Genomic DNA, 72,089 nt, shown 5'->3' on the forward strand with positions numbered 1-72,089 from the left:
TCAAGAATACCAGTATTGTCAGCCTAAGTAAGACAATATATACTGACACAACCAAATCTGGGAGCATGGTTGTTCACTGGTCTTAAACACTGCTCAAAGTCGGATACATAAAGATAACACAGCATTAGGGCGAGCACACATCCCTGCTTCAACCCTCTATTAGTAGGTACAGATTTTCCCAGATTGCCTGCTTGTGTTAGGCGAATCTGATCCTTTGTATGTAACTGCTTAATATTTGTTTATATTGATTTTAAACAAAATTAATCAATAAATTACAAAAAGAACTTCTTAACATGTGCAGTGTCAATACACAGACCTTTTCAAACTTCTGTGATGGTGAATGGATTCACACAAGCAGCACAGAATCATATTTCAATGAAGAAGCTTATAAACAAGAACAAAAACAATTGCCATAGACAATAATGGTCTGGGGTATGGAATGGTTGAAAACACCATTATGGCAAAAGAAAACCTTATTGAAACAAAGTCCCCATCAAACTTTGAACCAAATGCTCCTTTACCCAAACAAACTGTCCAGTGTACAATGGACATAAGCTCAATGTGTAATGTACACCAACAATCCTTTAAATCTTTACGACTATTCCTTAATCACTATGTGAAACTAACAGACAAAATAAAAGGAAAACTTTACAAACCAAGGACTCTTGTCCTGTGCGCAGCCAAACTGACTTTAAGGACATTCATTAGCCTGCATTTTAGGAACTGCTTGCAAAAACACCACCACCACATGAAAATGTTAGCAACACACCATTCTGCTATCCAGAATCTTGTACATCGACTATACTATACAATAAGTCCTGCTCTAGAACTGCAGACATTTAAATAAGATTCTCCTGCATAGAACAGCCAAAGAACTGCTTCAAGAAATAGAGCATAACAAATGTAAATACTTTTGAACTGAGGTTGACTTAGAAAATTCTGTACCTTCAGAAAACGTTACCGAAAACCTCATAAACACCAACGTCCTAATAAAGACATACAAAAATGAAATAGATAAGTTTCAAAACACATCTGCTGAAATACCAGACCAAATATGTGTCTGTTTCTGCAGAAAATTTAATAAAAGAGCACAAACATAGTAGATATAGTCTACAAAATAGAAGACAATGAAGAATCCCAATGATTACAATTAGCTTTATGTCTAACAGCAGAAATTAAATAGAAAATATCTGACCCCTCAACAGTTTGCACATACTGCAACACAAAGCTTGACCATAACCAAATGCCATCACGTGCTCTCACTAATGACTTAGAAATATTCCCACTTCTGAAAGCTCCTCTCCAACAACATAACTCGTATGAGAACATTATAATACAAACAGTGCACCCATTTCAAGCTATAATACGCCTTCAACTGAAAATCAGCCAAATTACCTCCAATGAGTTACTAAAGGGCATCCGTGGCAAATTAGTATATTTGCCATTAGATCTGAAAGAAAATGTAGAAACTCTAGGAGTACAATGAACAAAAGATCAATCTTTAATTGTACTAGTTAATGGTGTGCCAACAAAAGACAAAACTGTTTGGTAACAGCTAGTTGACTTAAACAAAGTTAGAACAGCCCTACAATATCTAAAATAAAACAATGAATACTACAAAGATATAAATATAGAGGAAAACTTAAGAGAAACCACCCAAATAATCCAAGACTCACCAGCAACTGGCCAATTTGAACGTGTAGATCCTATTAGTGAAGCCAACATTTTAGAGCAGTATATAATTCACCCAATACACTCCAAAGACACCATTGATGATGCATTATGAACATATGGAATGCATCAAACCAAAGCATCCTCAATGAGCATATGGGAAAAAAGTGTAGAAGCATGTTCTTTTCCTCTACTCTTTCCTAAAGGAAAAGAAGGAAGATATGATGAAAGGTCCACACAAGTTAGTGCATCAGAATATAGCTCTTTAAGAATGTATTCCGAAGACCCCAGATTCAGACAAAATATCGAATACATTTTCCACCTCCTCTTCGAAAGTGAACTAGCAACTCTATTTTATGGATTTGCACACACATCAAAAACAGGCTCTAACTTTTTAAACATTTACGCTACCGAACTATTTCAAAAGATAAACGACAAAGATGAAATTTTGCAGTCAAGTATTACAAATCTCTTGGCAAACATGCATGGTACAAAAGAATACTGGTTCCAACATCATGCAGATATACGTTGTATGCTAAGGAACCTAGGCCTACACACATAGTTTGTTACTTTTAGTTGTGCAGAGTATTAATGGGATCACTTGCACAACTTCTTACACACTGCAAACCAAAATAAAGATGGAATTGATATGAAAACACCACAAGAACTCTGTTCTCTTGACCTTGTCAATGTATCAAGGTACTTTCCCCATCGCTTCATTTCTATGCTGCACTTTATCTGCAATAAAACTACCCGTCCACTCAGAGAAGTGCAACACTTCTTTTGGAGAAAAGAATATCAATCCAGAGGAGCACCACACATCCACATGCTTTTGGCCATGATAGTAACTCCAATGTTTTACAGTTTGTTGAAAAATACATTACCTGCAACATCCCTTCAGAAACCACAGATAGTGACCTGCATACACAAATCTTATGCTTCCAAAAACATAAGTGTGGCAAATTCTGCCGACGGAGATATAAAAATAAAGGCAAGTACTATAGCAAATGTTGCTTTGTCTTTCTTAGACCAGTTTGCAAAAAGTAAAAACTTGATGTCTTCTGTTAGACACAGCATAACAGGCATATCCCATAAAAATGCCTACAACATTAAAACATTAAAAGGGATAAAGCATCCAAGTACATCAATGATCACAATGCAATCATTGCCCTCTTGTGGAATGCAAACATAGACATACAGCAGATTGCAGACAATTCCAATGCAGTTGCATGTTATGTCATATCCTATCTCGCCAAAGCTGAGAAAAAAACTAAAAGACCTCTCGGATGACATATCATCTGACAAAACACTATCACAAAATGTGTACAGCTTTGGTATAAAAATGCTGTCTCATAGAGAATGCGGGTGCGACAAAGCTGCAGATCGTTTATCAGGTACAGCCTTATATCACAAATCTGAACACATTGTCTGGCTGAACCTTGGTCCAGCTTCATCCCAAAATAATAGTGTTAAAATTCTACCAAGAGATAGAAACCATAGCCGCAAATGATCCCAACAGCTAGGACATTTAACAAAAAAACAATTTAATTGACACATACTACCCAAACAGAAGTACTGCTTTGGAAAACAGGTGTCTGTACGACATTGCCCAAAACTGCACCTACAAAATCAATGTAACACCAAATGAGACAACTGGAAAATATTCAGTCTCAACTTGTGAACAAAGCCTAGTTAAACTCACCAAACCCAGTCTAATTAATCGTATTAAATTATCATTTAAATCTCCACAGCATAGAGAACTATATTAGATGGCCCTATTGCAATGTTTTAAACCTTGGAGAAAAGAATAAGAATTGCTAGGTAATTATGACTCATTTGAAGCTGCATTAAAAGCAAATGAAAGCAGTATAACAAATGACAATTTCAAACAATACAAAGAAATGTTGGGCAATGAACGCCAACAAGAGGAAGACATTGAAGCTCAACTATATGAAGACACTCCTGAGGGCAGTCAACCTTCCCTTACAGGAATCAAAGAACCACTTGGAAAGCAATAATTCCAAATAAAGCAGAAATAGCCATGACTGAGGTAGAAAATACCATGTATCAATATAAAACAATCCGAGAAAGACTTGTCAGTGCTCGAATCACAGCTAAATGATGAACAATTCACCATTTATCTAGAAGTCACTCAAGAAATTGAACATGATTTTAAACATGGCATTAAAACCTGAAGCTGTAAAAATGATAAACCTCTATGTATGTAAGTTGAGGAGCTGGTTCAGGTAAAACATTCTTAATTAAAATAATCAGCACATTTCTATGAAACTTAACAGCAACACCATTTCCGCTGTAGTAGCAGCCCCCTCAGGTTTAACTGCCTGCAACATAGGAGGTGTAACGTTACACCGACTACTGCTCCTCCCCATAGAACACCAAAACAAATTGGAATCTTCAAATTGTCAGCAGAAGCTGCTACTGAAGTACACAGAATTCAGAAACAAATGAAAGTGCACCTGATAGATGTAGTAGGCATGGTTTCCAACCTTATGTTATCTTTAATTCATCTCAGAATGCAAGAAGTCTTTAAAACCAAATACAAAGAACAGTTTGTTTTCGGAGACCTCCTACAGTTAACACTAGTGAAAGATCAACCTATTTTCAAAACATTAGGACACAAACAATGCTGCAATACCCTCGGCAGTATAGTGTAAATCTATGGCAACATGTTCACTACAAAGAACTAACTCAAAACATGCGTCAGTCTACAGACCTCACCTATGCTAACATTTTGAAAAGCATTAGAATTGGTCTGCTTACTAAAGATGCTAAATCCATCTTAAATAGGCTAATCCATGAGCTATATGGATGAAACACATCTGCTCCTGATGTCATAGAACAATTAACTCAACAAAATCTAAAATACATGTCCTTAATGCCAAACCTTGCAAGCTGTAGTCAATTCAAAGAGACAATGTGGAAAAATGAAATGCAACCATACTGCATATCAGCTCCACAGACAAACTAGAAGTACACAACATGACACTTCTTATGTCTCAACCAGCAACACAACAAAATAGATTAGAAAAATGTATCTACAACACAGCTGGATTGGAGAAAATATTGACTTTGTGTCTAAACTGCAGAATAATTGTAAAACGTAACCTTGATGTAGAACAAGGTTTAGTAAATGGAGCAATTGGTACAGTTGTGTGCTTCCAAACATATCCACATGACAACATTCAGTTTATCAACATCCACTTTGACAAACTTGCAGAAGTTAAAAAAAATTGCCCGGACAATCTTTTCAAAGACATGTATGTACACAGAGAGCAGTTTTCCCTATCTCTTGCATATGCTGTCAGTATTCACAAATCTTAAGCTCTAACCTTAGATTAAACATTGATTGATATTGGCAGCACAGTCTTTAAAGACGTTCTGATTTACATAGAATGTTCACGTCTGCGTACACTCCTGAATGTGACGCTGGTACACTCAATGGTCTCTTCCTAGTTAACTTTGATGCAAAAAAAGTCAACACTGACATTCCTTGCATTCTGGAATAGAACAGGCTATAGGCACTATACTCCTCCCATCTAGATATGTACACTGTACTTTGAAAAATAAACCTTTTCAAAGACAAGTAATACAAACAGAATCTATAACAGATCTCCCAACAATACTGCTAAAGAAACAACAACAACAACTTGGACTCGGCTGCACATTTCTCACAAGAAGCCATTGGCTGGATAGAGTCATTCCTGAGCAACAGATTCATGCGTGTTTTTTCCACTTCAGCCTCCGCTGACCCCATCCCCATCACATGTGGGGTCCCTCAAGGCTCATGCATCTCCCCCACTCTGTACAACATGTTCACGAAGCTCCTGTTTGATGATCTTGACAGTCTGGGTATCACCTACACTAATTACGCCGATGATACTCAGATCCTCATCCCGTTGATGGGAGATTACAATAAGGATTTGGCCTTGGTGAACAGGGTGTACCTCATCATCCAGGCATGGATGGCCTCCCACAGTCTATGCCTGAATGATGACAAGACTGAACTCATTATCCTCGGTTCCACTTCCAAGCTAAACAAACTGGACCATAGCTACACTAGCTTCACTATAGACGGCAATCCTATCACTGAATTTCATAGGTTTTTATAAGTGTAACTTAACCATAACATCCCTTTAACAAAGTTGTTTCACTGAATTTAACAGGTGTTCATTACTCCAACTTAACCACAAAGTCCGGTTCACAAAGTATTTTTACTGAATTGCATAGGTTTTATTCATGCAACTTAACCATTTTGTCCCTTTATCCAAGTTTTTTCACAGATTTTTTTAGGTTTTTATCACTGCAACTTAACCATAATGTTTTTTCACTGAATTCCCTAGGTTTATATTAGTGCAAATTAACCATAATGACCAATGCTTTTTCACTGAACTTCATAAGTTTTTACTAGACTCCTGCTTAATTTGCTACAAGTTCTTTATATCATACTCACCCCAATATAAAAGCTATAGAGTCCGCCGACAGTTCGAATGTCCGGGGACATCGAGTAGCGTCAACAAAGCCCAGAAGCGCAGGAGACAATAGAAAATGTTGTACCCCTCAACCAAAAAAACATATACATAAAATAGCATTACTTATATTTACTACACCCAAGTATATCTTATTGTACAATTTATCATTTCAAAATGTAAACATGTTTTCATTCAGCACACAACATAACAGAATGCTCCAAGAACAAACCATAACTGCAAACCTCATGTTATCACTTCAGTACAACTCTTCATACAGACTCAGATACAGCAGGAGCTCATTCCAAAAAACCTCTTACCAAATAGTAAGTACACTGTATTTATTTATCTATTATTACCATTTATTATATAAACATTACTTATGAGCAAACATCACTATATTATTTATTCTAACAGAAATGGCAAACACACTTGAGTGGTTGGAAGAAAACTTTCCAAAAGAAGAAATTAGTGATGATAACATGTCTAATGGTCAACAATACATCTTTCAATATAGACACATAATATAATGTATACAGAGCTCATTGAAATTATATCTTCTCTTCTATAGAACATAATTTTCATGAAGAAACAACACCCCAATTTATGGAGAATCTCATGAATCACAAAGACAATCCCTATCCCCAACTGTACATAATGAAATCATGAGCTTGTCTGCAAAATGTGACAAACTTAGTATTGAGTTTAATGAACTTTTAATGAAGTTAAAAATCATGCTATTATAAATGTTGATTATCACTGTCCTGCTTGTACCTGTTCCTCTTACCCCCAGCAATCAACCCCTTCAAATTCCCAAAATATAAATGAAAGATGCTTTGATGAAATTTCTCTCTCCTTCTCCTGGCGATAATTGTATACATTCTCCCATTTACGTTTCCCATTTCAATCCCATCCCTTTCATAAATACATTTATTTTTTATACTATAAATATATTGTATATTATTCTTTGATACATTTAAAAAAAAACAATTTATAGTGTAGGCATGCCCCTGAATGCTCATGCCATACAAAATACAACCCACTAGGGAAAAAAGGCAAAGAGATTCCTTGAAAGGTTAACAAGTTTTAATAGCACAAAAAATAAGTATGCCAACTAAGAACTCTGCTGTCCCAAAACGTTCTGCAGAAAACTGGTACAAGCAGAAGGTTATAAGGCAGCACATCATCATGACTATGTCATAGATACAGTAACATCCTGAGTGGCGGGTTGGTGAGACCCTATACATGGGCTTGCTGCATGGGGATGCCAGGCTGCAATTGGCCCCAGACCCATCCATCTGTCTTCCATCATGTGGGGACAGCTGGGCTCATCTCTTCGGGGAATGAAGTTCATCTCCCTCATGAGTTACTATTGCAAGACAATGCTACTATATCATATGGCGTGCACCTGGGTACCTCGGAGACTGCCAGAAGGGGAGGATCGCAATCATGTTGACCCACACATTCTGCACTCAGTTCATATCGCTAGCTCTGCACCCAAGGTTTCAACCCTCGCTTTGGACTATAATTTATTCCACCCTGCACCTCAAATTACAAAGAGTGGCATTATGAAATAAGGTGAAATGGACATGTTCTTTCAGATCTTTTATGGCCACTGCTTTTATGGTTGGTGGTCTCAGGTCATCTACTATCACAGAATTGAGGGGTCTTGGGCTGGGTCTTTTGTGGTTGTCAAACTCCTGGTGGGTTGGAGGTCTGTGCTTGGCCTAGCTGTGATGAATGTGCACAGTGAAGCTCCTGATGCTGTCTCGCGGCCTTGCAGGGAACATTCGTTTTCAGGATTACAAGTATTTGCAACAGTTTAAAGAACAAGAGGAAGTTTCTATGGGAATTAGCAGCATGGGTCCTTCTGCCATCAGCGCTTGGGCCTGCTCACTTTTCTTCATTGAGGCTTTGTTTGCCAGGCAGCGATGCAGGACTGAATGTATCTAGCATAACAAAAAAATTGCGTCTCTCTATATGAACACAATACGTGAATACATTTGTATTTCATGTAATTTTGTGTTCGTGCAGGGTTTTTTAGCATGGCCCTCTCCACCCCCTGGTACATCATTTATCTATCTATAGGACTCTCCTCACTTTAAAGCACCTAAGGGGTGGGAAAGGTTAATTTCCTTCCCAATATTACCCCCTTTTGTTACTTCTACAGCAACAAATTCCTCTGCATACTTTAGTTCATTTTCCCTCCTCACCGCAGCTTCATATGGTGGTGTTCCCTTTATTGGCATCCATGCCCTACCTACATCAGTTTGGGTCTACTTGGTTGAACAAATTTGACCTTTCCACATTTGACCAAATTTATTTTGCTAGTTTTTTGTTCGAAAATGCATGGAGAGACCCCCCGCACCTCTTCCTATTACCTTACTCCACCCCATATATTTATTTAATTAGATTTTACCGAATTTCGAACAAGAAAACTATAACAAAATATGGTCAAAAGTAAAAGGTCAAATGTTTTTCAAACAAGTAGGCTAATACCCATACATATTGCATTCTTTCTCCTGTTTTCACTTATTCTTTGATAGTGCATGTCATATAGATACATCCCCCATCCACTGTGCATATAATATAGATACATTCCCCCATCCACTGCTAAATATACCAATACTTCTTTATAATTTTCAGGGTCAGGAGAGGAATAATAATTGTGTGGTACAGTCTATCTACATCATCTCGTAGGTTATAGGAACCATGCGGGAATAGGGTGGTCTGTTTGTATTTCTATTTCTTTTGTATTATGAGGTACTTTCGAAATGCCATCATCATTGCGCTAATAGGCACTGCTTTGGCACAACAGTGGAGTCCCATTTGGCACATGCAGAAAAGAACCAGGATGAACATGATGACAGGAACCATAATATTCACAAGGATGATGCCCAGTCAAAAGCGATATCGAACCAATCGCCTCCTTGGATACCAGCTTCTTTTTTCATGCGCACCCCCAGGTTGGGGGGTACAAATGTGCAACATGAATACCCGATCTTTTTGCACATACCTCCTTCCATTGCTGTTGAAAGTGAGCGTCCCCCCAAAAATGCATTTAAAACTCCCCAGTGAGAGTCAGTAAAGGACAAACCCCAAAAGGGAATGAGACCAAGAGCGGGTCAAGGTAAAATGTCAAGTTTATCCAAAACCAAAATAGGGCAAGTAGAGAACTCTGCAAAATCCGAGAGCACTCTGCCCAACAGTAGAATAACATTCATATTTATTACAAAGTTGCATCACCTATGACGTAATCTATATGGGACACATAAATCGTGGAGATTGGGTGGTGAAGACTGGCTACAATAAATTCTTTACGTCCGGCGATCCAGGATTGGCGGAGATCCATGTGGTGCCAGTGCGGGGTAGATGGGTCAGCTGGGCTCTTCGAGGTGGAGTGCAGGGTCAGATGATATTGAGCTGCTACAAATTATCCTATCTCTGCCCTTTTGACCACACATACTTTGACATTAATTTATTCCCATTGGCATATATGAAATATATTGCTAAACATTTGACCTGCACAATAAAAAGGAGGATATGTGAGTCCAGGTGCCTAATCTAGTCACAAGATTACATTGTCACTCTCATCAGCTGTTTCTTTAGATCTTATAAGACACTTATTTAGTGTTTGTTATTATGCAGTGAATATATTGCTACAAATGGGTTCAGGGGCCTTGAGTGAGCTAGGGTGGTACATTGATGGTGGGCATGCAATCTTACTTCAAAAGGCATTGGGGTGAGAGGCTTACCACCATATCTTCTTTGACCAGAGTCTGGGGGTGCACAGTAAGTTCATGGTGATATCATGAGCCAGAGAGCTGAGGAGAGGGTGGATGATTGGTGTGAGCTCAACGGAAGGTTGAGAGGTTACATGTGTAACATTAGGGCATCAGCGAAAAAAGATCTTCAGCCATCGACCAAGTGAGAGGGGGAGGTTGGTGGGGGCTGAGTGTGCAGCACTGCAGGAGAGGGGAGAGATGGCCCTGTAGCCTGCTGAGCTAGGTCTCGTACATTTTGTGGGGGTATATGTGAATCATACGAATGAGGTAGAACTAAGTCAGTGTGTGTACAGGTACATCAAATGGTATGTGATAGGTTACGTGGTTTAGGGCCTTGAGATCATACCAATGACACATAAGGCTCTATTAAATGCCAAGTAACATAACATAACATGAGCATTGAGCTACAAAATATAAAACTATCTATAATATCCTTGTGATTTTACCGTTTTGCATTACACACATGAGAGACGTATACCAATTAAACATGTTTGTGAGCATACATGATATTAGAAAATCTCCGGGCATCTGGATGTTAAACATTGCATTGTGTCGAATAAGTAAATTAACATATCATACTACAGTGTGAGTCTGTGAAAAAGAATAATACTTAACCAGCAGTGGGAGACCTAAACATGCAATCCATAGCCCTGTATGCAGTAGAAAATAGGTGGGGGTTGTCTTGTCTCATTACACACAATCAATCTCTCAATATACGGCCACAGGAGGGGATTTATAACCTTTCCAGAGGGATCAACAGTGTGGGTGAGACAGAGTGGCAGACAGGCATGGGGCACGTGTATGTTACTTCAAAGAGGGAGCAGGGTTTATCCACAGCACATGTCATAAATGTAGGGTCTGCAATGGGACTGGACATGTTTATGGAGATAACTTGTTTTTCTCAAACCCCAGCTTCGGCCCGGTCATTTGCAGGTCAGTGATGGACTGTGGAAGGCGAAAGATACAGTGTTTGTCTTGTAGCTTATTTGCGCCTAGTCTCCCCTGAGAACAGGCCTGCTGCAGGGATGCCGAAGTGAGGAGGGCGAGGGAAGTGACTGGACCGATGTGCCCGATCTGGATGGGAGAGCTGCATCCCTGCAGGCTGCTTGTGTTCATGAAGCCTATGTTGTTATGTACAAAATGGAGTCTGAGTGTGGCACAAGATGAAGTCTGGTACCATCCTTCTGGCTGAGTTTTGCAGCTACATGGGTCGGCCCGCAGCCATCCTTCATCCCTGGCCACAGGTGCATGGGTGCCTGTTGGATGAATCACAGTCTGCAAGTTGGTAAGAATCGAGGGGAGGGGGGTCTTGAAGACTTTTCCTCCCATACACCATCAGAATATCCGAGACGTATCTATTCTGCATCATCCTATACCTTAGGGCACGCAGGTCAACCTTTATGACATTGAACCGCTGCTCGGTATTGTTCACCAACTGGACCAGTTCCCATCGTACGATCTGCATCCATTTAGCATTAGTTCTTGCCTGTGCGCCAGGTAGCAAGAGGGATGCAAAAAACAGTTCAACTGAGTTTAACAACCGGTATTCTTCAGGTATCTTCTCAAGCAGTTCTGTCGAGTCATTTGATAGATAGTTTGATGCTCTCTTCTTCCTCTGAAGCTTATCATATACGCTCTTCCCGGGAAGACATGAAATTCTGGCGGTGGCATTTGGGATATGTTCTTCGACTGCTGGCGAAACTGCTAGTGTTGTGTAAGGTATTGGCCCCCTTTCTGGGACTACCAGTAGTGCTGAGTGTAGCTTGGCCAAAGAACAGCAGCCTCTCCATGATGGTGGGAGGTGCAAGTACGCTTGTTGGCCACACAACCAGTTGTAATCCATCACAGCCACTGTGTCCATCATCAGGTCTGGAATCAACAATGTCCTGTTGCACCGCTCATTGGAGCCGACAAAGACAGTCTCTTCGCTGTGGAAACACAGCTCATATTTCTCCTGTTGGTGCACTTTCACTGGCTTCTCCATTGCTGCAATCCATGTCAGTTTTGTGACATGCTCTGTCCATATGTGTGCACATGTTCTTCCCTTGAACACCACAGTTTTCTCTTTGTATCCCAGAATGCCATCAGCTCGGCAATTGAATGTAGTTTCCGGTCAGTTGTTGTTTACGTATTTCACTCCGTCGATCACTAAATATGGCTGTTGCAAGCAGTTGAGGTTCTTCGGGTTGTTTTGCATGTCAAGGCATCTGGATTGACACCTTGTGTGCCTGGAAGTTGCCTTTTAGTCTACATAGAACAGGATGAACCAGGCATTGTGCCTCTATAATTGGAACTTCCTGTGGTACTAAAACCTTGGGTGCCCCGATGCGTGCGGTATCAACGAGCATACATAACAGCTAGTTTTTGTTGTTTGTCTCCCTACCGCTCTCATGTCAGCATACCAGCTATTCGAATGCTCGGGAGGTCTAGTATCCTCTATAGCATCCATGCCTAGGCCATGGTATCATCATATTTGTGCCTACGTGCTTGCCTTTTCATTCTGTCATGGCACGATACGTATCTCCTTGTTAATGTACTACTGCTTATATTTTAACCTATTACTGCTATTTGTGCTACAAAAAACATTTGTAATTGTGGGAAATAATATTTCTAACATTCTGCTCATGATCACACCGTTAACACTATTATTACTTATTTGGGAAGTATACATATGTACAGTTGCATTTCTGGTTTCCTTTGAGAGTAAAGTTGTGTTTAGTAGTGCACTTCTGTTCATGTCCCCCCTCCCTTCCTCTTTTAGATGGCTTGCCTAGATGAAAGATGTACCCCAATAAAGTCCTAGCACAATCATTAATAGGGTAGATAGGATGGCAGTGAAGTGTAGGCCTCAATTGTAAGAATATAACCTGGTCGAACTAACAGTTTATAAAAATACTGAACATGCTATGAACAATTTGACGTTGAGCGTTCCATGTTGCACACTTCTGTCGGGGAACAAAATGGGTTGGGGAGAGAGAAATGTCGAGAGAAAGAAAGAAAAAGAGAGAGAGAGAGAGAGAAAGAGAGAGAAAGAGAGAGAGGGAGAGAGAGAGAGAGTTTCTTTTACTTTAACCCTTTAAGTGCCATGGATATTTCCCCCCAGAGCCGAGGCCTTTTTTGGTGATTTCGGTAAGTGACCATTCAATGCCTTGTAACTTTTTTGTTATATGAGATATCTCGGACAAATTTGGCTCCTTTTTTCCCACATGTAGGCGGTCATAATTCCACCCAGGAATCCTAGGTTGCTGTAGGGGGTGAGAGAAAATAACCAAAAAGGGCGAAAATGTTGTGTTTTTTCAAAAAATGTGAAAAAAATTATGTACAAAGAAGCCTGTGGTTTTTTTCCTTGTAAGAGCTAGGAACAAATGGTTTCTTGTGCTGAATTCCCCAATTACCTGGCTTTCAAGAACTGGTTGAGTGGAAAAGAAAAAACATTATTTTGATGTGGTTATCAACCGTTTCGTGAGAGGTAGGCGATTTTGGCCATTTTTGCCAATTGGACATGCATGGACGGAATGGAAGAAAAGGGTAGGAAAGCCGAATTGGAGGAGAGAAAGGCATATATTTCTGAAAAGTAGACAAAATTCCAAGGTTAGGAAGGGGTGATTTGCATAGGATGGGCAACAACTAAGTAGGGGAAAATGGCATAGATTGGGGGAAAAGCGGGAAAATGACCGAAAAAAAGGTATGTGGTGGACATGGTTGGCTTGGTATGGCAATGGCTTCCATGAATTTTGAGAAAAACAATGCTCCGTTACATTCCCCCGACTCTTGCAGTTAGGAAAGCACACATTTTTTGTAGTGTTCCACAAAACAAGAATTACCACAAGCCAAACACTGAGCCATGGTACACAGGAGTTTTATGCTTACGGCCTGAACAGACATACTTAGCATGTGTAAATCAGGAAAACCAATGTGGTGAGGAACGGCAAGCATACATTTTTTGAAAGAGCACAGGCAGACCTTTTCAAGGGTAGGAGACTTGAGCATGTTACAAAAGTGTATAGTGCCTAAAGCAGCGACTAAATGTAGGGCACATTTGGGAAATGAAAGGGTTGTGTCACAAAGGGCACCAGGAAATGGGTCAAAACTTTATGAAAACTACACAACCACAACATATGTCATACCGTCCCGCATTCCCACACATGTCTTGATGAAAACAGTACCTCACATGTGTGGATACACCTACCTGGGTGCCAAAGGGAAAGCCGAACACACCCCTAACCCCAAGTCTTTTGCAACATTTGAATTTCACGATTTTTCCAGACGGCCACACCATACAGATATGGGCCTCGGGTGTCCAAGCCACCAAGGGAAACAGGGAACCCCATGCATTTCCAAAATGAGGACACCCATGGGAATCCGCAGAGGTCTGACTTGCACAAATCAGCCCAGAATGTATTACCCAGAAAACCTGCCAAATTCCGAAATTAGGTGAAAAAACACCCATTTTCCGCATATTTTATTCGGCTCACCTACCGAAATATGCCGCCATCAACACATGGCCTACCGTCCGGCATTCCCACAGGTGTCCAGATGAAAATGGTACCTCACATGTGTGGGTGCACCTACCTGGGTGCCAAGGGGAAAGCCTAAAACACAGGTAACCCCAAGTCTGGTCTGACAGCTGAATTTCACACTTTTTCCAGACGGGCACACCTTACAGATATGGGTCTCGGGTGTCCAAGCCTCCAAGGAAAACAGGGAACCCCATGCATTTCCAAAAAGAGGACACCTGTGGGAATCCGCCGAGGTCTGACTTGCGCAAATCGGCCTGAATTTATTACGAAGAAAACCCGGCAAATTCCAAAATTAGGTGAAAAAACACCCATTTTCCGCATATTTCACTCGACTCACCCACCGAAACACGCCGCCACCAACACATAGCCTACCGTCCCACATTCCCACAGGTGTCCCGATAAAAACAGTACCTCACATGGGTGGGTGGACCTACCTGTGCATCAAGGGGAAAGCCTAAAACACAGGTAACCCAAAGTCTGTTTTGACAGCTGAATTTCACACTTTTTCCAGACGGGCACACCATACAGATATGGGCTTCGGGTGTCCAAGCCACCGAGGAAAACAGGGAACCCCATGCATTTCTGAAAAGGGGACACCCCTGGGAATCCGCAGAGGTCTGACTTGTGAAAATCGGCCCAGAAGTTATTACCCAGAAAACCTGGCAAAGTCTGAAATTAGGTGAAAAAACACCAATTTTCCGCACATTTCACTTGGCTCACCCACCGAAACATGCCGCCACTAACACATGGCCTACCGTCCCACATTCCCACAGGTGTCCAGATGAAAACGGTACCTCACATGGGTGGGTGGACCTACCTGTGCATCAAGGGGAAAGCCTAAAACACAGGTAACACCAAGTCTGTTCTGACAGCTGAATTTCACACTTTTTCCAGACAGGCACACCATACAGATATGGGCCTCGGGTGTCCACGCCACCAAGGAAAACAGGGAACCCCATGCATTTCTGAAAAGAGTACACTGTGGGAATCTACAGAGGTCTAACCTGCTCAAATCAGCCCATAATTTATTACCCAGAACCCCAGACAAAGTGAACATTGTGTTTTTTACCCACCAAATATCACACTTTGTCTGGGATTGTGGCTAATAAAAACTGGGGCAATTTGCGCAAGGCAGACCTCTGTGGATTCCCACAGGTGTCCTCTTTTCGGAAATGCCTGGGGTTCCCTGTTTTCCTTGCTGGCTTCGACACCCTAGGCCCAAATCTCTAGGTTGTCCACATGAACAAAATGTGGTGTGCCGAAAGGCTTGGGGTTACCAGTGGGTTTCCCTTTTCCTTTTGCACCCCGGTAGGTGCACCCACACATGTGAGGTACCGTTTCTGCCTGGCAGCTCTGCATTACAGCTTCTCCCCACCAGGGAGTCCCAGCTGGGGGGGAGAGGGCCACCATAAATGTGTGGGAGAGGCCCCCGGTGGGTAGGGCAGTAAGGTCTGGGCACCCTGGGGCCAGATTGGCACACCAATGTGCCCCTCTGCGCCAAGGCAAGTTTTGTAAACAAAGAAAAAAATGGAAAATGGTACACTACACTTTAGGGGCACCCTAATCCGCCAGGTAATTTTTTAATGTAATGGGGTGTGACCCTCTACCCCCCACACCAAATGCAGGGAGGCATCTCATTCAGCCCTCCCTGTGGGCAGATACGAGGGGGGCATCTCATAAAGCCTTCCCTGGGGTCAGATTCCCCTTCCTAGGAGCAGATATCTGCCCCCAGGGAGGGCTTCAATGGATTCCACCATTTCCCCTTGGGGTGAGGGGGAGAGGGCCACCCCCCTTTTCTGTTAAATAAATCCCTGGTGGCTAGTGCCCCCACTTTTTCTATTTTTTTCATTTTTGCCCCTTCCCTTGGGGCAGATGATCAGCCATCTGCCCCCAGGGGGGCCCTAACCTGCAAGCCCCATCATTTGGGGGGCCTGCACACTTATTCCTGGTGGCCCTCCCCCCACTCCCAATTGGATAGGGGGCCACCTCATGTACTCCTGCCTGGGGGCATAAATCTGCCCCCAGGGAGGGCTACAAGCGGTGGCCCCTTTTCCACTTGGTGTGGGAGGGGAGGGCCACCACCCTTTAAGGGGGGCAAAAGAAATCCTCCCCACCCCAACGCCCCATCCCAGTTGTTATTTTTTTATTTTTTTTTATTTTGCCCCCTTCCTTGGGGGCAGATGATCAGCCATCTGCCCCCAGGGTTGTGCACATATGTGCCCCTATTCTTTGGGGGGCAGGAATGAGAGGGCTGCTTACAGTAAGCAGCCCCACTCCCACCCACATCACAAACATAACCCTGGTGGTCCAGTGGCATTGCTGGCGCAGATCGAGCGCTCTGCACTCAATCCGCGTCCAGCAATGCTTTCACAAAGGGTGTCGTAGGAAAGGGAGAATCTCCCCTTTCCAACGACACCTCCCTCGATCTCCAGCTTGAAAAATAGCCGAAGATCGAGGGGGAGAAAGGTGAACACTCACCTCTATTTTCACCGCAGCAGCCCGAAATGGCTGCTGCAGTGAAAATTACTTTCACTTTCACGTCGGTGTGCTTTACGCACACCAACGTGAAACTGAAGGTAATCCAGCCCCCTCGCAATGAGGGTGGACCTCCCTCTCACATAGCCCGGGGGTTGGATTACAGTTTTGAGCGATCCCTGCTTTGCAGGGATCGCTCAAAACAACGTGCCAAAAAGGACAAGCTATCTCATCCTTGGCATTCTGAAGGGAATTCCAAGGACAAGATACCTCGCCTTTGGCACTTAAGGGGTTAAAGTGCTTATGCTTTTAGCAGAAATGCATCTTTTATTTTATGGGACATGCAGTTATATTATTAATTCTGAGGCGGCCATTGTGAGGTAGATTGGTTGTTTATTTTACACCATTATTGGTGAGGATTTTGGGGGTGCCTTACGAACATCCGAGAGGTGTATCCAATATCGAAGCCCCTTCACTTTTACTGTGAGAAGGGGGATACACTACTTCATATGGGCCATGGAAGCTAGGGTTGTTCCATCTTCGCTCAAAGTTCCTAACATATAGCATGTCACCTGGCAGCAGTGGTTGGGTGGCCATGGTATCTGTGGTAGGTTGCTATGCAGGGTCCTGTGGACATTCCAGGTGAGGTGGTGTGATTTTTGGGAGACATATTTGATCGCATGTGACAAGGTTGTTAAGTATTCTTTAAATTCCTCTCCCAGAACCACTGCAGCTCTCTGGGCATTTGCCGACCTTTCATGTAGTGAGAGGTGTTGGTCTTTACTTGGCTGAGTGCGCAAACTGAACAATGCACCCAGTTCTTTTTTAAGGTGGTACAGAGTTTGGAGAGCTTGCTTTTGAGAAGGACATTTATTCATTCCACAACACCGTTTGCTTGAGGGTGGTAAATTGAACACATCTGGTGTTTGATGCCAAATAGTGTTGTGATCTCTTTGAAGAGCTTGTTGAAAATATTGGTGCTGCTGTTTGATTCTAATGTATCGCGTATGCCCCATCAAGCGAACATCTTATACACTAGAAATGTAGCAGCACATTTGGCATCCGGGTGTGCACAAGAACCAGCATCAATCCGTCGTGAAAAAGGGCTCACTACAACTATTATGTACGTGAACCATTGCATCTTTCTCCCATGTCTACGTAATCAATGTGTAACTCAAGGAATGGCCCAATTTGGTGAGGCATTATGCCTCGTATTTTCCACAGAATCACGCCAGTGATAAAAGGTTGGCATGTGATGCAGTGTATAATGAGATTCGTGAGATGCTCCTGAAGATTTGGTATGAACAAATCTTCCATAATGTCTGCAGCAATGGTTTGTTTGGAGCTGTGGGATGGGTGAAGTAACTGGTTGAATGCTATTGCCAAGAGCTCTGCAGGGATTACTGCCTTGTCAGTGCATTCCTGACTCCAGAGCTGATCTGTGGGTGGGGGTGATCTTGGACCATAGTTATTTTTCCTCATTTGGTGCTTTTCCCTGCAGCTAAATTAGTTAAGCTATGGGTAGCACTGTGTATACTGCTGGTTGCAGATCATGTGGTTGTGTAGTTATGACTTATTCTGAAATCACTGGGACAAGAAGCTAAGCCACCATTTTCGACAGCAGCGTCTGCCGCAGCGTTTCCTAATGCTATTTCATCAGTGGCACCGGCATGTGTGGCTTACATGATGACTGCTACCACAGAAGGTTGTGATAGTGCAGAAATTAGTGTGTCTAGAAATGCTGTGTGTTGTACTACTGGGAAACTGTCTGCTCTGTGGAACCCCCACCTTTTCCATCGTGACAGCCCAGCATGCACTGTTGTAGTGACGTATGACAAGTCTGAAAAAATGGTCATGTGGCACCCTTGTGATGCCCGTAGCGTGCTGACTAGTGTAAGGGTAATCTCTTCATTACTAATGTTTCATAGTCTCCTCCTTCGAGGAGCACTACTGCTGCGCCTGTATGTCTTTGACTGTTGTCCTGGTCAATGTCACTGAGCCATCAACAAAGGGTACTTCACCATCCTCTAGTGGACTGTCTTTTAGCTTGGGGATGTCATCTTCTTCACCTTCATATGTGGTGCAATGTGTCGTTGCAAGTCTTCATCAGTGCACACTTCTGTTAGGAACATGGCAGGATTTATTGTCTTGCATTGCACTACATGAATGTTTGGGGTTGAGATGATAATCTCATAGGCTGATGCACTCTGGATGGTTAGGATGGATGTCAATATGTCTAAGACCGCAAATACTGAGTGCTCCACAGGCAATGTCACTGAGCATCCAATCACAATTGTGGAGGTTTTCTCAATGGTGAAGGCAGCAGCAGCGAGAGCTTGTTGGCATGCAAACTGCCCTTGCATAAATGAATTCACTGTACCGTTGTAGTAGGCCAATGGCTAGTGGCCCATTGTACTTTTCTGTTAGCATGGAGGTCATAAGAGTGTCATTTGAATGTGAAAATATTTATAATTCTTGTGTGTTATTTGGGGTGTCAAGAATTTCTGCCAACCACATCTCTTGGACCTTTTTGTGCCACATTGAGACCCTGTAAGAGCGGTCTCGTAAATGCTGCATAGTTGAGAATCCATGCGCTGCAATAATTACATAACCCTAGTAATTTCTGCATGTCTTTTACAGTCACAGGTTTGGGAGTGACGCACACAGAGGCTAATCTGGTATTATTCTCTTGCCATCTTCTGACATGAGCTGTCCTAATCATTGCACCTCAAGCTGGCAATGCTGGAGTTTGGCCTTGGGGACCTTGTACCCCTTGCAGGCCAATAGGGTAATGGAATATTTACGACAATTCTACTCACTGTCACTGCAAACTAATAAGTTATCCAAGTACTGGATGACCGCGCTGGGCACATGGATGTTGCCTATGTCTTTGTGTAATATTCTCTTGGATATGCTTGGGCTCTCGCAATACCCTTGGGGCAAACAAGGCGGCTCAAAGCACTTTCTGCTATGTGTGAATGCTGTGAGATACTGTGAATTAGGGTAAAATGGTACTGAAAAGAAGGTGTTTGTTAAGTCAATCAATGTTAAGTGCTTTGCTTCTTTGAAGATGCTGCACAAAAATGGTGACTGGGTTTGGAACTAAAGGAAATTCTTTCTGTACTACGTCATTAAGTGGGCAGAGATCCTGGATCATCCTCCAATTATCCCCTGTTGCTTTTTTGACAGGGTGTATGGCAATAATACAAGGTGAGGTAGAGGACACTATGATACCTTGGTGGATTAGAGCCTATAATGGGCCTCATTCCGAGGTTGGAGGTAAGGTACAAACCATGCCGGTAATGATTTACCGGCATGGATTTCCGCTCCATGCCATTCCGACCCTTCAGACCGTAAATTACGGCACCGTAAACAACAATGCCGTAATTTACGGTCTTGGGTCGCGCGCGCACACCACCATGGCGTAATCAACGGCATGGCGTAAACCAGAGCTGATCGCAAGTAAGGAGCACACGTAAATAACGGTCTCCTTAAGGCCGTAAAGTACCTTACCGGCATGGAGTACATACAGGCATCTCAGAGAAGGAGTTAAGAACACTGAGCAGTGGTTTCCACAGCCACAGGTGCACACAATCAGCACAGGTGTAGCCAATGGAGTCTGGCACAGCACAAAATGAGCATACCCACACACCACACTCTCTCCCACACCAAGATGATACCAATAGTAGCGGCACAACTGGAGCTGGAGGCCTTGCTTGCAAGGCAGTAACAACAACAACCACAGCCCCAACCACAGAGGACACACAGGAGGAGACGGAGGGTGAGACAGGCCCAGCATGCACCACCAGTGCATCCACCGTTACCACGCCGGCAGCCCCCAATCCCTCGCATCTGAGCCACCTCCTTCAACCTAACACCACATCAGATCCACACCCTGTACCGGCTTGACCATGACACCATCACCACCATAGTGGACCTGATACATGACAACATAGTGAGTTTCATAGAATAAAGCTCTGCCATCCCCCCTCCACTGAAGGTAGTGACTGTGCTCCACTTCCTTGCCACAGGCACCTACCGGCACACAGTGGGGCACATGCATGGTATATCACAACCCTTATTTACCCGGATACTGAACCAAGTGCTGGATGCCCTCCTCAAGCACACAAGGGACTACATATACCTACCACGGACTCCCCAGGATGCAAATGTTGCCTTCCATGCACTGTGAGACATCAAATGACACCTGCGCAATGATCAATGTCCACTCCGTTTTACATTATGAACAACCAGTGTATTGAATAATTGTCATGAAACGTGTACAACAAAACCTCCACCACCCTCCCCCTCCCCCCAACTCCCAAACACACCCTCACTCCCCTCCCCCTCACCCACAACAACCCCAGAATAGTGCCATAAGGCCAACATAGGCCACATGTGTGTGCCAGCATGTTCAAGGCGTGCCCCCAGAGCCAGGGGGATCCATGTTGGGCCGGCGCAATGTACGCAATGAGCGTCGGAGCGGGCTGGTCTGGGTGGAGGAGCACTGTGACGGTGTGTCCTCCCGCTGGGGCTGTCGTGTGGGAGGTGCAGCCTCCAGGGCATCCGCGATGCGTCCCAGGACCGCACACAACCTATTGCTGCTGTCAGTGACCGCCTGACGCATCTGCCTTAGCTCATCCACCCACTCCACCCTGGCCTGGCGGGTGTCCTCCATGAACACATTGATGAGGTCCGTCAGCTGATGTGCACGTGGTTCATCAATGTATGTAGGTACATTCCTGGCGGGTCTTGGGCCTACCTGCCCTGGCATGGCCTCAACTGGTGGAATAGGTCCAGGATCTGCCGGAGCACTACGGCCAGGTGTTTCCTGCTCCACAGAGTCACTGCTTGATGGCAGGGGGACATTGGTGGGCTCCGGAGTGTGGACTGTGGGGTAAAAGTCCTCCTCAGTGGCACCACAGATCGATAAGGGGCTGTCCACATTCTCCTGGGTGGCCATAGCTGCCAACTCCCCAGCAATGCTTGATTCTGCCGACCTTGGGGTGTCTAATGTGGCAGGTGCCGAGGCAGGGAGGGTTTGTGGTGGTGCATCCTCCACTGGCGTTTGTGGTGCCTGGGTTGTTTTCTTATTCCGTGCTGGAATGCTCCGGGACCGGCCTCTGCACGTGGAGGTGGATGGACGGGTCGTCTGGGTATCCCCGCTGTCATGATCGGTGCCTGTGGGGGTAGAGGAGAGGGACAACATGAGTGATTGTATGATGCGCTAATTGCATAGATCGCTGCATTCACATTTCTGTAATTTGGGGTTTGTGGCCTTCTGGGCGTTGCAACAGTACTAGTACATATGAATGTGAATTGAATGTACGCATGTGTATGCATGTGTCGGAGTGACTCATCCTGCCATAGTAATGTGCAGTCTGGCTCACACACTGCCGAACCTGATGCACAATGTGCATGATGGAATGTGCAAGTTACTGCACTATGGCTGATGTGTGTTATGTACTTGCACTTGGCCCTTGATTGCGTTGCAGTTGACTCTGCATTAGTTGGATGGGGGGGTGGCTACATGACAAGGTGCCTTTTATGGCCCTTGGGGGAGTCTACATCATGCAATTGCCATTGGCAGTGTTGACTTTGGACACTCACCTCCATCGGCAGACGACGTTACCCCGCAGTCCATTTCACTGATGCCCTCTATGCATTCCGTGCCAATCATTGCGGCGCATGTCTCCTCCCATGGCTCAAGTCGCACAGGGAACTTGGGCCCCCTCCAGTCTGCATGGCCTGACTCCTGTTGGCAGTGAGGAGTCCCCGCACCCGCACCCGCAAGTCATCCCACCGCTTGCGGCAGTCCTTGGGGGTGCGAGGGGTGGAGCCTACAGCGCTCACCCTTTGGGCGGTTTCTGCCCAGATGTTCTTTTTGCGGATAGTGGACTCCCTCCGCATGTCGGGGCTGAACACCACGTCAGCGTGTTCTGCCAGGTAGTCCACCATGACCTGGAGCTCATCAGGGCAGAATCGCTTCTTGCGGAGCCGGTCCGCAGACTTCTTAGGTGCTTAAGGCATAGTTCCTGGGTTCCTGATGCTTTCCCCAACTTCGGATTGCTCCCAAGGGTGCTGCCTGATGAGGATGGCAATGGATTGTGTTTTTAAAGATGGCCGCCGCGCTCCTTCCCGTTCCTGTGCGATGACGTAATTTCCAGTTCTGTTGTTTTGCGGTGACCGTAATTTACGGGATCCGTAAATTACGGTCCCCGTTATTTACTGTCGCTGCTGCTTCCATGGCGGTGTTGTAATGTACGTGTCGCAGCAGGCCGGTAGGGGTTTTTCGGGGGGTTTTGCGGCATGCCACTAGGTACTTTTCCGGCATGGCGAAAAAGCGCGTGTCCGCGAGGTCGGAATGGGACGCAATTAGCGGTCTGTCACCTTGCCGGAGTCGTACTTTCCGCCATGCCGGAAACGACCGGTACTTACCTCCAACCTCAGAATGAGGCCCATTGTGTCTTTCATCCGCTCTTCTGCCTCCCTTGATAAGGGGTACTGTTTTACCCGGGGGAATACTGCTCCAAGTTTTAATTTGATCTTAACTGGGTTCACTTCCGTAAGTAGCCTTACGTCATGTGGTGTGGTTGTCCATAAATGCATGGGCGCGACTCTGCACTCTTCTGTACTGCACTATAATATCGCTGGGGATGCATATTTCAAGTATTATCAAGTATTTAAAAAAGTTCTGCATCTGTCACTTCCTTATTGATATTGATATTTTATTTCTATCGTGCTCGTACACAAGTGTTTCAGAGCGTGACAAGGGAGGGGAATAGGGGAGAACAAAACAACGATCTTACTAGGCCCAGTGACATTGAGAACTCGCAAGTGCATGGGAGAAGGGGAGGGGAAACGTGCATGGAAGGTGGGAGAAGTGGAGAGTGCAGAGCAAAGGAGAAACAGATAAATAAATAATAAAGGCAACAAACAGTGATAGTGCAACCAACATTTGGCAAGGGCTGGGTTTAAGGCAGCAGGCAGGGTAGGTCTGATAAGTGCAGCAAGAAAAAAGGGGGGCTGTATGGGTACAGATACAGAGCCCAGTGCATGGAGTGGCCGGAGGCAGTGCGGGAGGGTGGCAGGTTGAGTAGGTACCTGGGCCCAGAGGACAGAGGGTGGCCAGGTGCACGTTGCCAAGAGAGAACAGATCAGCAAGGGAAAGGGGGAGTGAATGGCAGAAGCAAAGAGGAAAGTCTTGAGGTGCTTCCGGAACCAGAGATGGTTCTCCTCAAGTTTTAGAGTGAGTGGCAGAGAGGCTCTTCCAGAGGGAGGCCCCAGCCGAAGACAGAGATCGACTCCCTTGAGGGGTGCGGTGGGATCAATGCAAAATACATTACGCCATTGGCACCCTGGGCTGTCTGTTCCGAGAACAACTACTCTTTTAGCAGATACCAACAACCCTTGTAGGTCTAGGGACAGTATGGTGCCTGCTACCAATTCTGGGGATATTACAGGGTGGAAAATAAAATCAGTTGGCACTCCCAAGCAGGCTTTGGTAATTTGTGGTACTGCGTGCACAAGCACTGTTATGCCATAGATGAACATGTCCGGGTCAACGGGAATAACTTGCACCACTACATCACGTATCATGGCATGTATTACGGGCATCGTCCTCATTGCACACATCCGTGGTGTGGCGTAGACAATACTGTTGTCCGTAAATGAGATTGTCATGTTCAACTTGCTAAGTAGATCCCTGCGGAGCAAGTTGTCAGGAGAGCTCTCAAAATACAGTAGGAGATCTCAAACTACTCTTCATCCAACCTTTATATCCAAATCCTTTGTATATGGAACCGTGGAAATTGACCCAGAGAATTCTTGCGTGTTGAGAGTTTTGCCAGATAACGGGAAGTCACCTTCACTGATGCATGATTACTCAGTGTCTGAATCCACCATAATGATGAATTGGTTGTTTCCTAGCTCTGCCCCCACCAAGGGTTCCTCTTCTGAGTTGAGGGTCATTGGCAGGACTGGACATTCAAGTGCTCTCTTTGAGCTGTCCTATTCAGGATAGGTATTTGTCCCTAGGAATGAGAAGGGGTTTCCGCCCACCACTCTAGTGACTTGGAACAGGCCCATTGTGCCGCTGGGCAACCTGTTAAAGGGGTTCACGTTTCCTGCCGGCTGGAAGTTGTTGTGAGGCAGGTATTGTTGCATTGACTGCTGGGGGTGCCCCGTGAGAGAGGCAGAGTCCCTGGTATTTGAGGACCATCTGTGTGTACGTTTGGTGTATCTAATAGGGTATGGAGGTCATTCTGGAAGTCGCCCTTGAGGGGCCCCTTGGGGTGGTGCACCGTAGTTGTGTTGGCCATAACTATACCCTATAATTTATCTGCTCCTGCATTCCCTTGAGAAATACCCCCACTTCCCACAGTTCCAATATTGCCCCATTCCTCCTGCTTGGGCTCCCATCCCTCCAAGTCCCCCCTCTTGCTCTTATAAATCCACCTCTACCGCTCTGCTGCCCTTCTTGCCACTGTGGTCCAGGGTATAACGGGTTGCCGCCCACTGCCCTTGTCCTCCTTCAGCCAACATTGTGGCTCTTATGACATTTGTCAAGTCAGGAGTGTACCCTGCAGCTCTATCTGTGCAGACGACGATACTGACGCCTCCACAGCTACTTTAGCTAATTTGTTCTGTACCAGTTTCGCTTCCTCTGCCTGCTGCCTCTGAAGAATTTCTTTCTCGTGATTGTTTATCCTTTAACAATGGGGCACTATTATGCTCTTAATTTCCTGCCACCCCTTTGCCTCGATCCCCACAATTTTGTTGAGTGCTTTTTTACCTCTTTGGGTAGGCCTTGTCTCATGATAAAATACAAGAAGGGTATTGACTGGTCCCGAGCGTTGCCCATTTCTGCCCACCACATATTAAGAATAAACTTAGCGGCGTCCTCATCCTGACCCATAGTACACTGCATAATGGACAGCAAATCCCACACCTTTGCTCTAATGTTATTGGCAGATGCTCCATCATGTGCATCTTTGCTCAGGGTTACTCTCGGGTACCCCACTTTTACCCACACATCGGCAGCCTGCTCTCCGATAGGGGCCTACAATAAGCTTTTCATGTCTCCTATTGCTAAGGGTACTGCCACGTTTGCTTTTTTGAATGCGTATATCCATTTCCACGCACCCGCCATAAGGGTCCGAAGTGCCTTTATTAGGTTGTTTTTGTCCATCTGTGCCCATGGCATATAGTGTGGTCTCCCCGTACCCTTGTGTTTTAGGGGTATTTGTATTTTTATCTTGCTTCTTCAGCCCTTTATTGTAATTCCTTTTTTCCTTGCCACTACCATCCATCCAAACCTCTCTCACAACCTGCCGTCCCATGATCTTTCTACTCTATGGGTGCTTTGAGGCGATTGCTCTGCCTCTCCATCCACATCATCCTCAACCTCATCAAACGTGCTCCACTCATCTTCGTCTCCCCTACGGAAACCAACATTCTCGTAACCCAATCTGTCTGTTTCACCATCCCATTCTACATGTACCGTTCTTATGAGCGCATTGTCTATCATGAATAGAAATCCCATGACTTGCAGTCATCCACCCCCTGCTATACTGGTATGTCTGCCATGGTCATGCTGCATGCTTCCTGCAGTATGGCTATGTTCTGAGCATGGGGATACCAGTGCTATCTCTAAATCTCTTGAATCAACGTCTGCACATGCTGTAACCTGTTGAGGGGTGACATATAGGGGCGGTGGGGCTGTCGCTGATATCGTTACATAAGTTTGGTTTGTGTATCCCACCGTGGGACAGGTTGCTAGAGTATGTATTCTCTTGTGTCCCAGCAATGTCTTCCCATGCTCGCTTGGCCTGCACCCTTACTATCGCTGCACACCCCTACTTCTCCTTCATGCTCCTCTGCATTTTTCAGAGGTTCAATATTTCCTTTCTGTTCTGCAATTATTTCACGTTGTCCTTTGCTGTCAGAAAGATGTACATGTGTTCCAGAATACTTCTGTCATAGGAGCCTTGATCTTGCCACGAGCGGGGCATCCCCCCTCCCCTAGTCTCAGTCACCCACTGGTTCTGATAGTTCTTTATCCTGTCACAGTACAACGGCAGGGCCTTGCACTTGTATTCTATGGGCGTTTCTACTCCCATTTCGGGTTGGTTGCACCCTCACGGTTCCTACGCCTATGCTAGTGCGCTACACAGTTGTATATATTGTCAAAAAGCGCATTCAATATTCCCCATCTTTTTGTCACCAAAACATTTTTAAAAATGTTCTTTTTCTTTCCCCACCCCCCTGCTTTTTCCCTTCAGTCTCCTTACTCACACAAAACACTATCTCTACACACATACAAACCACACAACGCCCCACCTGGGCCTCCTCCCTACACAGTAAAATACATGAATAAAATAAACTAAAATAAAAGGCTAAAATAAAAATCACTACTATTCCCGAGCCTTGTAATTATATGGGACTCATAAGTATTTCCTCTTCTTTTCTTCGTTAAACAATATGAGTGGTGCCACCTTCTCCCCTCACTCAGACAGCCTCTCTATATGATTCTGTTTTCCTTTCCTTATTATTCTCCTTAAAAAGTTAATATAAAAAAAAAAAAACTCACATGTGCAACACTTCCAATCTCAATCTCCGCCTGTTCACACTGTTCACACTTTCCCATACATCTATCCCCTACTTGTTATCCCTTGCAAGGCTTTACTCACATCTGCGCGTTCACCCGCACTCCTCTATCATGGGGTTCCAACAACATTGGTCTGCACTTCTCCTTGGGTCCGCACCCCGCTCCAAAGAGCAGACAAGATTTTACAAAGATGGCTCCTGTACGGCCCCTAAATATGCGTTTTTGGGGCTGGTAGCTGTAGGTCAGGCTGCCTGGAGACCTCCACAGGTACTGTGGAAACAGAAAAATTGATATGAGGCCGGGAAGCCCAAAGGAAACACACCAACACAGGTTACAAAGAACATACAAAGCGCTTTATTCAAAGATACAACAATTACCAAAAGTCAATTGACAAACGGATAGCTATTCGGCCCTCAGAGTAACAGAACGAACTATCAACGGTAGTTTGCCGTGTTAGTGTGAGAGACCGTACATTGGGGTACTCAGGTTTTTATACTTTTTATCCAGCTTTGGCCAACCCCCTCGCGGGTTAACCATTCTTAGAACCAGGCCTAGAGTTCGTTGCCAGGTCGATCCCATAATGTGTGCATTTTGATCAGTTCCGCTGATACAGTTGTTCATTTACACATAGGTCAGGGATAGGACAAGGTCTTAGTTTGCTACCCCAACAAGTGGCCTGTAGGCATATTACTTATTCATGTGTGCGGAGGTCACAACGGCCAGAATCCCACTCGAAATGTCATTTGGCCGCCATTTTGTTGGTCAGGGTGACTTCCACACTACAAGAGAACCTAAAAGGGCGGCTAAATCCAAGATGGCGATTTACACAATACATTAAGGTCAAGACCTTGCCGCAGAATCTATTTACACAATGTTTTTAGACAACTTGGCGTAGGCCAACACACATTCAAACAATGCGATAGGAGGCATAATATTATTTCGATTCCGACAGTACGAGGGGTGCTGGGACCAAGTCATGGTCACCAAATGAAGGAACACCACCGAAACACTCACACCAGAAAAAATACAACCCGCTAGGAAAAAAAAGGCAAGAGATTCCTTGCAAGGATAACATGTTTTAATAGCACAACAAAATAAGTATGGCAGCAAAGAACTATGCTGCTCGAGAATGTTTTGTCAAAAAATGGTACAATCAAAAGCTTATAAGGCAACACATCATCATGACTATGTCATACATACAGTATAAACCTGTGTGGTGCGTTGGTGAGACCCTATAAATGGGCCTACTCCATAGGGGATGCCAGGGTGTGATTGGCCCTAGCCCCGTCCGTCCGTCTTCCATCACGTGGGGTCAGCTTGGCTTATTTCTCTGGGGAATGAAGGTCATCTTCCTCATGAGTTACTATTGCAAGACAAAGCTACTCTATCATTATTGTGTGCCCCTGCGAACCTCGGAGACTGGCAAAGTGAATTTGGGTATATTCGACTTTGTTGCTTTATTTAGTTCAGTCTTCTAAACAGATTGCCCATCAGACATTGTAGTTAACATAGACTTGATCAGTGTTTATCATGGGTTGTAGGTCTGTCCAAGATGGCGCTCATATTTGCCACAGGTATCCTCCCCACAGCCATGTGAGGGCTCGGCACGCATAAGTGTTAGGCAGAATTATATGCAGTACACTTCGGGAACACCACACACAATTAAGACTACAAGTGACAGTACAAATTCACCTTTGGTACAAGCCTGTACTACACAGTAAAAGTGGTAGCGATGGCTGAGCAGCCAGACTTATCTGAAGAGCAAGTAAGGAGTATCAATAGTTTCACAAAGGACAGCAATTACTATGATTCAAACAAACAGTGACGCAAGGTTCCTGGGTAAAAGAATATACATTTATTTACACATCAGTTATATAACATTTCACTAAAGTAAAGCAGTTAAAAAATCACACTCTTAATACAGCACACCACACCCAATAGTTTCCAGACAAGTTAAGCTCACAAAATGAAGTGGGAGCAAAATGGCACTCTAGTAATTTAAAAGGGAGGGAAAGACAAAGTTAGGCAGAAATTGAGCAGCACCAACAGGTAAGTAAGTAAGGCAATCTAGAAAGAGGAACTACGGTGATGGAATCAAATCAAAAAGGCTTAGGGCCAAAGCTAATGGGACAAAAGTCTTTTGCTCAAGATCACACAGTTTAGGGTAGTTCGTGGTTAAGTCTTTGCCAAGAGTTCCGGGCGAAGTTGGTCAGCAGAAATTTAGTTCAAAGAGTAGAGAAGGACAAGCCCTAGGTTTGGAAAAAGATTTCACACACTTTCACTGCGGCTGAACGAAACGAACAACTGGATTTGCACAGTACCTTTAAATGGATTAGAAGCTGTAGCTGAGGCGGACGCTCCGGGCAGTTGCTGCAGGCTCACGGTTCCTGAAGCCACTGTCGAGCTGACATGAAGTAGGAAGACTGGAGGGTCATTCACTGCCCAGGGAAGAAACCAGCAACAGAGCAAAGCAACAAATAAAAGGTGCGCTCCTTAAAACGAAAGCAGAGTCCGACCTTCCTGGCTATCCAGCCTACTGTACCTCTGCACAGCAAATTGGACCAGAGGAGGGAGTCCTGGCTTGTAGTTTGGGTGAACTGGTTGGTCCCACCAGCTCAGGGGAGAAGATTCCTGGAGGATCTTCTCTGTCGTTGGAGTTTGAAGATTCGGACCTGCAGCAGGGCTTCACTGGGCGGTTCAGTCGTGGTAGGGGTCCTCTTCCATCAGCTCCTCATCGGTTCTTTCATTTCTCTGAATACGTGGTTTATTGAAGATTAGGCTCCTGTGTCCATAATCAGGTAAACATTACTATGTTTTTGACTCGGTGACGACATGCTTTGTTAACCATTACTCTATCCGATCAGATACAATGATTACAGCGTTTGCACCACAAATCAGAGGGGTAAAACGCATGTCTTTGTTAATTTTTAGGAACGGTACAGACTTGGTTGGCGAGTGGACGGGGAAAAGGAGTCATATTAAGTTTCAGCCCAGGTCGTGTTAATATGTATTGGAACACCCATCACCCGACACCTTCTAAAGCAGGAGTGTTAGGTAAGAAAGTCACTAGGACGCATATGTGGGTTTAGCTAATTGTCTTTCTAGAAAGGAAGTTTATTCATAATAGCTATTTGCTTGCATTCTCCAGATCCTGGACTCTTCCCTACTTTTGAGATTAGATCAACCAAGAAAAAGGCCAGGTAGGGAGTGTTTTTTCTACTGGCATCAGGATTAGAATTTTCCAACTCTGATATAGGTGTGCAACACAGAGGAGTGGATATTGGTTGTAGGCACTGGCATGGGTTTTGCTTGACAGTTAATTTTATATACCACTGTTGGTTCACTAGTATACCATAGATTATCTCTGTACACCCCTTGGCATGTTGTCACGGTTGACGGTGGTTACGCTCACAGGTATTAAAAGTGGAAATGCATTTGGAATAGTTCATGTATAATCATTGTTGAATTTTTAAATGCATCAACTCATTTGGTCTTCTTTCTCATAGTGTGAATTGCTCTTGAAGAAGGGGCACGTATCCCCGAAACAAATTGAGCACAAATTCCGATTTTTGGCCTCCTCAGGAATGCAATTGAATAAACATGTTTTGAACACTACAGTATTTGATCTTTGTTTTTGATATATTATGACCTGTTTATGTAGAATACTATTGAAATGTTGACTATTCTCAGTATTTAGGTGTGCAGGGGATGGGAGTGTCCATAGATTGGACTTTTAACTTTCATCCTCGGAGACTGGCAGAGGGGGAGGATCACGATGAAGCTGACCCACACATTCTTTGCTCAGTTCATATCAGTCTCTCAGCACCCAAGGTTTCCACCCTCGCTTTGGACTATGATTTATTCCACACCTCGTATTACAGAGAGTGTCATTATGAAATAAGGTGAAATGACTGTGTTTTTTCAGATCATTTATGGCTACTGGGTTTATGGTTTGTGGTCTGAGGTAATCTACTATCGCGGAATTAATGGGTCATGGGCTTGGTCCGTTGTGGGTGTCATAACCCCTGGTGGGTTGGGTGGGGGTTGCAGGTCTGCGTTTGGCCTGACTGTGATGAATGTGCACAATGAGGCACCTGATGCTGTCTCGCGGCCTTGCAGGGTGCATTCCTCTTTAGCATAAGATTGGTCCCAGTAATAAACTAATGGCTAGTTCAACTCCACTTGGAGCACTATCCTACTTCTGTTTCATATGGGCAACACAATATTTGTATTCACTCCTTTCCTGGGCAAACTCTTGGAAAAGCTGGCCATCTCCCAGCTCAATCTTCACACTGAATCTGTTGGTTGTCTTCATGATCATCGGTGTGGCTTCAGAGCTGCCAGAAGCATGTAAACTGCTCTCCTGAACATCCGTGAAGATCCGCTCTCCAACCTTGATTCCAACACCCACCGCGTCCTCATTTTACTTGATCTCTCCTCTGCCTTTGACACGGTCAACCATGCCATCCTGCTCAACCGTCTCGGTAACAACCTGGGGATCACCGGTCAGGCCCTGGAGTGGCTGACTTCTTTCCTCTCTGATCGACCCTCCCAGGTTCATCTTGGGTCCTTCCTCTCCTCTATCTCCATCTCTACCTGTGTTGTTCCCCAGGGGTCTAACCTCTCTCCCTGGCTGTCAACCAATATCTGGCACTTCTTGCCCACTGAATTGCCGCGCTCTGTCCCAACTTCCAGTGCTATAGGGATGACACTCAGCTCATTTTCAGGCTACTCTCAGCCACCCCTTCTCCCTCTCTAATCTCTGATTGTCTGTCCGCCATCCAGGAGTGGTGTGCCGCCAATGATCTTTGCCTTAATGCCAGTAATTCGAGATTCTCCTTATCAGCACACCAGCTCCCTCCTTTCCCGTCACTCTCTGGCTGGCCTCTCTTGGCCCTCTTCCTGCTCCCACCTGTGAGGCTAAAAACTTCTGAGTCCTCTACGACTCCAGACACTCCTTCTCTCCTCACATCTCTGACCTCTCTAAGAATTCACACTACCAGCTGCACCTCTTCAGAGGTATTCTTCCTTTCCTCTCCTTTCCGCAGAAGCTCACTGCCTCCAGAGCTCTTGTTCTCTCTAAACTGGGACTATTGAAACAGCCTATTTCTAAATCTGCCCGCTTCTTCTCTCTGCCCTCTGCAACTTATCTTGTACGACGTGGAAATCTGATAATCGTTCGGCGCTACATATACACTCACATAGTCAATATGTAATATTAATGCCCCTAAGGTACAATGCTGATGGAACCAAAAACAACTGCAAACTTACTGCCTTCATAAATGGACAGGTGTCACCTGGCAAGAAAACCTTCACACAGTAGCCATAATCTACCACACAGGTGACTCAACCAATGGAGGCCACTATACTGAATACATTAGAAAGCAATGGGCATGGTGGGAATGCAATGGTACTTCCATCATTTCAAAGCAGAGATTACCTGCAAATCTTGCAAATGTCTACTTAATATTCTTGAAGCCATGATGTACTCATTGATGTACAAACCTACTACACCTTACTCCCCAGCACCAACCAGTACCTTCATAAGTGGAAAAAAATAAAATGTCTTTACACACTGTCGCCCTACAGCAACTTAGCATACTGCGAGCATAGACGAAATGCACTAAAGTGTGCGTTGGACATTTTATCCCCAATGAACCCAATGAATACACTCACACAAACAATATGTGTACACAAATCAAAGTAGCAGTATGTTCCACAGGATACGTGACAGGGAAAATGCTAAGTATGAGGATTCAAAACTATCCTCAGTAACCTCTGAAACCACCACGTATGCAAATCAGTCACCAGCTCTCTAAGAATAGTCATACAACTCCAAGACATATAAACTTATCACCACTTAAGCCCATAATGGTACCCACCACTTCAGAATGTACACAGATGTTCAAGTAGCAAAAGGAATGCAAGAGCTTGTAAATGTACCCTTTATGAATGGGACACTGTGAACAGTTAGAATACGCCACTTGGTATCGAACTGCGACCAGAATACTACAATGTTATTTGCAGCATTAAAACAACCCGATCCTTCCCGCAAACTCTTGTCCTGTAGGCTGCCACTAATACCGGCTATTTACATCTACTCTTATTCCTCTTTCTTCTCAGATATCTTGCACCTTACTGCACATGCCACACTTTCCACTTTCCAATAGACAGATGGTGGACCAAGCTTTGGAAGATTACCATAAGCAATTTCTTTTCCATCGTTATTATCTGGGCCGACCGATATGGGCCTTTATGTCCATTTGGGGTTCTGGCAATACGAACCAACCTGCCAACCTTTTTGCTGTAAGGCATCCCAGAGGGAACAGCTTCCTTTCAAAGAAAATGTGTTGTTCCACACGGCCCACCAACCACCACTAAGTACTCCTTTTCCCACTTTGCTAGACAAGAACAGAAGTACAGATGTGCACACACGGCATTGCTCACTGGATTTTGTTTGCGAAATAAAAGAACCGTGAATGCAGCCAATTTACACATTCTCTTTAACATTCTGTAGCAAAATAAAGCACTTGCAACAATTCACTTTGGTGTCTGCAAATTATGGGAATGTTCTGGAACCATATGCTCTGTGTGCACATGTCTGTTTTTTCTTTTGTTTATGTTGTTCCTTTCTGGAGCTAGGTGCTCACATGAAAGAGTGTGCTACGCTTGGCATGCACACATATAATATACCTTGAGTGCATGCTGTGAGGAACGACTCTCCACAAGTAAAGCCACTGACACCAGTGACTGCAGCCATGGTATATGCCGCACACACATATAGGTAATGGAAGCGATGCACACATTACAATTGCACAAAGTAGAAGCGTCAATCGCGTTTGTTGGCCATCTCAACATTACTAGTAACAGTAATGCCCTCGCCCACCTCCTCTCCTTCTCTCATCTCTGATTGCCTAACTGCCATTCAAGATTGGTGTGCCGCCAATGATCTTTGTCTGAATTACAGCAAGACTGAGATCCTCCTCATCGGCACACCTTCACCATTCTTTCCCCCTCACTCTCTGGCCGGCTTCCCTTGGCCCTCCTCCTACCCCCATCTGCGAGGCTAAGAAGCTCTGGGTCATCTTTGACTCCACCCTTTCCTTCTCTGCCCACATCTCTGAGGTCTTTAAAAAGTCAAACTTCCTACTGCACCTCTTCAGAGGTACTCTGCCTTTCCTCTCCTTCCCCAAGAAGCTCATGGCATCCCAAGCTCTGGTTCTCTCTAGGTTGGACTATTGTAACAGGCTCTTTCTAAATCTACCTGCCTCTACTCTCCGCCCTCCGCAACTAATCCAGAACAGGACTGCAAGACTTGTCATGGGCCTCAAGCCCTGGGATCGTATCTCTACAGCTCTTAAATCTCTCTGTTGGCTCCCAGTGGATGCAATGATTAAATTCAAAACCCTCTGCATTGTCCACAAGGCTTTCTGGGGCCTGGGTCCAAAATACCTTCAGTTTTCCCTCCGCAAATACCTCCCCTCTCGAGCTCTTCGCTCCTCTACCTCTAACTCCCTCAGGGTCAGTCGTTTTCAAAGAAACGAGCTGGGGGTAGATCTCTGTGTTCGGCTGGGGCCTCCCTCTGAAACAGCCTCCCTGCCACTCTAAAACTTGAGGAGAACCATCTCTGGTTCCGGAAGCACCTCAAGACCTTCCTCTTTTCTTCTGCCTTCGCTCCCTCTCTCCCCTGCTGAGCTGTTCTCTCTTGGCACTGTGCACCTGGCCACCCTGTGTCCTCCTGGCCCAGGTACCTGCTCACCCTGCCACCCTCCCGCACTGCCTCCGGGCCACCCCTTGCACTGGGGTCTGTATCTGTACCCATACAGCCCCCCCTTTTTCTTCCTGCACTTATCAGACCTACCCTGTCTTCTGCCTTAAACCTAGCACTTGCAAATTGCTGGCTGCACTACCACTGTTTGTTGCCTTTATTATTTATTTATTTATTTATTTATTTATTTATTATTATTTATCTGTTTCTCCTCTGCTTGGCACTTTCCACTTCTCCCCCTTCTATGTATTTTTTCCCTAGCCCTCTCCCATGCACTTGCGTGTTCTCAATGTCACTGGGCCTAGTAAGATCACTGTTTTGTTCTCCCCTGTTCCCCTCCTTGCCTTGTCGCGCTCTGAAACACTTGTGTACGAGCGCAATAGAAATAAAATATCAATATCAATTAATATCAACAAGTACACAAAACAAAGCTAACAGTCAGATGGCCTGCCATATTGTATATGGCTGGACTTAACGGCGTTGATGAGGTTGTCTGCTACAAATGTATGTGGGTTGGTCTGTACATTTTCCATACTTTACATGTGCAATGCTTAGTAACTTGTGTCATGTCGCAATTTCTTCCTTCACTCTCAAAGCACTGAGTATTATGAGGGGCACACCGTACGAAACATAAATGGTGGCATCTCAGTCTGTGAACTGCAACAAGGCCAATGACGTACACCATAAGCAAGTGCAGGCACTTTGCGCCACCTCTAGTGGTGGACGAACTGCAAAATGTCCTCCACACCCATTCTGTAATGGTGAGCATCCACAGGACACATACATATTTCCAAGACTGTACGTTGTAGTTACATATCAGTATAAGAACAGACCCAAAGAAGGCAACATTCTGAAACCTACCTCCAACCAGTGTCCAGACTGTTAGGTCAAAGGGCCTTAGCCTTTCATACACGGCAGTAAGGGCTTGCCAGTCCCAAACACAACATAGCACACCAATTACAAAAATCCCGATATCATCTGCAATACACTCCCCATCCCCAAATGGGCTCTGAAGGTAGTCGCCTGTGCAGCTACCCGACAATGAATTATATGTCAGTAGCTACACACATGGGACATGTCACTAAAGTTATGTGGTAAACAAATCCTTTCATGTCTCAATTTCTTACTAAACTCCCTCAAGCACGGCTCTGTTCACGGCCACACCATTCCAAATGCAAATGATGTCTTATCTCATCAATGCTGCTAGAGGGACTATAACATGTCCTCCACAATGAATCTACAAAGGCTCGTACCTTAGGACACTTACATATTTAAAAGTCTATTATATGTCAAAAGGTATGATTATAATAACTTATGCAAATGATCTAAGGCAAAGGGAATGCACTCTTTGTACATATGTGTGCAATCCACATACCAATATCACACTACTCCCATACATGCCAGCATTGCGTTTTGGGTTTGTGCCCAACAGCCTAGTTCTTCGCCACGCCCACTACAAGGCAATGCAGCCATGCCTGGGAACATTGTCCACATACCTTTCCTGCCTACAGGTACATATGGGTACAGTAAAAAACCCAACCAAGGCAACATTCTGAAACCTACTTCCAACCAGTGGCCAGACTGTTAGGTCCAAGGGCCCCAGCCATGCACAAATGCCAGTAGGGGTTTTGCAGGCACAACACAACATAGCACACCAACTGGAAATATCCTTATATTGCCTGCAATGCACTCTCCATCCCCAATGGAGTCTGCCTGCCCTCACCAAAAAAGGATAGTCGTCTCTACAGCTTCCCACCAATGAAGTGTATGTGAGTACCTGCGTAGAAGGTCCATATGGCAAAACTGTGATAGTAAGAAAGGCCTTCCATGTGCCAATCTCTGACTGCCCTCTCTGAACCAAGGCTGTGGCCAAGCCCTAAGCTCTTGGGTACATGCGGAGGCCTATGGCCTCCACCCATGCACCCAAGGGCCTAGTCCTTCAACACACAGACTAGAAGGCAATAGAGGCATGCATGCCACGTAGTTTTCCTGACTACTGGTATGTATGGGTACACTAACGGACTCAAACAAGGCTACATTCTCCAACCTACTTCCAAACAGTGTGCAGACTGTTAGATGCAAGAGCCCTAGCCATGCACACAAGCCAGTATGCCTTTGCAGGCACAGCACTGAATAATACACTGACTGCAAATACCCTCATATTGCCTCCAATGCACTCCCTATCCCCAATGAAGTCTGCCTGCACTCCCCAAAAAATGATAGTCCTCTGTGCAGATACCCGCCGATAAAGCATATGAGAGTAGCTGCGGGCATTGTCCATATTGTAAAACTGTGATGGTAAAAAATTCTTCCATGTGCCAATGTCTTACTGCCCTTCCTGAAGCAAGTCTGTGGCCAAGTCCTAGCCTCTTGGGTACAAGGGGAGGCCTACGGCCTCCGCCATTGCACCCAAAAGCCGAGGCCTTGCCCACTAGCACTCCAAGGCAATGGAGGCATGCATGGGAACATGGCACCCCAGACCATACTAGACACATGTACCACAGCCACTGACACCGCTACCAACCGCAACAACACAATGGTAAACCACAACAGCAACATAACCAACAGCGGGATGTCAGAAGGTATGGGTATAATAACTTATGCAAATGAGGAAAGGCAAAGGGAATGCACTCTTTGTACGTATGTGTGCAATGCACACACCATTATCACAGTGGTCCCATAGATGCCTGCATTGCATTGTGGGTGTTGTGCTGAAGACCTACACTCTTGGATACATGCACCCGCCTACAGCCTCCGCCCAGGCCCCCAAGAGCCTAGTCCTGGTACACACCCACTTTAAGGCAATAGAGGCATGCATGGGAACATGTGGCCACTGAGCTTTCTTGACTACAGGTACGTATGGGTACACTAACGGACCCAAACAAGTCAACAAGCTCACACCTCCTTCCAACCAGTGGCCACACTGTTAGGGCCAAGTGCCGTAGCCATGCACAAAAGGCAGTAGGGGCTTTGCAGGCACAACACACCATAGTACCCCAACTACAAATATCCTCATAGTGTTTCCAATGCCCTCCCCATCACCACTGCAGTCTACCTGCACCAAAATATGATAGTTGCCTGTGCAGCTACCCTCCAATAAAGCATTTGAGAGTAGCTGCGTACATGGTCCATATATTTTTTTTTATTATTGTATATGGTTAAAAAAATATAACCTTTCACAAATCTCAGCTCGAAATACATACTTTAGCAGAAATTAAAAAGGAGAAAAAAGAAAAAAAAGAAATGTGTACAATTTACAAACAACATTCGCATTCATACCAGAATTTAAACAAAATTTTAAAGGATTTTACAGTTCTATCTTACAGTCCTCCAACATCTTGACAACAGCAATTGTCTTTTGGTGCGAGTGTCCATCAATCAGGCTTTCCCAGAAGTGGTTGTGCCCAGTATGTTACATCAGGCATGTATCTACTGAGAAATTGATGCCTAGAATTTCTCGTGCCCACACACTCCATCATCAGATGTTTGATTGGTTTTCAGGCTTGGCACATGACTGAAAAAGACTAACTGCGGAGGCTCCCATACCTCTTCTCGCCAGAATTTCCCCAGTGTGTAAAATGTTTAATCTCAATCTAAAAAACGTATTCTCCAGTCAGGGAATTTTATTAGATATTTTCTGAGGAAGCCCAATTTCCTTTCCACTCTTTGTAGGGGATTTGGATGTGGCCCTGATCTTATTTTCTCCAGGGTCCTAATCCAGTCAATTTCCTCCCATTTTTTTTGGCCTTTAATGGATTTTCCTCCAACAATATTGAGTCTATATCCGCCCACTCCTGCCACTCCTTTGCCAGTGAGTCAAGTCTGTCCAACTGATGGGAATTACCAATCTCCAGATGTTTTCTCATATCTGTATACAGGAATTGATTTCAAGATGACATAATACGACGGTGCAAGATCAGCAGTTTCCAATCTGCTTGGGATGTTAATGATCTTAGGCCCAAATCGTATCTAATATTGTCCATTGATAGACTCATTGGTAAGCCCAAGGCGTGTTTCCAGACCAAACCTTCCCATTTTTGCCATGATGTGTTCCATAGGTAAAGTTTGGCCTCTAACCCATATAATAAAACAGGGATGACTTTGGCCTAATAGAACTTGAGGACAGATATGAATGAAAATGTGCCGTATTTCCAAAGGATTCTTTTAATCGGAGCTGCTAGGGGTTTTATTTTTCTCTCAAGGTCAGACTCCACCTTACATAGTGCCGGTGTGGCATAGATTTTATAACCCAGGTAAACCAATTCCTCCACCCTCGTGATTGCCTCCCCTCCCCCATTGACCAACCGGGAAAAACAATTTTTTTATTTCTTTGCCTAAAAACCAACACCCTTGATTTATTAGGATTCAGGGAGAGCCCTTTTTCAACTGCATAATTGTAAATACCATTAAGTAGATGTAATCCAATGGCTGTTTTGTCTAGAACTACCACATCATCGGCGTGGCCAGCCAGTATATTTTCTTGCCAGTTAGGGAAGGACTAGCCAACGCCGCAGATGCTAGAAATTCCCCCATATCAGAAGTATACAAGCTGAAAAATTGCGGGGCCCCGAGACAACCTTGTCTAACCGCCCAGTTCGCTCTCACGGATTCTGATAGATGACCCTCCGCATCTAATCTCACCCTGATATCATTGTCCTTATGGAATTCTATGAGCATCTCCAAGAGCCCCTCTGGGATGCCTTTTGATCTCAGTTTCATCCACAACCTTCCCCTGTCCACTTGGTCAAAGGCCCTTGAAAAATCTACCCAGGCACCATAGAGTTGTTCACCTCACTTGCTATGGGTTTTTTCACTCGGAAGATTTAATACTATACCATTCACTGCCGTTTAGAGTTCCCTCCAAAACCCAGTTTGACATTGCGAGAGCATTCTAAATTTTTTTCCCCAAACTTCCAGTTCCCCCAGCAAGATTTTCATAAAAATCTTGCCATCAATATCCAGCAAGGCGATGGGGCGATCATTTTTTGCCGCCTCCCTATCGCCCCCCTGGAATAATGGGATAACTGTAGCAGTGCGCCATGATGTTGGTAAATGTTTCTGAGCCAAGATTTGGCTAAAGTGCCAATTTGGCAGTCTTGCCCATAGGGCTGGATTTATCTTCAGGACTTGATAAGTCAGCCCATTTGGCCCTGCTGCCTTCGAGGACGAAGCGTTCCTAATGAAGTCTTCAATATCCAACGTATTAAAATCGAGCCGCCATTCTGCCTTAATATTATAATCGCAGACTGCTCTTACTGGTTGACCAAAGACTGACTTTAGATATTTGATCCACTCACCCTTGGGTACCAGATTGCACAACTGGGTAGATGTTTCCCCCTCCATTTCATGCATAGTGTCCCAAAACCCCTTAGGATCTCTCTTGCCTAAGACCTCCAATATGTGTTCCCCATCCTGTTGGAACCTTTTTGCATTCCTAGCCACTGACCATTGTTTGTACCTGTTTTTAAGCAGACCTATTTGCACCGCTTGTTCAATTTTACTAATGGATGAGTCTTTTTTTATAGAACTCAGCCTACCATTTAGATCTATTTTCATAGCCATTGTTTCTTCATCATACACGTGCCGGTGGACATGTTTAAGCCCACCCAAACCTGGCTTTGGAGGACAAGTTTTCCAGATGAATTTAATAAAGCCTGATGGGGAGCAGCTCTCTCTTTGCACTACTTCTGGAATTGCAGATAGCCTTTCATTTAGATCGGCTCCCCAGCTTTATATTTCATTAGGCGTACTTTGCCTTTCCGAGCTGTTAGCCTCAGGGGCATCCATGGCGAAATGTCTGCTGGAATTTCTGGAAAAAAAAGTTCCAGCCTAAGATGGTCGCTACCGCCCCCCTCTTTTATATTCAGGTTTACTTTCTGCTCAAAAAGACCACCAGATAGAAAAAGATAGTCCAATATTGAGGCAGACGTGCCCTGATTCCTGGTTGGGTTAACAGCGATGTCACCTGGAAGACACCCATTTGACATTTTCAAGCCCCAATCATTCATCCACTCTACCCACATGTGGCCATTTTTGTTAGTTCATTGCCCCACAGCTATTCTCTGATTCCTTGGGAGGTCGATGCATTGTGTGTTAAAGTCACCCCCTAAGATTACATCTGCCCCTGGAAAAGCAGATTTCATATCACCAAAAGCCCTGGCTAAGATATCAAGGAATACAAGGAGCAACTTATTAGCCGGATTCCAATAAATATTACAAAAAATCATTGTTCCATCACTCGCCCCATTTCTGAATGTAGCCTTGCATATTTGTACCCCTTGAAAGTTCCCTACAGAGGAGACAACAGCAATAAACAACCCCCCACTCGGCCTCCCTCTAGCTTTCTGTATTGCTCCTTGGACTACTATAGGGTTTACTATAGGGTTTACGAGCCATGTCTCCTGTAACATTACGACATCTCCCGCATCAAACAGATAGTTCTTTATGGCCCTTGAAGTACAATTATTTGGGCCCTGTGTGTTCCAGCAGATGACTCTCAGCCCCTTATTTTCAAAGATGCTGGGCCCCTAGAGATACTTGGCAAAAGGGCTAAGGTGTTGTCCGTATTGGAGACAGTCGTCTGTTCCCATGTGGTTTTGGGAATCTCGGTGGGGGATTGCAAATTGGTAACCCCTTCTTGGAAATGGACATTCTTTCCAGCTGGCACATTCCGTGGCTGCAGCGGTTTTGGTTGACTTTTTAGGACCAATATATCCAAGAACCTTAACTCCAATTTTGCGTCTTCGATTGCTTGGAACACTTCCCTGGAGGCACACCCCACTTCTGCCAAAAGTGGGTTATTTGGATCTGGGAATCTGACTGATTCTATGTCCTTGCTGTTAATTAGAAACAAACTCGGAACTTTTTTCAGGAGTGAGAGTATGGCCCCCCGGTTTAGAAATTTTACATGCTTTTTGACAGTTAAAGAAAGCCAAATAATCGGCATCGCATAAGGTGAGTCCATGATGGTTTTATCCTCTCTCTGCGGGGACATTTGTTCCAAATTTCCAGTAAACACCTGCGATGAGCTCACAATTTCCTCCGATGGACTTGGTTTATCTAAGACCGGCACCAAATCTCCAAGCTGCCTGAATTTACCTTCACCCAGTTTTATATCTACCGCAGGAGATGCAGGTTTCTTCTGATTTTGCGCTGAGGGTTTTTTCAGAAAGATTGGGGCAATTTTTACATTAGTATTTGGTTCAACTGTAACCCCGCCCTTAACCGGAGATAATTTAGGCCCTGATTTTTGTTTGACTTTGAGAAAAATGGGTGCTTGTTTGAGAAACTTCTTCGGATTTGTTGCGGCTAAAGCTGCTTCCTGCTTGTTCAGAGTCTTATCTGTTTGAGAGCCTCTTGATGTCACACTAGATATGGCCTTGATTTTATTGGTGCCAATTTTCTTTGAGTCTTTCGGGACATCCTGGAGATCACTTTCCTTGATGTTCTTCCTCTTTGCACCATCCCCTTTTTTCTGTAGACTATTCACTGAGTCAAGTTCGACAATTTCTTGGTCATTCTCTGCCCCCGATAGATGAAAAGGTCCAACATTCTTCACAGGTGACTTAATGTCCAAGTTCTTATGTTTTGCTTTTAGTTGTTTCTTTGATTTTCTTTCCCCATTTTTTTCAGCTTCTTTTTCTTTAAGTCTTTTTGCCCTTCTTGCTTCCCTTTTTCGGTTCTTTTGCCCCCTAGATTAGCACTTTGGGGACAGGCTGCTATGGTCTTCACACCTTGTGAGTCCAACTGAACACTAGGGCTAACCAAGGACGGTTTTCCAGCTGTATCTTCTTCTTGGAACGCATCTCCCACATTGTCCAGTCTCCGAAACTCTTCCAGGATCGACTCTGACAGTGGTGTGTCATCCATTTGTTGACTGACCACCTCTAATGGCACTGACGCTGCCTGCTCCAGTTGGTTTTGATTTAACAATTGAAGTTGAGATAGCAAAGCTTGATTTAGAGATCTGCCTAACTCTTCCGATTTATTTTTGGCTGCCAAAGACCTTTGGAGTGCTGAGATGTCCAGCCCTTGTTTGACTGACTCTAGCTGCATCTCATGTAGTTTCGACAGCACATTTGTATTAATGATTTTGCAGCAGCTCACTACTGCACCGTCTAGAGCAGCCACTTCCGTCGTTAGTTCCATTAGCAAGCCAGATTGAAGTTGCACTTCGATTTTCAGAAGTTCGAAAACAGAAACTAACAAGTTCAAAACATAATTAAGTGCACTGAATGTGTTATCATTTGGCTGGACCCTTTCTTTGGCTCTCACCCCCTGGGGGTCACTTGAGTCTCGAGCTGATGGTACTTCATCTATTACTTCTTCCTGTGGTGGCTCAGCAGGCTCTAGATTAATGTCTAGGCCAGACAGATTAAGTTTACTTAACGTTTGGTCACTTGTGTCCAGGTCCAGGACAGGTCTAGCAGGCTCATTAGACCCTTTATGATTTCTAATGGGGCTTGAGGATGTGTCAATATCTCTGTTCATTTCCAATGCATGTAACTGTTTCCTTTCTCCAAAATGTTCATCAATCTTTTTTTGAATTTTGGTTGTGGTTATTGTGAATTCAAGACCCTTTTTCCAGTTGTCCTCCAGAGTAGATTCTGCCTCCTGCCCCCCAAAAGCTCTTACTGGTGGAGAGAGGGGGGACGTGGATGGGTCTGCATGCACTTGGACCCGAAACTGTTGAGCCCCTACTACGGGAGACACAGCCTTCTTGTTTACTTCCAAAGGCCCTCTCACACCCAGTACTGAGGGGCTACTAGCCATTTTTGGCTCCTCCCATTCTGGGGCTCTCAGATCATCCTGGAGCGAGTTGCTCCGCAGTTTCATTGTCCTATGTGAAACTGACTTTGGATAATTCCAGACGGGTCTCACTCACAAGTTCGATCTCCCCCTCTGGCTGCCCCCACGGGGACTGAAAAGAATATAAACCAGTGCGGCTCAAAGGCCAACAGCCCGCAGTCGCCTCACGGGTTTTGTACCAGCACCACTGTGCACAAAGACAGACCTTAATTTATTTATTTCCTTATTTTCCTTCGTGTAAGGTTACCGGCCAACAGAGACCTGAGCAGCTCAAAGGCAAAAAGCACAGATCTCAAGTAAACACGCCCAGTGCGCTCAAACAGTAATAAGGAGTTGTTCAAATTATTGAATGACCTCACCTTCCTGGTATCAAAAGGCTAGACTGACTAGCAGGGCTTAATTAAATTAGCAGACTAGGTTGCGTTAACCCCTGCTATAATAGCCTCAAAGGCAACAGCCTAGCTGCTCCATTTACTCCAATTGCACAGAACAATTTACTTAAGGCAGCGAGTAAGTAAGTTTACTGTACATTTTTTGTATGTTGCTGAATTGTACAATTGTACAATAACCGTGCCAATGTCCATGCGTTTGTCCTGCAATTTACCATGTGTATACCCACCACAGGTTAAACAGTACAATAACTCCTTACGTTATAACTCCTTAACCGCAATAAACGCAATAGACACCTTGCGGTTTTCTAAGCGTTCTGAGCATCTCTGTGATGTGCTACGAGGCCACCCCACACCTCACCTCACCTCGCCTCTCACAGGCGTTGTATGTAGACAACGCTAAGGACGTCTTGATGGAGCACCGGCGAGTACTGGCGAGAGAAGCACTGGAATATACCCAACATCCAGAATCGAACTCCAGCTCCAACTCCCGGCTCTCGGCTCTCAGCACCCGGCACCCGGCTTCAGCTACGGCTCCCTCGGCTCCCTCGGCTCCCTCGGCTTGCAACTGTCGCTGCTGTTGCTGACTGACTACGTTAGAGGAAAGGACCTTGTAAGACCTTGGAGGATTGTCAAGCCGCACCAGTAAAGCCGCTCTATACTGCTCTCACCTACTCACTGGAATTCTCTCTGGCCGCTTCCGACAATCTGCCTGGCAATCCCAATCACAATGCATGGTCCATATAGCAAAACACTGCTGGTAACCAATCCTTCCATATAGCAATGTCAGCCATTCTCAATATTTTCCCATCATCTGCACTCCAGTCTCCATTCCCAAGGCACCGTCCATGCCGTCGCCACACAAGGTACTCGCCTGATGACCTACCCGCAAATTGCCTCACTGCTCTCGCATGCATGGAATCATTGCACTGCTGGGGTGCTGTCCAAGCCCTAGGCTCGTGGGTACAAGGGGAGGCCTGCGGACTCTGCCCATGCACTCAAAAGCCTATGCCTTACACCAAAAACGACAAGGCAAGGCACACAAGCATGGGAACATTTCACTACAAACCCACCGCCAAAAAAACAATGCACACGCACAAAGTCAACATAACCACCGGCAGCCCTAGGCTACAGCACTACACATTGGAAATGTTTTGCTTTGCTCTCTTTCCCCCACCCGATCCTGCAAGCCATGTTTTGCAACCCCTTCCGGCGCGGCACTATCCTCCGATACACCATGGCGGCGTTTTCCAAAAACGTTGACTCACAGCACGCTTCCCTCCAGCCAACCACCGGCTGTGTCCAATGTTTGCGACATCTGGCGTACTGCAGGTCAATGAGACTTCGGTCCACGGAGCGAACAGGAAAATTGGTCTGCGCAGCGGACCCAGATATCACTCATTTTTTGGGACATACATTTCAGTTCTTAGTAACAAAAGTACTGGTCGGATTTCCACCAAACACACAAAAGCACGCTTTCTGACCCAAGCCCCCACTCCTGCTGCAAATATGGTGAAAATCCGTCCAGCCGTTCGGCCTGTAGCCGTGCGCAAAGATTTCCCCATTCAGTCTATGGGAAGAAAATGCAGGCCCCTCTCTATCACTTCCCCCCCCCCATCACGAAACCTCACCCAACTTGGCGAAAGATTCAGAGCCGGCCATATACTATTATTGCAAAGTTTGTTGACGATTCCTCCAGGGGGATCGAAGTTATAAGTCGCCGAAAAAGTGCTCTTCGTATGAGTTTAGCAACTTAACCATAACTACACGGCTGATACCGCGGCCTGTGTAATTTGCACTAAGTGACACTAAAAACACTACGGTTGGAAATAGAGCAATCTTTATGAAAATAAATAAACACTTTAATAAGAATTGAATAACAATGTAAAACATAAGTTAAGACAATAGACATAAACATTTTGCAGCAAGAAAGACACAAATGCAAGAGGCAAACTCATCAAATATTGTTAAGAATGCTTATATTTAATCAAAGGGAAAAGTGGGGAAATGCCCTCTCAGAGGCAGTCTGGAGTAGGCACTGGTGTTAGGTTACTTGGCGATAAAGGTTGGATATTTTGAGAAGAATTATCTCTGGACGCTGTCCAGTGCTGTATGGGGAAATGCTTTCTCAGTCCATACAACAATGCAAAAAGGATTGCAAAGCTATACGGGTCATTTCCATATTCCAATCTATTGTGATAAACTGAATGCTTTGGGACATAGGCCCTACTGGAAAAAGTATCTTACAAGTTGTGTTCTTAGAGCCCCAAGGGAAGGGGGTCGACACTCAGAGCCTCAGACAATCTTGGCATTGGTGAGAATGGTTTATGCAGACAACACCCGGCAGGGCCTGTGACACTTGAGTTGCAAGCTTCTAGGTGGTTGATGAAAGGTTATTTGCTTGATAACTCGATTCAGCGCTGACATGGTTAAACAAACACCTCTGAGTCTGATGGGACAACATTTCTGAAAGCGAAAGGAAACAGGTGAAATGTATATACCCAATTTCCCTTGCGTGCACTTTGCTGAATCAAAAAAATATGCCTCTTTCACTGTTTTGCGTGCTTCGCATAAACGGACATTTTGTGCACCTCCTGGGCCTATTTCGTGTGCCCACCAGGATTTCGTTGTGTGCTTCAAAGCTGCTCCGCTAATTTGGGAGCACCCACAATGGGGCGTAGCAAAGCAAAGTGAAACGAAGTGCGGAAGTTCTCAATTCTTGTTCTGCTTTCTCCGGCCAGAAAGGTTTTTAATTTGGGAATGGGTAAGCACCGCTGTATGCGCGTTTTATTTAGCCTGTTAAGTTTGGCCTAATAATTTGAGGGGAACACAGTGTTCTCACATATGGCACTCTGAATATGAGTGGTTGCTCTGGTGTTCAGTCAGAGATGGTGGGCTCAGTGACTGACATCTACCACTAGTACTGGCTGCTGGCTTCCTGCTACAGGCTGCTACTGGATGCTGCTGTTGGATGCTACTGCTGCTGGTATCGCTGCTGCTGCACCTCAGTCTATCCAATCATAGCTAATTATCTTGGCCTCTGGATGCCTGTGTCGCCTTCTTATGGCCTGGCTCTTTGGCCATTGGTGTAGAAGGCTTATAATAATCAGTGGAGGGGTGGGAGGTATTTGTTTCTACTCTCCTCTCCGCCACCCCATCTAGACTTTGGTTGGACAGTACCAGGCAGCAGCCCAGTTCTTTTACTGTTCCACTATGTATTTAATAGCATTTGGGTGCATCGTGTCTATTGCTGTATTTCATGTTTCCACATGGACCTACTTTACTTTGAAACGTGTGCAGGGGAACGGTGCCAGTGTGCGTATTGTTGCATCTCATGCGCGTATGCACTGCGTCTGTATCTCTTCTTCTCTTCTCTTTTCTTCTTCGTCACCCACCTAGACCTTAAAAGACAGTCCAAGGCAGGGGGCAAGCTTATTTAATGCTTCACTAATTAATAGGGTAAGCATGCGGTGGGCAGCGTGTGTTCTGTTGCACATTTATAGACATTTAAAAACATGATAGCGAGATTGTAAAACACACGCATACACACAACCTCGATTTAGATAGCAGCACAGTACATGATACTGACAGTTGTTTCTTCCTCTGGCTACTGGGTAAAATATATGGATTTAAAAAAAAGAAACGTTAAAATCTGATTTTAAAAGTGAGCTTCATCATATTTTGTAGGCAGTGCTAGGATAGACCTGTGGAGAACAAAGTCACTGGTTCTGCTCATAATTTACTCATGGATTCCCTGTCGGATTATACATACATGCATTATTCTATTGGAGATGTTATTTGGCACACTACTGGGACATGTGAGGCTGCACATGGTATGTGCTAGCAGCAGAAGATATGGGTTATACCTTATGGGATTTTGGCATTATTGGGGCATTCGATGATGCACTTGACGTGTGATAGCAAAACACCTGCATCTGCTATGCCTGTTCTCCATTGTATTCCCAACACGCTAAAAAAATGCAAGCACCATCACCACTGCAAGGCTGAAAGCTGCCTTCATTTTGGTCTTGGCGATCCCTGCAATGCCAGCTGTTTAGTTTCTGTTTCCTGGGAAGAAACATTTTAGTCCTCTGGGGCAACGCATGTCCACGCTGAGGCACTGGAGATCAGAAGGAATATAATTCAATATAAATGTTGCTGGGAATGATTAATTACTTGTCCTTTTGCTGAGCAGCAGCATCACCTCTTCTGTTCAGACAAGTGGTAGCTGAGCCGGGTGTTTCTGAGGGCAACAATCCGCAGTGGGCAAGGGTGGCGCAGGGTCCTGAGAACAGGGTCTGTCCATTACCCGTTTTCACTCATGTCCTCAGATCAGGTTTGATTGGTGTTGACATGAGTGATCCAAATACAGTGTCTAATTCTCAGTCAATTAAAGGGTTCACAATTCCGAAGAGCCAGAGGTTTGAAGGAAAACACATCCTAAACTTCTCAGGCCTGGGCTCTGCATGTTGCCCATCCTACTCTGTGGCTAGGGCAAGCACAGGTGTGGCAGACTTTTACATCAAACATAGAGGTTGTGTTCAGGCACGAATATTTTTTTCTTTCTTCTAGCTCCACATTTTTTTTATCACTCTTTGAAAACAATAAAAGACAGCAATGAAGCTTTTCTGTTCAGACATTCAATTTCCATTCCATAGTCTATTGCACCCAACACAGACCAGTATAGGGACCAGCTTTTTTGTTACTTTAGTTTAGTACTGCAGGTTGTAGCTTTAAAAATAATTAAATAAAACAGGCATTCTTGCAGACATTAATCCCTTTATTAGGCTAACTCCATATTTTTGTCAGGTAGCTTTCAATTTGAGTACAAGTGAGCATAGGGAAGGGAGACACGTTTGCATTCTTATTTTCCTGTGCTCACTTGTTTTCAAACTGTTCTTCTCTATAAATTATGGTTCCGCATCAGTTGCCCTTTTAATGCCCAAGGGAGAGACCCTTGTGGTCTTGAAAGTTAGTAGACATGGAGTTAGCCTAATAAAGGAATCAGTGCTGCAAGATCCTTGGCTGTTTTTTGCCTTTAAAAATTGACGCCTGCACTGTTTATTTGGCTAACAAGGTATTCGTACCTCTGTTTTTTTCAGTAATAGCGTTTTCCTTTACAGCAGTGGCGTAGGCAGAGGGTGGGCTGAATTTACATGTCATACGTCCCAGGGCAAGTCACTCCACTGGACCATGGTCTGTGGAGGAAAAACACAAGGGAAAAGGCCGAGAATAAAAGAAGCTGGTTTGGAACAGAAACAAAGAAACACACAGTTGGGAAGGTACAAGGAGAATGATTGTGATTGTCGGGGTTCATGTGCAATCAATGGTAGTGGATATCAAATACATTCCTATTGATTGCATGGTACTTCAATTAGTCAATACATGGTGGTGTGGTGGACCCCAGATGTGCTCAAGCTAGCTCTTGAAGACTGGCAACCTTTTCTTGAATTCCCCATCCTGTAAAGCTGGATAATCTGGATGTCCACTGCCGACAGAAAGGAGGGCCAAAACCAAGAGTTGACCATGTAAATGTAAACACAGGGAATGCAGAGGGGAAATGGGAAAGGGAGGAAGTGAACCTGCTGCTTGCTTCTTAAGAAAGGATGCAGAAATGTCTTTGGCCATTTTACATAATGAAATCTAAATCTTTTTTCATGTCTCTGCTACACTAGCAGCTCTCCACACTGATTCTGCTACCTTCTCCCACACTCACTTGGGAATAATGACTCAACTTATCCCTGAGCTCCTAGATTGGGACTCACATCAACTGAAGAGGATGTGGGGCGAATCAAAGGCAAAATTCCTGCATTCAAAATGAGAGGTGCTAGAATAGCGCCTTGCCCAACCTCACTTACATCTTTCTTTCATTGCTATGAATTGAGTGCCCATGTGAAATGCAAGTATTCCCCAGTGCACCTGAGCAACAGCACCCAACACATGGTGCAGAAACACCATGAGGAATTGAGTACTTTTTGCCCAAAAGACTAAGATAGAATAAATGTAAGTGAACAGCAAGATGTGCTAAACAGATCTCCAAGGTAAAACATTATCTTCATTCATGTAGAACTGTATCTGCCACCTTGGAATTGAACATTATAATTCTGTTAACCAGAGGACATGACATGTATTGCAGAAGTCTACATGTTTACCTGTTGTACCTGAAAAAAGAAGCCACAATTCACCATCACTGTATTTGGTTTTACTAATGTAACAGTGTATTGATTTTTCACACAACTGTCAGATTATTATGCAAAGTTTATAATAATATGTGGACCTTAATAATATCATACAATGTAAATGAGTAGAAAAGCAATGGTTTTGTTTTGGCTTGAATACAATTGCTATACATTTCAGCAGCCATATGTTATACTGACTTCAGGATGACTTTGATTTCAACCTGGAGCAATTTGACCCGTAAAGACAAGACATTTTCAAAATAAACTTGGAAAAATGTTAACATTAACACAGGTTTTTAGAAGGTGCAATGTTATGGTATGGTATGAGAAATATATCCCTAGAATGTGTATTCATATACTGGGTGAGCAATAAGTGCGGTGCCACATCGGGCTACTGTGATCCTAGATCAAGAATTGTACACCAATAAGTTTAGCAAGCCTCCCATAGCATTAACATTAGCATGGAGCTATTAGTGAATGCTTGACATAGTGGTATTAAATTCAACATGCCCCTACAGGGGTACATCCCTTAAGCTGGCATATGATAATGGACATCCTAATCATTTTATGGTGATTTCAAAATGCCATATGCGGGGAAGATATGCTCACAAAATGCAGTTAATAACAAAGTGGGTAGTATGGAATATAGGTTTAGGTTATAGAGATAGTAAATGATTTTATTAGAAGGCAATATGCATGTGGCCACCAACGATACCGGAGTTGCTAACAAGCAACCCAGCTGAAAATCTTGCAATAAAAAGGCACAACATCAGGAAGCACTAGCGTTGGTACACGCTGAACGTTCCTGGCTGCAATCCCGAGACTGTATGTAAACAATGACACATTACACATTTATGTCATACGTATGACGTCACCCTGTATTTATACCAGATTACCAAAATGGCCGCCGTGAGACAAGGAGCAGCCGGAAGCCTTTTTTGAGAAGGTCACATTTAACAATGCAGCATATCCTACTATGCTGACAGGAAGGTAGTACTGCTAGACAATAAGCAAGATCAGTTTTCTAGTTTCTTAGGATTCTTGAATGCTATAAGTATGTCAATTATGTACTTAAAATAACATTTTATTTACAGTAAAGCATTCCTTTCACCAACCAATGTGGTTATTTATATATGTACTTCAATCGCCAAACAAAGGAAGACTTGTGAGCAATATTACTATTTTCTCAATACAAAGGGACATTTCTTAGCACACGGGCAATACATCTCATATATATTTATTCACAGGATAAACTTTACAACTCCCAATTCAGGCCATACATAAAGGAGGAAAGATTGCCACAACCCTCCACAGGTTAGAAATATATTCACTGCACCAACATGTGATCCACTATCAATTAATTGGACACAGTTGATCATCATTAATAGAGGATGAACTTTGGTTATAAGAACAAACCATTTTATTCTGCTAATCATACAGATTTAAAGCAAACAGGGCTTTGAGAGATCTCTCAACCAAATACAAGACTGGAATTGACTTACCTTTTAATGGTGAGAGTATAACGTCAATGGAACTGCTCCAATTAGAGAGGTTTTAACTAGTATATAACTTGCATCAAAGACAGTAGTCACAGTGCACCTGCAGGGAATGTGGGTCCCAGCTTGCATGATGTTGCATCACAGTGCACATCTGGCGTCTCAACATTCACGATCAAAGATCCCCCCTACTTTACTTTTCAATTTCTATTTCCGTACAGGATTGTTTTTCTGAGCTCACTATCTCTGAAACTGAGCAAAGTGTGAATGATATGGGATATATGAATGTTGGCCCAGCCTTGACAAAGAGCTAACAGTACGGTCGAAATACGGGTTGGCACAAGGACAACACCATTGTGTAGATACTAATTCTGAAATATATGAATGGATTCATATGATTTGATATGGCATTTTTAATGCACCTATACACAAGTGGTTCAAGGAGCGATGAGGCAAGGAATGGGGAACAGAGGGAAGACAAAGACATCGATCTTACTAGTCCAAGTGACATTGAGATTGCGCAAGCACATGGTAGGGGGAGGGGAAAGATGCCAGGGGAATGGGAAGGGGGCAGTGCTGTACACGGGATCAAAACAATAACAAGAAGTGCAGCCAGCAGGTGGTAGGTGCAAGGGTAAGTGCAGACAGCAGGTGTCCAAAAGTGCAGGTAGGGAGACTGTTGGGTTACAGATACAGATACAAGTGCAAGGGTTGCCGGGAGGCAGTGCAGGGGTGCAACTGGGTGGGTAGGGTCCTGTGCCCGAAATCAGAGGGTAGGCAGGTGACCAGTGTAGTATCAGACAGGAAATAAGCAGCGGAGAGGAAGAGAGAAGGAAGAAGCAAAGAGGACGTTCTTGAGGTGCTTCCTGAAGCGGGGATGGTTCTCCTCCAGTTTCAGAGAGGCAGGGAGGCTGTTTCAGAGTGAGGCCCCAGCTGAAGAAAGAGATCTACCACCAACTCGTTGCTTGGAGAAGTGACTGACACTGAGGGAGTTGGAAGTGGAGGAGCGAAGAGCTTGAGTAGGAAGGTATTTTACGAAGAGAGAGTTGGAGGTATTGAGGACCCAGGCTCCAGAAGGTCTTGTGGACAATGCAGAGGTTCTTGAACTTAATCCTTGCAGCCACTGGGAGCCGATGAAGAGATTTCAGTACTGGAGAGATATGATCCTTGGGCTTGAGGCCAAGGACAAGTCTTGCAGTCCTGTTCTGGATGAGTTGCAGAGGGCATAGAGTAGAAGCAGGCAGATTTAGAAAGAGGCTGTTGCAGTAGTCCAGCCAAGAGAGAACCAGAGCTCTAGAGACAGTGAGCTTCTGGGGGGAAGGAGAGGAAAGTTAGAATACCTCTGATGAGGTGCAGTTGGTAGTTTGACTTCTTAGAGACGCCAGAGATGTGAGGAGAAAAGGAAAGTGTGGAGGCAAAGATGACCCTGAGGTTCTTAGCTTTACAGGTGGGAGGAGGAATAGGGCCAAGGGAGGCTGGCCAGAGAGTGACAGGAAAAGAGCGTGCAGGTGTGCTAATGAGGAGAATCTCTGTCTTACTGGCAATAAGGAAGCGATCATTGGTGGCACACCACTCCTGGATAGTAGACAGACAGTCATAAATGAGAGAAGGAGAAGTGGTGGCAGAGGGGAGCCAGAAAATGAGCTGAGAGTCATCCACATAGCACTGAAAGTTGGAGCAGAGAGCGGCAATGCAGAAGGCGAGAAGTGCCAGCTATTGGTTGAACAGCCAGGTAGAGAGGTTAGACCCCTGAGGAACACCACAGATAGAGAGTGAGAAAGAGGAAATGATGGACTCAGGTTGGACCTGGGAGGGACCATCAGAGAAGAATGAGGTCAGCCAGACCAGGGCCTTATAGGTGATACCCAGATCATCACGATAACACATGAATATACTATGTCACAAAAAATGTACTGTGTGAAGGATTAACATGCATTTCTTCTTTTATGAAACAAGAGGAACCAGACTTTTGACGAGAATTCATATTGCCCTACGGGCCCAGTGTACACTAAATCTTTACTGGGTTGCGGCTGGCCAAGATACACCATCCCAAGCAGCAGACACACATAATTACGCCCAAATTTGAGCCCAGGATCACCGACTGTAGCCTCACTAATTTTCCTATTCATATTCAACAATTTTCCTTTTTCTATGCAGGTTTCTTTTCAATAAAAAATGTGAACATTAAAAAAAAAAAATTACACACAGCTTTCAGGAATTCTTCACAAAAAACACGACCTTCAAGTAGTGTAAAGGATCAGACTTACACAAGAGAAGAAAATAATAGTTCAAACACACCATGAAGTAGTATAAAGCATTATACTTACAAATGAAAAGAAAGACCAGATGCAGAAGGCAGATTCCTCCTTTAGTTCAGCACAATCTAAAAAAGTGTCTGGGTTTTTCTATCCACCTTCGATTTGTTTCCCAATGACCTGATGGTTACTGTATGTGAAGACAACAACAGTGTAACACACACAAATGTTGTGTCAAACATATTACATACAATGTACTAATAAGAGTCAATAAAATTAAACATATTTGCACAACTGTAACTAATTGTATTTCATTAAATAAGTTCTTAAACTAACTATATTTTCTTTTCCCTGAAGACAGTAAAGTGCAAATTATACCCTTCAACCATATCCAACAACATGTCTATACCTAATATCATACTTATTACAATTTGTAAACCCAATCACTGCATTATACAATTTACAATATTCATATTAATTAATTAATCATTATACACATATTACTGCGGCCATAGCCAGTGTCCAGATAATTGGAGGCATGCCCTACTGCTAACCACTTTATTCAATTTAAAATGTTCATATTCATTATATAATCACTATGCACATATTACAGTAGCCTTGGCCAGTGTCCAGATTATTGGGGGCATGCCACAAATATACAACCATGCCCCCAACACTGGCCATCATCACAACTATACTCTTTAGCCATGGTACAACCTCGCCATGGCCACAATTATACACTTTAGCCATGGTAAACCACATTACGCACTTCAGTAACAACTGACAATTTTTTTTTTCTTACAAACACATTGGGCCTCATTCCGAGGCTGGCGCTATCCATGGAGTAAATAGCACCATGGTAAGCAACCATGGAGCTATTTACTCCATGGAAATCCGGCATGGTGAATGGAGTAATTACCGGTCCATTCCAAGGTTGGAGGGACCGGTAATTCCCCATTCACCATACCGGTTCCCCATCCCCATTCCTGCCCCCATAGGGCTCAATGGGAATGGGGAAGGAGTAAATTACGGCACCGTAAATTACGGTGCCGTAATTTACTCCAAGGTCCCTTTGCGGGTTGGATTTTTAACGCCTGCTAAAAGCAGGCGTTAAATGCCAACCCGCAAAAGGGAACTCGGAATATGGTGGTAAGTGTTAACGGTCACCGTTGCCATTAACGGTGACCGTTAACCCTTACCGCCAGCCTCGGAATGAGGCCCATTATATATTAGGCACACTCACTACTTTCATAAAATATGTCTAAATACACCCAGACACAGAGCACCTTCCAGTTTCAATGATGTCCGCGGACACATATCTGTGTTTGCAGCTCCTAATACGACCACGGACAGTAACATTGCCTGAGGACTCGGCAGAACCTACACAGTTGTTTTCTTCCTATAAAAAAGGTCTCCACATTAACTTTTTCCCACTCCTCCACCCTGTCTAGACACTCTTTCAGCCACAAAATAATCCCAAATATATCTTCCAGAGTTTTTCTCACTGCACTGTCCATCGACCCATTTTATAATGGTTCAATCACACAGGAAAACGCTCTGTGAATCGGACCAAAAGCCGTGGTCTACGGATCCAATATGGCGATCATTTCAAAAAGTTTGACACAACTCGTGTTTTTTCAATAGCCAATCCGCATGTATGTTTGTTCTTTTTTTAAGACCACACCATCCCCTGATTGGCTCTGATGTGTCCGCGGACCTTAACTCAGGAAATGAGTCCGCTGACTGGACTGTCACTACTCACGTTCAAATTATCTGGTCACCAAAACACCATAATCCGACTGGACTGATACCGTCAGTTTACGAATTTAGCACAAGGAGGGCCTCCTCAATAGAGGGAAACCTTTCTTTTGAAACACCATGCTACTCGTAACATGTAAGGAATACTACAATGGTTCAAATGACGGAGGAGGATAATGTTGCAAGAATAAGTACACTAAATAGAGCTAGGGTAACACTAACCTTTATAAACAAATACAATTCAAGATGTGTGCACAGGGATGAAATTGACCAGAGCCCTGAACGGAGGAATGCAGAAACCCAAACAGACAGAGCTAAATGAATGACAGAGGGAAGATATTTGGTTAGTGGGACTTATCCTGAATGGAGCGAGAACGCAGTTAAAGGGGCTATATGAGGTGAAACACTGCATAGCATCCAAATCCAAAAGGATAGTAGAATCCAATAAGGTCACAGTCACAATCCAATCCAGTATGAAGGTAAACGATATGAATAGAGGGTTTTCAAAAAATTCCTCAAAGATGACCAAATAAAGGGTTCAGGCAGAGGCAGTCCGTAGAAGTATACTGAGGTCAAGACATACACAGAAGTTGAAGCAGACAAGGATTAGGCACAAGGGGTCCATGAAGCGTTCCGTGATCAGGAGTTCCAAGGGGTTGACAAAAGCAAGGAGCAACACGAACGGAAGCGGCGTTTGATGTACCAACTTCAATTAGAAGTGCTGCGGTGTGGGAGAGGAGGATACAAATATGCACTGAAGAGTGGTCATGTGCTACACCGTCCTACGTCGATGCCTAGGTGATGGGACACTAGAGGTTTCCATGTGCGCGCTTGGCGTTGGACAAGGCCCCATGGCAACCGCCAGGGACATGGCAAATGAGGACGTTTAATAAATGTTCTGTCAGGAGTAAAGCGCACTGGTCTGCGTATCATGACAGGGATGCAGATATCACACATTTTTTTCAACATACAATTTTACCTTTTTGAAATAAAAAATTGGATGGATTTAAACAAAATTCACAAAAGCACACTTCTGAGACCAGGCTACCACTCCTAGCACAAATTTGTTGCAAATCCGTCCAATGGTTTGGTCTGCAGGCATGAGCAAATTCTTTTTCAATGTATGCCTATCTGGATTTCAAATGTTTTGGGAAACCCACTATGACTGTGCTCCCCCATTATGAAACCATACCAAACTTTAGAAAATCATTCAGAGGTGGCCATATACTTTTTTTGTTGCACAGTTTGCTGAGGGTTTGTCAAATGGCGCCAAAGTTATAAGCCACCCAAACACTTTTCTCCTGTGGGTTGAGCAATTTAATCACACCTACAGGGTATCCAGTGATAATGTTGACGTGAAAATGGCCACCAGGTGGCCACATTTCCCTAGAAATACACCTTCCAGCTAATCAAACACTTTCCCCAAATATTCTAGGATTTGAGGCAATAATATATAACTAGCCCCCTCCTAGAATAATTGGGGGAAGAATTTTAGGGATCAGGAAAAAATGTTTCCTGCCTGATGACTTTTCACAGCGAGTTATCAAATGGAACCAACTACAGAGCTGCTACTGCATGCCCTGTAATATGTATATATATATATATGAAATCAGATTTGTGATTTGAGATCATATGTGCAATCTGGCCATGATGTTACAGGACATCAGAGCTAATCTGGAAGTGGCTTTTGATCACACAATGACTAGATATTTCCTGCACGGTCAATGGGCGATGCAGGATCTTCAGTCATGGAAAGATGAAATTTAGAATATTGTTAAAAATATTAAAACAGATATTTTGGTGTCACAAGGACCGCTAGATGACCTGTTACAAAAGCTATACCTGCTTCGACAGAGAGGAAAAAAAAATGTTTGTGATGTTTTCTTTTACCTTAAGTGGATCGAAGGCACATTGGGTGAAAATTTACAAGATTTGCACCAATTGACAGAAAATGCACAAAAAGCCTCAACAGAATTGATACATGTGCAACACAAGAGGTCAACATGCTGAATGACACGCAACCAGTTGTCACTACAGAAACAACAACGTGTAATAGAGGCAATACAACATGAATTGAATACAGAGAAGCCAAACAATGTCCAGAAAGAGAACTTTCTGAGACCATAACACCTATATGAATGGCTTATTACATGACATAATGAACTTTAAAAAAAAATCATGTGAAAAACATTTTTAAAAAATGACTAAGTTAGCACAAGAAAAAGACTTTGCAATTCCGGAAATACATAAGCGTACCATGCAGTTGACATATATACCATCACAGGGTGATCAAAATATCGTGAGTACACAACACTTGATGCAAAGAATAGAAGAAATTGTAACAGTGAGAGATAAGTGAAAAACATGAATGCAAGATCTGGAATGTCAGAGATTGAGCAACTGAAGAATATGGAGAAAGAATGATCTTGCTAGAAGACTATAAGCCAAGAGTCATTGGAAGAAACACCTGTTCGCCATAGTAAAAAGGATTCCTTGGAGAAAGAGCTATACAATGTAACAGAGCAACTGGCTTACAAAACTACAGCAATTGACAATAGCCAGAGTAGTCTGAATGAATCTATGAAACAAGTAGAACAGGATCATGGGGATTCCCAAGAGCCCTAAGGTAAATCTGAAAACAATGATTTAGAGCGACAATATGATGACATTCCGCACTATTTTACAGACAGATTTTACAGAAGGCAGCAACGTGAGAGTGAAGTTGTCGATTCCAGGATACAGATAAAGAGGAGGTAGAAGATGGAACTAACAAATTACATTTTTAAGTGGTTATGTTTTTTAGAATCCTACAACACAGCAGAACTGTCAACAATGAACTTCAAATGAGGAAAACCTATTTGCAATACAAGGACTAAGACCTCTTACATCTCACAATATCTTTCCACCTATAACCCAACAGTGTCAGTGACACAAAGCCCCAAAACAAGAGGGTAACCACCTGACAAACCCACTGCAACGTTCGATAGAAACTGTCCATGAATAAAGCATTCCACCCAATAAAATTCGGTAGCACTTAAAATACCCCGGAAAATGAGATACCTAGACACAAAGCAACAAACACTCCCAACACATGTGACACCTCTTTCATAACAGGAGACTGGAAAAATCACTTCAGATGCCCCAATGACAAGGATGCAGGATAGACCAATACCATGCATATCTTATAACAAATGCTTAACAACAAAGCCAAAAACCCACCCAAATTATCATAACACTCAATCTACAGATTGCCAAACCGAGAACCCCACCAGGCCCATCACAACCATAGAACCATAACACAATGTAGTTTTGAAACAAATACAATACACTGCAGCCTGATAAACTGACATTCTATGGCAGAGCAGAAAACAAAAATCTACGACTTACTAATTGGAGGTGGAACAGATACCCCTTTTCTCACAGAAGCATAACTATTGCCTGCTACAAAATAATAACATATGAAAGCCTCCACAACAACTTAAAACTACTACAAGCCAACTAAGAATGCAGAAGAGGAGACCTCATGTTGACCCACAAAAATCCCATCAAAGCCTAATCATTACCTTCAAAGGTCACTGAAATCTGCAAATCTCTTCTATTCAATATCTAACTTAACGACCAAGTAAACAAACCTTTCCTGCTCCCATAGGTAAGGTACACATACAATCTCAACTTTGTTGCAAAACTGAGATTATGTATCCAACAGATGTAAATACCTTACATTACTTAAGCCAGCATCCGAGACACCTAAAACATAATTTAACGTACAGTCAATTTTTGAGATTATGTTGAATAATATATGACTTTGAAACATTTGAAAATGAATGTGGTAAACTCAAAGTGAGATACCAGGAGAGGGGGGACCCAATTGACATATTGCAGGAATCATGCACCTAAGCTAGCGCCAAAACAAGGGACGATCTGTTGACCCCAAAACACAAGAACAGTGACACGCCATTCCATTCATATACACTATGAGATACTCTTGCCAGAGTCACCACATATCTAGGATGATTAAGAAAATCTAGAGGCTTGTTCAACTAGACAGGCAGTGTAATAAACCTTTTCCCGCTCCACCAATGATTGCCTATGAGAGGCAAAAACTTTCATGACCACCTGGTTAAGGCTGAAAAGACTAAAACACACAATGAACCAGTCCTGCATAAACGTATGAATGGCACCTTCCCATGCTTAAGTTGCAATAATTGCAATAACATGATGAAAGGCTCCTGTGTAAGGCCCTCCCGTAGAGGGGTTAAGATTGCATTGAAAGATTTTACAACATGTGATTCAAGCAATATCATCTTATTACATATAATATCATTTTATGTGGGAGTTTTGTTGTGATCTAGAAAAGTTTGACAAACACCAATCGCAGGTTGTAGTGGATAACTTTGTACCGTCCTATTCAATTGGATTGCAAACTTTGTGGCTCTTGCCTTTACTTTTGGGACAGATTGTTTGTGAGAATGTTGCATTTCCTCCCAATAATCCTATCTCCACGTTTTATTTTCCTTCATTTGCCTTGTTGAGCTTATTTTTGACCATGTTCCCTAAATTGTAGAATTGACACTATGGTTGCTTCACTGCCTCACTGCCTTCATATGTTATCGGTAACGTGTGCCTCTTCCTGTCTATACTGAGCACTTTTTAAATTATGACGTAGTTACGCATCAGCATGATGACATTATGCGTCATGTCAGATTAACTGGTGGCCATCTTCGACAGTCCGTGTTTTGACTTGTCTGTAACACTAACACGAATCTGGTCAGCTCGCGCTGGTGTTGGTGAGTGGAGAACTTCAATTGTGTGGTTTCCACATTCAATAATAGGAATGAAGAGGTATATTAGAGTAGTGACCTTTTCCACCTATGCCATTTGGGAGATGTTTTAACCCACTCTGCTCTGCCCTGTGGCATCACTGTGTGCTGGTGGCACCAGAATCAGGAAAATGGCAGCGAAAAACCCATGCGCGCCAAAACCTAAGGAAATTGCGTGCTACCAAGCACAAAAAGATGGCTGCCAAATCTACCTTGGCTGTGTCAGTGGTGGAATGGAGACCTCACTGCTGAAACATACCACTGTGCTGCCCACCAACTGCATTAAACACAGTGCTTTACTGAAGAAAACCCAGAAATTGTTCTTAAATCCCTTTTTCTCTGGTTGCTGAAAATACAAAATACCGGTCCAAAATACCACAAAACATCCAATATCTTTGCTGGGTGTTACCCGTCACCTCTTGTAAAAAATCATTATGAACCTACAATGTCATGGGAAGCGGAAACTGTCACCAAAATATCCACAGTAAAAGGAGTGCCTTCCTGTGAAAATCTTCAAAATATGGGCGCAGTACCAGCGGCCGCCTGTATGACAGCTGTCATTAGTTTGCTTCAGAATTTAAACTTGTGCAATTCAAATCAAATGTCTGGAAATTAAGTAACCTGTTAGTAAGAGGAACCTAGGTTGTAACTATTTAGTTTCCATGGCTTCGAAGCTGGAATAAGAGTTCTAGCTGCTTGTGTGAAAATTGCAAGTTTTGTTTTAAACCAAGAGAAATGTAAGAAAATGACATTGAATTTAAGCTGACTCAAAGCCACCCAACAAGTTCCACAGCCTCCCCCCAACAAAGGCATCTCTCTCCTGCTTCCCACCAAGGCCAGGAAGTCATACCTTTGTGAGAATTAAATCAGGGGAGGAGATCTTGAGCTACACCAAAAAGAGACAATGGACCTTCCTTGGCTGAAAGGATATGCAGATTGCGAAGTGTCAAGAGTGGCCTCTCCCAGAAGGAAGTGGTTGGATTGCTTCAGACGTGCCAGCAGGAAAAGGAGGCGGGGACAGACAGTCACTTGTGGATTCACAAAGCACAGAAATCATATTTTTGAAAAAGACTGATAAATGACTGTGCGAATTTGTAAAAATTATAGAATTAATAGCATTGTTAATGTGATTTTTGGGTGCACATTTTAAAAGATGCCAGAACTCAGTGCAATGTCCTGGGAAGGCACAGTGAAAATGCAGGTTTTGCAGCAATGTATTTATGTCAGAAGCATGAAACTTCACACACTTATGCCCATAGACAATGTGCACATATGTACACATTTTTGGAAAAATTAGATATTGTGTCCCGGACAAAAAGTGTGAAAGTCTGTCAAATCCAGATCCAAGATCCCACAGCAACGAGGCTTGGAAGAGGGTTTGCTCCACAAAATATGTGATCTATGTATGTTATTGGTATAAGGATTGCACACATGTAAACAGGTATTATACCAAAAGTAGATTTCCTGTTCAAAAGGCAAAGAGGAGGAGGTTTTGCCTCATAAAAGCACATCATCATGGTGACACACTGTTTCTCCTCAAATCAAGGGAATGAGCGGATTCCAGCCAATAGCCTACCTAGGGGGTGTGCTTAGGATAATTCTGCATACACACCCGTTTATTAAATGCATAAATAGAGACTGCTGAGGGCTTAGAGACACACACACATTCACCCACCAACCGATTGCAAGAGAACTATCCATATTCCAGACTCCAGATTCCAGAAACTTGGCAAGCAGAAATGCCCATTTCCATAACTGAGCCACTCTCAGCTTGGCCTTAAAATTCCAGGAACCAGAATTTACCCCAGACCTCTAAGGGGAACAAAAGAACAGCCTGGCTGTGCTGTACTGCTTTCCTGCTAAGAATTATTGCCAGAATCCAAAGACACAACCCAGTAGAGCCGTGCTGTGACCAGATAGCTGTGAACCAGAGCCATTGCAAATCCAATCCAGTCCTACCGTGCGGTGACCAGAGCACCTTGCTGATTGCAGACCAGAGCGCCTTGCTGTCCAGTCAGATGTGCCCAGCATAATTCCTGTCCAGTAATCTTGCCTGACCTGAATCCCTGACGGTTCTGTTCAAACCTATGAAGTGAGTATCCTTAGTATAGGACTGTCACTAGCATATGTACTGTCCATAGTCATCCCTATCCAAACCCATCCTCTATTATATCCAGAACTACATTGTTAGAATATTTTTGAACTGCCTGAACTCTCTATCCCATCCCTATTATCTTCTGTACTAGTAGTGTTAAACCAATCTTTGCGATGATATTTATTTCATCTGAAGAAGGCGAGCGTCTTGGCAAGCAAAAACCATCCAGAGACATCCTGGGCTGGTGACTGTGCTGTCGTGTAGTTTGTTTCTTCATAGTCCATCCCTAGTGTCAAGAAATCCTGTTTGTCTTTTTAAAAGCGCATCCTTATTTTACAATTTGCCTCTATCCGAAAAAAATGACCTCCACGAAAATGGCCATAACTTCTTCAATTTTCATGCTAGAAACGAAATTTAAGTGTCTGCTTGAAGCTATCATCCTACGCCTTCCAGAGAACCCACATCCCAAATCCTTTTAGTTCTCCCCCGATCGCTATTACCGCGCGCGGAAAGGTTTGCCGGAAACGTTTCTTTTGGGCAAAATCTATAACGTGTAAAATAGCTTTTCATTGCACCCGAACTCAAATTTAAGTTTTTCCATTGCTTATTACTATCAAATCATTGCTAGTGTTTGTTTGCAACCATATACAGCGGCTCCCATTAGTATTTCAACAATTTCAATCATTAAGCCCATATTTAGTGTTTTACCTCTTCCATTCAAAGCCAATTTAAAACCATTTTTGACAGTTTGCCAATTAGTTCTGTTTCTCTCTTGTGTTTGCTGGGGGGAAATTGGGATTGATATATTTGCAGGAATTCAGCATTCCTGAAACCTGTTTTCTCTCCTCCTATATCTCTACATTGCATATTGTGGGGTTGAGGAGTGTGCAGGGGGAAAGAATAACCATATTGCTAGTTGATTTGAACACACACCCACAAAAGTATTATTGCTGTGCTGCATTGGTTTTGCTCATTATTACTCCTTATGATTAAAGAGATAGCTTAGTGTGACATCACCCATTGGTGATCATTGTATTCTTATTAAAAATAGTGTGATTATTTTGTGAATATATATAAATAAATATTTTAACTTTGCAAGTCAGCCTGATTCCTGGTTTAATGTGACCGGGGGAGGGGGGTTCAAAGAGAGGGGTGTGAATAAGTGATACATTGTTCAGAATAAAAGAATTTATAGACACAAATAAATAATTAAGGGTTTCAGTTGTGCACCACATGCTAGGCATTGACTTAGGTGAAGTGGTGGATTGAAATCGCTGACAAGATTGGGGGCTTGTGCCGGGATTTCTGAATTACACATACCACTTGTGACAGTCTAATACAGCGTGCTAACTGACGGGGTACATAAACCCTGTTGGGCTACCATACTGTGCTACACTGTGAAAAGCACCCTTCAATAGGAACACTATAAGGAATTTGGTCTGTTTGCAAAAATAAAATAACTTCTGTAAATCAGAAAGGAAATTAATATTTCCGGAATGGCTACAAATGATTTGTCAGTGGTGAATGGACAGTACAGGATCAGAATGTTTGGTTGCAGGAAATTAAAGAACAGGCCCCTGCCACAGGATTAGACACATGGAAGGATCAGGGTCCATTACACATGGCACTTAGTGAATTGTACATGGCCCCTAAGGTAAAAGAAGAGCAAAGTAAAATTGCCAGAATAGCGGCACATCTGTACCTCCATATTGGAGCAATACAGGAAAAATATGCCGAAAACCTAGATCTGGCAAATAGGTGTGTAAAATCACTAGAAAAGGCCCAAACTGAGCTGGACTCTGCAGAGCAAAGGCTACAAAAGAGCCTAGAATTAGAAAATGAAACCAGGCAGTACCTGATAAAAAAAAGGAGATATGGATATCCTGCAGCAGTAGAAGGTAGAGCAGGATACCAAAGTAATGGCGCTGCAGAAAGAGTGCCAAGAAAGTTTGGACTCTCTACTACAGAGCCAACAAAAGCTGGAACAGAAAATACATTTTAATAGGGACAGCGCAGAGCAGGTAGTCACCATGCAAAACCTCCTAGACCAAGAAAAAGAAGAAAATAATTAATTAATTCTCAAAGGCCTTGACACCCAGACAGAATTCGATGAAGAGCGCCATAAAGCTGGTGCACTCCAAAAACAAAGGGGCGACATGGCTGCACAGAGGGGTACTCTCATTCAGGAAAGGGACACCTTAGGCCAGGAGGTCAGTCATTTAAAAGCTAAGACGGAAGAGAATCACCTGGCCCTCCAGGGACTGGGTGAGCTCCAGAAAGACCATGGAAAACTGTTAGAGCACGCCAGGAGGGTGGAAGATGCTCTAGCAAAGAAGGACCAGGTCAGTATGGACAGGACTCAGGAGGTAACCCTCCTGCAGCAAAGATTGGCTCAATATTCTAAAATGACCCAGGAAGCACAGAGAGACAATGAGGCTCTCTGTGAGAAGAATGACAGGGTCCACAGACAGGTAGCCATGCAGGAACAACTAATAGAGACTAGTAAGGCATTTAAAGAAGAGCAAAATGGCCAGATTCTTGCATGGCAACAGGGAGCATGGCCTGAGAGACATGAGGTCCACTGGGAGAGTGAAACACCTGAGCATAACCTCATGAGCCCTGGTACCAGAGACTTTCATCTCTTCCACTCCCTGGACTCTACCACGCCCACGTCCACTGGCGCACATGAGCCAAAGGCCACGGGGATGGCAGACTTCAATCCAATGAGGAATATGAGGCTTATAGATCAGCACCTTCCAGGAATGGATGGGCGGGCATCTGTGTATGGGTTCCCAAGTGCTAGGGCCATCTTCTCTGACCAGGGAGACTCCAATGAGAGGAGGGTCAGAGAAATTGATCCTCAAAAATACAATTTACCCACAGACCAGATGGCAAAATTTGGTGGGGAACTCCGTGAGAGTAGGCCCACTAAGGGCATCTTGAAAACTTCTTCCCAGCTAGGACAGTGAGGGGGTACTCAGCCAATCCTGGGAGCAAGGAAGAATCAGAAGACTCTTCTGAGCACTACAGGACTCAAGAAACTAGTCCCCAACATTCTGCCAGCCATTCCCTAGCTCGCAGAATCTGGGAGAGCCTAAAAGACCAGACAGGCACCTCTGGTAGCAGTGCCTCTGAGTCAGAGGATGAGTGGACCTGGGTCACTCGAACCAAGAAAGCCAACAAGGTCAAGAGGGCCTTGCTCAAGGATCCCCTGAAACAAATCAAAGCCATTAGGAGCATAATCACGCCCTATCATAAGAATGCAAAGTATTCGGTTTGGGAGCACCTTGAGCTATTTGACCACATGATGGCCACTTTCCATTTGAAGGACAGTCAAAGCTGTATTCAATATGTAAAGTGTACCTTTTCTCCCGAGTGCTCCAGCTTCTTTGCGGGGCTGGAGGACCAGAATCATTCCAGATGGTCCACCTATAGGGCGGCAATCTTGAAACACTTTTCTATTCACAGGAATCCTCAGGAGGTTCGCAAGGCAGCCTACATCTTGCAATGTGGGGAAGATCAGGCCCCACAAGAATTTGTTCAAGAGTTAAAACGTGCATTTGCGCAGACCACTAGAAGGGTGCACACTGACAGCAAAGAGTTTGTAAATACTTTCTTCCATGCTCTCCCTAAGTATATCATTACCCAGCTCCTGGGGGACTTTCATGAGAAAAGATCACTAGACTGGGTCATTAGACAAGCCACACTCATTTAAGAGGTGCAAAAGCCAGTGGAAATCAAAAATAATCAAAAAAGCCCCAAAACAACCAACACCCCTGCTGCTGTTAAAGTGGCAGAGGTGAAGGTTGCCCCCATTTTAGATTTAGAGATGGGGGGCCTAAAAACCTGCCTGCACAGAATCAAAACAACCCCAAACACAGAAGGCCCTTGGGCCAATCACAAACAGGAAGCCAGGGAGGCAACCCCACAAATGGGACTCCTAACTCCCCTTACTACATCAGCCCACGCTACAAGGGCAATAGACCCATCCTGGGTTATGTGTGGACTCCTCCCACCCAAGGAGGGGGGATCCAACCAGACAGCAGCTAACCCAGGGTACTTCCCTCCCCACTTCCCCCAGGAGAGCAGTAATCCCCCCAAATACAGGACAAAATGTCTTTCCAAGATACCCGCCAAATTTCAACCCCCAAATCAATCCATCCTTCTTTCCCCACTTTCCTGAGCGCAAACAAACCAATCCGGGAGAGGGGAGTCCAAGGGTGGAGGGGTACCCAAACTTTCCTAACCCGGGGTATTTTGGGAGAAGGGATAGCTACCCTTCCCAGGATCAGCCCAGGGGAGTCATGAGGACCCCATACCAGCCAGAGCGGGTGTCCCAACTAGAGCGCCAGGTCCAAAACATGGCCCAGGATCTGGGTCGCATGCTGAAGGCTCGACAGAACCCTCAGATGAGCATGGTGGCGCAGAATGCCTCAAATCCAGGACCTGGTGCTCCAGAGCAATGACGGGGGAAGAACCCCGACACCCCACTGGTTCCCAGGGAGGAGGCACAAGGGGAAGGTGGGTGTAAAGCCTTGGAGGAAGCCTCCTTGCCCACTTGTAGAAAGTCCCTGGAAACCCAGGAACTGGAACCAAAATCTCCTGCCCCTGAAAGTCTGCAACGCAAGGAGCAGATGGGGGGTAGGAGAAATAAAGAACCTAAAAAGACCCATTTTGAGGAGGAGGTACAAATCTTGCAGTTTGAAGGAGAGGGATCCTCAGAGGATCCTGGGAAAAGGATCTTCTCCTTCAGGGATGGGGGAACTCCTCCCAAAGAAAAATGGGTCCCAAAGAATTCAAATCCAGACTGGGTAGATGTGGGGACTGAGTTAGCACCGCCCATCATCAAACCCCAGAATCATCAGCATGAAAATCCTCTGGTTCAAACCCATCCTGGTAACTGCCTCCAAAAAGGGGGGGGACAGCCCAGAATCAGAACCAGGGGAACCCAAAATGTCCCCCATATCTAGCTGTTAACCCACCAGTTGTCCAAAAATGTGCATTGGGGGTCATTCTGAGCTAGGAGGTAAGGGAAAAACCATGCCGGTAATGATTTACCGGCATCGTTTACCGCTACAGGCTATTCTGGCCTCTCAGACCGCTAATTACGGCACCGTAAACTGCGATGCCATAATTATCGGTCTTGGGTCGCGCGCGCGTCCCACCATGCCGAAATTAGCGGCATGGCGTAAACCGGAGCTGATCACAAGCAAGGAGCACATGTAAATTAGGGCCTCCCTAAGCCCGTAAAGTACCTTACCGGCATGGAGTAAATACAGGCATCTCAGAGAAGGAGTAAAGAACCCTGAGCAGTGGTTCCCAGAGCCACAGGCGCACACAATCAGCACAGGTTGAGGCAATGGAGTCTGCCACAGCAGAAAAGGAACACACCCACACACCACACCCCCTCCCACACCAAGATTATACCAATAGTGCCAGCAAGGGCATAACCACAATAGCTACACCTACAACACCAGCCCCCCCCCATTGAGGAGATACAGGGAGAGAAGGAGGGGGAGACAGGCCCAGCATGCAGCACCAGTGCAGCCTCCGTCACCACCCCAGCAGCCCCCATTCCCACGCAGCATGGCCGGTCCCTCAAGGAAACCCCTGAGCAGATACACACCCCCTACCAGCTTGACTGTGACACCATCACCACCATAATTGGGCCGAGAAAGAACGAGATAAGCGAGCAGCAAACAAATACACACTGCCATCCTGGCACAACTGAAGGTGTTCCCTGTGCCCCACACCCATGCCACAGGCACCTACCAGCACACAGTGGGGCCCATGCATGGCATGTCACAACCGTCCATTACACGGACACATAACCAAGTGCTGGTTCACCTTCCCAAGCACACAAGGCCAACAAATCTCGAACATGGACTACCCAGGAGATATACAACACTAAAGTTGGCCGCCATGCATTGTCAGGCATGCCAAATGACATGGGTGCCCCTGAGAGCACCCACGTGTCGTAGGTGGACCAGCATAGCATGCAGGTGGCAGATAGCAACTGCAAGCAATACCACTCCCCCTACGTGCAGATGGAATGCAACGCTACCAAGAACATCACACATGGGTGGGCCCGACATCAAGGAACAACTCATGAGTCAATGGGCCAGCTGATCACCACGCTACCGTGCTGCATGGGCCGACATGCAGGATGACGTGCCTGGCTGCCTGGTGAGTCGTCTGACTGTGTCATGCCAGTGCATTGGTGCCATGAGGTGGGTGCCTGCATGGACAAACTGGGTCGAAATGATGAAGCCAGTGCACGATGTTCACTCCACCAACCACCCTGCCACAGAACCAGTGCAACGGCACATCAGTACAGATTCCCACATCGATGGAGTAAGGCACACACAATACACAACATTGCCAACATCTGACAAGGCCAAATCCCACAACACATGCACCACTCATTGGCGGCCACCACAACCCTAAGGGCATATAGGAAGACACACTTCATATGCACAATGTGGCTGCCCCCAGCATGGCACCACACCGGAAACTTATCCCTGGGAGTGGATTGAACTGAGGGCAACAGGGATACCAAACCACATCACTGGTTTGGCACACCCAAAGGAGTGTTGGAATTCACCATAGTATGGATCAGAGCAGTATGAAGATTACGAGCCACTGACTACATCCAACACACCCAACTACGGATTAACACAGTACACAGCACTACATGGATATGACATCTGGACTGCTGCATGCATAAACGAAGCATGTACCAAGAGATGTCCGTGCCATTGTTCATGGACCATCCTGTAGACGCACCTCCCTACAGCATTTCATTGAACTGGACACATAATGTGGCCATGAATGGGCGAAATACATCATGGACATGTGCGTATGGCCATCAGTTACACGCTGCCATGTCAGCCAAGTTCAGTTCTCCACCATCACAGTTCAAACACTTACCTCAATTGGCTAGACATGCAGGTTTTGGTGGCTGTCCCTTGACACCATGGTACATGATCCCTGTCAGTAACCCACAGAACAGGCCCAGGGAGCACTTAAACACTGCCCATACCCGTGCATGTGTGGAGATGAATCAGTCACCTGGCTTGCGTAAGGCACATATGAGTTGGTGAAGCTGGACTGGTGGGGGACCCTTCTACTGCTATGTGGTGTCCAAGATCCCCATGTCATGTGTAAAGCTGAACAAATCGTGCATCCCTTGGATTGCATCTCTGTACCCTGACATGGCACTGCTAGCAGCACATGAAGATGGAGTGAAGGAGGAGGAGAAAGTGGCAAGATGGCATCATGCATGTGGTGCACTTGAGGGACATGTCGTGTGCCAATCAATGATTGGACATAATAACCAGAACACAAGTCAGCAGAGGGTGGCATAACATGGGCACACAGGCCACTGGCTGTGTGTATACTTGTAGACCATGCACTGTCAGACGTCATAATACACTTGCTCAATGAGGAATGTCCACAACAGTTAAACTTTGCAACACCAATAGTGTATTTAAAATAAAGGATGAGTGTTAACATTCCCTCCAGCCACCCCCCTAATGCCCCAACTCCACAACAAACCCCCCCCCCCCAACTCAACAACAGTAGTCCCATGTAGTACGTGAAGGCCAAATGTGGCAGCATTGACTATTGATTCTTGCTCCCGGGGCCCAGGAGAGGCGTGTCCCTGCGCCGCATGGAACACAGAGTGCATCTTTGTGGGCTTGCTGGAGTGGCCCCACTGGATGAGGCCGTTTCCTCCTGCTGAGGCTGCGGATTTGATTGGGCTGCCTCAAGGGCATTGGCTATGCCTCCTAGGACATGACACAGACGGGTTGTGCTGTCAGTGACTGTCTCACACAACCTGTTGGTGCAGTCAGTGAGTGACTGGCCCATTTCCCTGAGTTAACTGTGCCATTCCACCCTGGCCTGGCAGGTGTCCTCAATGAACTTATTGATTTGATCAGCGAGCTGATTAGCACGACGTGTGCCGAATGATGGTAATCCATCGCTCAATCGACTTGGCACTGCGTGCACTGGCGAGGACTGTACTGGTGGACTTGGCCCATGATCTTCGTGCACCTGTGTGTCAGTAGGATGACTACAGGCAGGTGTTTGTGGATCTCCAGAGTCACTGCATGAGGCCAGCGGGACAGTGCAGGTCTCCTGGGTGTGGACTGTCGGATAGAATTCATCCTCGGACGCCACACAGATGGATGGGGAGCTGTCCACATTCTCCACGGGGCCTGTAGCTGCTACCTCCCCGAAATGCTGGACTGTGCCGAGGTGGGGTGGGCACTGTGGCAGGCGCTGATGCTTGGAGGGATTGGGGTGGTGCGGCCTCCACTGGCCTTTCTGGAGCTGGGGTAGGTGTTCTCTTCGGTGCAGGAATGAGATGGCCCCTGCCACTGCCCATGGAGGTGGTTGGCCGGCTGGTCTGTGGCTCACCGCTGTCATGATCAGTGCCTGTGGGGGTAGAAGAGAGGGCCAACATGAGTGATTGTATGATGTCCTAATTGCATACATGGCTGGATTGACATTTCTGTCAATTGGGCTTTGTGGCCTTTTGGGTGTAGCAACAGCAGTGGTACATGTGCATGAGTATGACATGTACGCAGGTTTCGGAGTGACTCATCATGGCCTGGTAATGTACAGTCTGGCTGGCACACTGCCAAACCGGCTGCACACTGGGCATGATGTAATGTGCAAGTTAATGCACTATGGTTGATGTGCGTTATGTACTTGCACTTGGCCCTTGATTGCGTGCCAGTTGGCTCTACGTTAGTTGGATGGGGGGGGGTAGAGTTGGATGGGGGGAAAGGCAACATGAGAAGGTGCCTTTGATGGCCCTTGGGGGACTTTTAATTATGCAATGGCCATTGGCAAGGTAGATTTTGAACACTCACCTCCTTCAGCAGACGACGTTGCCCCACACTCCATGTCGCCGACGCCCTCAATGGATTTGGTACCAATCAATGCGGCACATGTCTCCTCCCAA

Source organism: Ambystoma mexicanum, chromosome 6p, assembly GCF_040938575.1.
Source record: "Ambystoma mexicanum isolate Mex_15411 chromosome 6p, UKY_AmexF1_1, whole genome shotgun sequence".
In the NCBI taxonomy this organism is placed as follows: domain Eukaryota; kingdom Metazoa; phylum Chordata; class Amphibia; order Caudata; family Ambystomatidae; genus Ambystoma; species Ambystoma mexicanum.